The sequence below is a fragment of the Mauremys mutica genome, chromosome 3 (genome assembly GCF_020497125.1).
Source record: "Mauremys mutica isolate MM-2020 ecotype Southern chromosome 3, ASM2049712v1, whole genome shotgun sequence".
Taxonomy (NCBI): Eukaryota; Metazoa; Chordata; order Testudines; family Geoemydidae; genus Mauremys; species Mauremys mutica.
This window is the reverse complement of record NC_059074.1, coordinates 147,465,692-147,537,458: the sequence shown is the minus strand read 5'-3', so window position 1 is coordinate 147,537,458 and position 71,767 is coordinate 147,465,692. Positions and strand designations below refer to the sequence as shown.

Here is a 71,767-nt window from a genome sequence, read left to right as displayed (position 1 = left end):
GTGGGAAAGTACAGATAACTGATCACAGAAAAGTTGCTAACGAGCTAAGGTGTTTTTTTTGCCAAGTATGACTTAACTGCTTCATGTGATTGCTATTGCAAAGTGTATTTGCTGCATGGGAATGAAAGGTGGGGGGAGAGGAGGAGTGTGGGGGTAATGGGAATGCTTAGCTGAAGTTCTGTATAAAGAGAGGAAAACCGCTTGTATCGGTGTGCAGGATTTGAGAATGCTTTTCTCCCTGGCACCTATTTGGGCTCAAATAAACCTGGTTTTGCTTCTCCACCCTGGTGTAATAATTAGTGCAACGCACACCGGGCAACGAACCCTGCTGTTGCTCCGCCTCGGGCTCTTTGAGCCGGCAACAAAAGGACTCCCACGGACTTCAATGACCTTTTGTCCCCAGTTCTCTCTATCTATGTTTACCGCGTCTCCCCGTTCCTTCCTCACAGTTTGGGTCTGAAATTCCAGGTGCTTCCGGGTCACACATGAACAATGCCATGAGGAGTGGAATTCCCTCCTTTTCTTTAGCTTGTCTGTAAATATTTGTCCTCCTTCCAATGTTTTTTCATCATTACTATGTATGTTACAGACGTGCCTAGAGACTCCAGCTGAGCTACTGCGCAAGGTGCTGAATACAGTAAGAAAAAGTCCCTGCTCTGGAGAGCAAGCACTCTACATACACCCGGTGGGCACAGAGTCTTGCCCAAAGTCACATGGCAGAGCTAGGAATAAAGCCCAGTTCCCTGACTCCTACACCAGTGCCCTAGCTACTACACCATGAAAACTCCCACCTCTTGCTCTTTTTTCCCATTCCTCTCTCCCCACCCCCAGCCACTGCCCTCCTCTCTTCTTTTATTTTAAGAGTTGACTCTACCGTTTCCCATCTATAAGGTGACAGACAAAAAACTTCCTTAGAAAACAGTCATAAAAGGAAGAAGAAAATGAAAAAGAAAGACCCGATGGAGAGCAGAAAATTACAGTGTCTGGGGCAGTATTTACAATAATTATAACTATTATAAAGTACAATAGGCTGTAGAAACCCATAATTCTCCTGGTGCTTTCTGATTTTTAGCTCTATCTTTAGAAAGTGCATGCCAGAGAAAGAGTCAGAAACGGAATGTCACATTCCTCACTGTGCTGTAAAAGTGTTGGGGTGGGGGGAGGGGAATGTTTGTGTCTGCAGAGACACAGGGACAGGTGGCTTGGAAATGGGAGGCGTGGCCATTGCTCCAAGTCACCGGCAAGGGTAAGTAAACAGCCTGGGTATCTCTATACAGAAGTAAGGAGTTGCATCTGATGGTGGCTTATACCCATGTGACCTTGCTCTGACAGCTCATTGGTCTGGATTTCCCTCACTGAAATCCTCCCTGGCTTGTTTTACAGTAGAAAACTAGGACTTTGACTTGTTCTTTGCGCTGCAGGTCACCTGGTAAACTGCAGCTCCAATGTCTTTGATAACTCTTTACACAGAGGGGATTTAATGTTTCTGACTTCCCCATTTATCACCTCCTGGAAGCAGGGATTATTTCTTGTTTCTTGGGTCACTCTGAAGCCATCTGTTCTAGGTTCTTGTACCACCTTCATCACCGTAGTTCCCGAGCACCTTCCAGCAGTGCACTAACCAACATTACTAATATCCATCATGGGTGACTCATTCTATCTCTCCTCCTCTCCCCTGGGGCAGAATTAGGTGTACCATGGAGGGGGTTGTTCTGGGCGATGGGTTCTCTGCATGTACACATTGCTCTGTGTTTGCGCTGGAGAAGGCAGGTTGAAGCAGTGCCCCTTGCACTTGGAGTGGAAGGTACAGAGGTTTGTGATGGCCCTGAGCTTCTGGGGGAGTTTGTTCCACTGTCTAGGACCAACCCTCAGGAGAGCTCTGTCTCCTGCACAGACGAGTTTTCCCCTTGTGGTAGAAAGTTCCCTGGGTCCTGAGGAGTGGACATGGTGACTGTGGTCCCATCCAGGAGTTTTGGGTGATCTTTCAGTTATCCTGGGCTCTGGCTTTGAACACCTTGAAGAAAGAGACTGAGACTGAACATAGTGACTTGACTCAATATTGTATGGCAGGGATCGGCAACCTTTGGCACGCCAGCATATCCCTCAGCCCGCGCCACTTCCTGCAGCCCCCATTGGCCTGGCGAACCTCGGCCAGTGGGAGCTGCGATCGGCTGAACCTGCAGATGCTGCAGGTAAACAAACTGTCCCGGCCCACCAGCGACTTTTCCTGGCAGGCCACGTGCCAAAGGTTGCTGATTCCTATTGTATGGGACGCCAGTGTAGAAAGCGGAGGACAGGTGCGATGTACTCACAGTAGTCCATGTTGCTGAGGAGCTGTACTGCAGCATTCTGTACTAGCTGACATTTCCTAAGGTTTATCTTCACGACACTCATCACTGTGGCATCTGAGCACTGTCCGTAGCGCATTACTACTCCTGGGGGCATTCTGCATCAAAAATTGAAAATTCTGTGCACAATATTTTAAAATTCTGCAAATTTTATTTGTCAAAATAATGCTATATAATCATACCAGTTTCAATTATTTTGGTAATTTATTTCAAAATACCTGTCAGCAACAATACAGACACACACAAAAATTCCCCCAAAAGTAGAGAGTTAAAGAAACCCCTATGATAACCCAGTTCCTGTTTCTCTGCCCCCTTCCCTCCCCCCCAAACCCAGACAAGGGGCCAAACACCCACAACCCCCGCCCCCCGAGCTCTGCTGCAGGGCCTCCCCTCGCCCAGATACCCTCCCTTCCCTGTCAGAGCCCAGCCGTGCCCCCCCCCCCGCCCAGACACCCACCCCCTCTCTCCCAGGGCCCAGGGATCCAGAGGGAGAAACAGACTGATGTTCCATCCCAGGCTGGCAAGGAGTTTCCTGCACGCTGCCCTCTCCTTCCCTCAGCGTGTGCTGGGAACTGCAGCTGTCAGGAACCCTCTAGCTCCCTCTCCCTACCCCCAGGCAGTGTCTTCCATGTGCAAGCTGGGCTCTGCTGGGCCCAGCATCCCCTAGTGACAGCCAGCAGCACTGCAGCCCATTTCTGTGGCGGGGGAGGAAATTCTGCATGCACATTAATTTCTGCAAAATTCTGCATTGCGCAGTGGCGCAAAATTCCCCTAAGAGTATGCATTACTTAGCAACGTGAATACCAGCTGACATGTGGGGGTCACTAAAGGCTGCTACAATGCTACTTCCTAGTCAACAGCAAGAATGGTACTTGAGATCCACTGAAAGACGCTGAGCCTCCCTTGAGGAAAGGAGAGTTATCATCTTCTCTGTCTGTATAAATCCCTTTGAGGTAGGGACTATCTCTTACCATGTGTTTGCACAGCATCTAGCACAGTGAGGCCCTGCTCTCAGCTGGAGCCTCTAGGTGCTACTGGAATACAAAATAATCACTTGGAATAACTGCCAGTACTAAACAATAATACATCATCCTCACTTCCTGCAGTGCTGCCTTGGGGAAATGGGACTTCTGGTGATAACATAGCAATATCTAAATAATTGATGTGCTAGAACTATGATGTCATTCCTAAAAGAGCCTGTTCCTAACGTTGGCTTTCCCAGGAAAGATATCAGAACATAGTGAGTAACTGGGACCTCGACTGAGTACCCAGATGTACGTGCTGGGATATGGTGTGATGAGAAGCCCAGGCAGACCTAGGTTCTTTCTTATGCTATGCAGTTGGAAGCAGACCTCAGTACATATTAACATAGCTGTTACTCCACTGATGGCCTCTGGGAACTTTATAAACAGCAAGAGCAAAGTTCGATTAGAAGTTCATAAAAGAAATGAACCCTCTCCCTATAAATATATGATTGGGTGGTTTTATTTGAAATGTATGTGGAAAATAGGAAAACACATCCAGGCATGACACACATACCCATGCAGTTAATGTAGCTCTATGGTTATCAATTATGGACCAACTCCTCAGCTGGTTAACAGGGCTATGCCAATGTACACCCGCTGCAGATCTGGCCCAATATGTAGGAAACTGACTGGGTACAACAGCTGGGAAGGCCGATGAACTCTATTTTTTGGTCAATGTACTAGTGCAGTGGTTCTCAACCAGCAGAGGGGGTACGCAGAGGTCTTGCAGGGGGTACATCGCAGAGGTCTTCCAGGGAGTACATCGACTCATCTAGATATTTGCCTAGTTTTACAACAGGCTATACAAAAAGCGCTAGTGAAGTCATTGCAAACTAAAATTTCATACCGACAATGACTTGTTAATATCGCTCTATATACTATACACTGAAATGTAAGTACAATATTTATATTCCAATTGATTTATTTTATAACGATATGGTAACAATGAGAAGGTAAGATATTTTTCAGTACTAGTGTGCTGGGACACTTTTGTATTTTGATGTCTGATTTTGTAAGCAAGTAGTTTTTAAGTGAGGTGACAAATCAGACCCCGGCAAGGGGTCCAGTAGTCTGGAAAGGTTGAGAGCCACTGTACTAGTGTAAATATACCCTTCACTCAACAATTAAGTGTCAGTGTGCATGTGAGTGTGAGCATTTCTGTACATGATGTGCGTAAGTATGGACTTCTGTGCATGGCTAGCCCCATGTGTGTGATGTGTTTGTATTGAGCAAGGGAAGCATGGGACCCACAAGCTGCACACAGAGTAGACAGTAATAGCCACAAGTGAACAATGTTTGCAGTATTAATGGTCACCTGAAAAGTCTCTTCCTAATGTGAAATACAGCCTGGGCACAGAATCATAATCTTCCGGGTGAAAAAAGCCATGTGACTATCCTTCACCCAATCACATTCTGCCAGAATCATTACAACAGTGTCGCTTGTGAGTTCTTTCCATGGCTCTCTAGTGAACTGGCCATGACACCAGAGTGTTATATAATGAAGGGGATGGCAGTGTTATGTACTGAGTGCCATCAGGGCACTTAGTGCTGCCCAAAACAAAATGGAATAACCTGCCTTGGAAGCTTGTAATCTAAACCCAATGGACCACGTGTAACTTGTACATAACCATCAGGGTGGCTCGCTACTGAAAACACTTAGGGGCACGTTAGGGGTTCTCCCTTTTTGTACCTTAGTATTGTCAATGCCAAAAAGCATGAGATTGTTTTAAAGACTATATTGTGGGTTTTGCTCTGTCTTTTGATTTTTAAGCTCCCCCTGCCCACCCCCAACGTGTGTGAGAGAGACAGTTCATGTTGTCACTCTCCCAAAGATACACACTATGGTAGGTAGATCATGCCAAACCAACCTGATCTCCTTCTTTGAGAAGGTAACAGATTTTTTAGACAAAGGAAATGCAGTGGGTCTAATTTACCTCGATTTCAGTAAGGCATTTGATACGGTTCCACATGGGGAATTATTAGCTAAATTGGAAAAGATGAGGATCAATATGAAAATTGAAAGGTGGATAAGGAACTAGTTAAAGGGGAGACTACAACGGGTCATACTGAAAGGTGAATTGTCAGGCTGGAGGGAGGTTACTAGTGGAGTTCCTCAGGGATCGGTTTTGGGACCAATCTTATTTACTCTTTTCCTTACTGACCTTGGCACAAAAAGTGGGAATGTGCTAATAAAGTTTGCAGATGACACAAAGCTGGGAGGTATTGCCAATACAGAGAGGGACCGGAATATCCTACAGGAAGATCTGGATGACCTTGTAAACTGGAGTAATAGTAATAGGATGAAATTTAATAGTGAAAAGTGCAAGGTCATGCATTTAGGGATTAATAACAAGAACTATTGTTATAAGCTGGGGGGGCATCAGTTGGAAGTAACAGAGGAGGAGAAGGACCTCAGAGTATTGGTTGATCACAGGATGACTATGAGCCACCAATGCAATATGGCCGTGAAAAAAGCTAATGCAGTCTTGGGATGCATCAGGCGAGGTATTTCCAGTAGAGATAAGGAGGTGTTAGTACCGTTATACAAGGCACTGATGAGACCTCATCTGGAATACTGTGTGCAGTTCTGCTCTCCCATGTTTAAGAAGGATGAATTCAAACTGGAAGAGGTACAGAGAAGGGCTACTAGGATGATCCGAGGAATGGAAAACCTGTCATATGAATGGAGACTCAAAGAGCCTGGCTTGTTTAGCCTAACCAAAAGAAGGCTGAGGGGAGATATGATTGCTCTCTATAAATATATCAGAGGGATAAATACCAGGGAGGGAGAGGAATTATTTAAGCTCAGTACCAATGTGGACACAAGAACAAATGGATATAAACTGGCCATCAGGAAGTTTAGACTTGAAATTATACGAAGGTGTCTAACCATCAGAGGAGTGAAGTTCTGGAACAGCCTTCCAAGGGGAGTAGTGGGGGCAAAAGACATATCTGGCTTCAAGACTAAGCTTGATAAGTTTATGGAGGGGATGGTGTAATGGGATAGCCTAATTTTGGCAATTAATTCGTCTTTGACTACTAGCGGTAAATATGCCCGATGGTCTGTGATGGGATGTTAGATGGGGTGAGATCTGAGTTACTACAGAGAATTCTTTCCTGGGTGTCTGGCTGGTGAGTCTTGCCCACATGCCCAGGGTTTAGCTGATCACCATATTTGGGGTCAGGAAGGAATTTTCCTCCAGGGCAGATTGGCAGAAGCCCTGGGGGGTTTTCGCCTTCCTCTGCAGCGTGGGGCACGGGTCACCTGCTGGAGGATTCTCTGCACCTTGAAGTCTTTAAACCATGATTTGAGGTCTTCAATGGCTCGGACACAGGTTTGATACAGGAGTGGGTGGGTGAGATTCCGTGGCCTGCATTGTGCAGGAGGTCAGACTAGATGATCATAATGGCCCCTTCTGACCTTAAAGTCTATGATTCTGTGATTTGGGCCCTGGCTGCAGGCTGCCTGATGGTGCAGGGCTTCCAGCTTCTCCCCAAACCCCACCGTCCCTCGGCCCAACAGTTTATATCCTAAGTCCCACCTCTGCTCCTCCTGCAGCTCCAGGGCTCTTCACCCCCCTCTGCCAGGCCTGGGGGGCAGCTGCAGCGGGGTCCTCTCTCCCCATTCTCATGCCTGGGGCAAGGGACAGCTCTGGGGGCTCTTCACTCTCCTCTCCTCCTTCCCAGGCCTGGTGTTGCTGGGATGGAGCGGGGAGGGGGAAGGATCAGACTGACCCATTATTATTCACAGGAGGGGAGTGGGGAGAGGAGCTTTTTCTTCTTCCAGGGGAAGAGCTCTGCCTGATTCTTGCAACAGCTCTGATTGGCTGCTCTTCCCCAGAGCTGGGAAAGTGGGAAAGGCAGCCAATCACAGAGGGCTTTCCCCAGGTAGGGCTAAAATTCCCAGGAGGGCTGGAGCTTCTCACATCATTGCAAGACTGGCTCCAACCCCCAAGCAAAATTAGGCAGGATGGAATGAGTTGGAAGCAGGTTGTTGGGCACCTCCAATTCAACCGTGGGCCAGGGCCAATGAGACACAGGGGCCAGGAGGACATGTTTAATTTTCCTGAGATTTTTAGCTAGATCAGAAAGTTCAGCTATATAGAGAAACCAAGTGAAATTGGCATCTGCTCATTTCAGCTGAGCTGCTTAATCACCTGGTGTACCCTCATCCCATAAGGGACAAAAGCAAAATATCATGTTCCTTGCCGCTGCTGACATGTTCCAGCAAACAAGGCTTGACTGCAAAATGCAAGGTGAACAGCAATTTAATAAATAGCTAAACCGGGCAAAAAGAGTTCACTACGTGCTACTGCAGCCAGCTTACAAATACGTACATGTCTGGCTGCTTCACATATGTGAGTCAAACTTGAACCAAGGCTGATTGAAGTGCTTTCAGGGTTTGGGCTGAGCAGTTCATGAAGCTCTGGCATGCCTGTGTATGTGGCAGCTTACTGGAGTATGGCATGTCATTGATGTGACTTGTTTTCACATGCGTGCTGAATGCAAGCACATGTGAGAGTCTGAACACATGGGCATACCTATGACAGAGAGAGATGGAAGGACACAACATGCACCAAGGGAAATAGAATCAGAGGACTAGATCACAAAGATCCTCCTGACAAAGGAAGGACATTTTGTGGGGGACATTTTCTTCCTTTCATTACCTTCTTTATTCCAATTGGCTTAACTGTGTAATAGACTCATAGACTTTAAGGTCAGAAGGGACCATTATGATCATCTAGTCTGACCTCCTGCACAACGCAGGCCACAGAATCTCACCCATCCACTTCTATAACAAACCCCTAACCTATGTCTGAGTTATTCAAGTCCTCAAATTGTGGTTTGAAGACCTCAAGCTGCAAAGAATCCTCCAACAATTGACCCGTGCTCCATGCTGCAGAGGAAGGCGAAAAACCTCCAGGGCCTCTGATGTCTATGGAGTTGTGTCTTCCCAGCTCAGAGGAAGAGGTTCATTTTGCACACTGAATTCCTACTCTGCCCATACTTTGGGACTCAAGAGAAGCAAACCTGGCAGCTTCCAGTTAATTGCCAGTATCTGGAGCAAATGCCCAGTTTGCTAAGCTGGGTGAAACAATGAATGAACACTTACTCAGTCTTTTCCCTCTGTCTCAAAGGTCAGTGCCGTGTTCTTTTGCTGCTTCCCCTTCCTCCCAGGACCTTGGATCCCTGTTTAAAGAACTTGAAATGACAATAACATGTAAACTGTTTGGCCAGGGTGTATAAGTAGAGGTCTTTGTGTATCATAAATACATGATAATGGGGCAAAGGAGAGGAACAGAACAGTAGTACTCTGTATTGGTAGAGTCTTTTTCTATGGGCTCTCATTCTCACCTACTCATCTATGTGAAAAAGTCTGATGATATAGGGCTGGGTCCTCAGCTGGTATAAATCAGTGCAGCTCCATTGAAATCCATGGGCGACATCCCCAGCTACTATAATCAAGGCAGCTCTGCTGAGGTCAATGGAATGACACTGATTTAGGAGGATGTGGCCTATATGCTGAAGAGAAATGAGAGGAGAACATATTCAACTCCATTGTTTTTATTAAGAAAAAAAAACTTATCCCGGGAATAAAGTGGGGGCTGTCAGGGCTGTGTTACTGCACAAGCCCAGACCTGGCATCCATTAGTGCAGTGTGGGGCCTGCTCTAATTTATGCCACTGGCAGCAGCCCCTACAGGACCTTATGCTAGGAGAGGATCAGCAGAGCCAGCAGAGATCCTCATGAACCTACCCCTCCATACCGCTCCTTCTCCCAACACACCCCCTTCGGTGGGGGTGCTCTTGCTGCAGGAGTCCGCTTGGCCACTGTTACATCAGTGGGAGTTCCCCTCTGCCAGGGCCGAGCAGCACAAAGGAGCTGGATTATAACAGAGGGCCTGGCCCTTGGTCCCTGTCTATCTAGGCACATCTATAGCCCCAATCACCATAGTATCTGAGCAATTAGTACAAGTTTTGACAACACAATGGTCTGTTTTGGTTTTCTGGGAGGTGGAAACTTCATACATTCGGCTTGCATCCGAAGAAGTGGGTATTCACCCACGAAAGCTCATGCTGCAAAACGTCTGTTAGTCTATAAGGTGCCACAGGACTCTTTGCTGCTTCTACAGAACCAGACTAACACGGCTACCCCTCTGATACTTCATACACAGTAACACTACATTTTGTATCAGTTAAAGTTGCTGCACACATCACATATTTAACACAAATCTCAAAAGCAAGGATTATACTCTCAACTCCTCTATCCAGAGACACATTCTTTTGCACTTGCACAGCTATTTATAGACTACAGACAATGAACCATAACCTTAACTCTGCCCTAGTAGGAATGCCAGCCCTCCAGCACATCCTTCCCCAAACTCCCCCTACCATTACCATCACAAATGGACCAGGCTTCCCCTTCTACTGTTCCTTCTGCACAGTTCTAGGAAATTGCGCTCCCGTTTTGGGAGTGGGGTGCTGGAAGGCTGGCTCAGTGGCAAGCCATCACTGGAATATGACGTAAGTGTGCTGAGGAGGCAGTGTGGGCCAGTGGCTAGGGTCCCAAACCAGCACTCTGACCACCTGGGGTCTATTTTCAGCTCTGCTGCTGACTGCTCTGTGACACTGGACAGTGACTTCACCCCTCCTTTCTGGTTTCCTTCCTATCCTTTGTCTGTTTGGTTTATTTAGACTGTAAGCTTTGCAGGGCAGGGACTGTCTTTCACTATACATTTGCACAGTGCCTAGTACAGTGGGATCCCGGTCTTGACTGGGTCTGCTAGCCAAGACTGCGAAACGAGTAATGAATATTCAATCAGTAGAGGCCCGACAGGGAAAAGATGGCCTCAGTGAGAGCAGACAGTTCTGTGATGCTCTTTTGTCTTGTCATGGAGCAAAAGTGAAAAAACGTTCACATTCTGGTTTAAAAGCCTAGTCTCACCTCTGAAGGGTTTCCAGCTTAGGGGATTTTCAATATTTAGCACCATGAAAGCAGGACATCAAAGCTTTGCTTTCTCAGGAGCTACAGGATGCAGCCACAAATGCTACCATGAAATAAGCAGCTCTGCGCTGAGTTCTGTGGACTTGCCTGAGAACACAGAGCTGAGATCCTTTGTCAAGCTTTTGGGACTATAACACAAATGCCTTGTAATTTCCCAGAAGATCAGTGAAAGGCTCCTGGCTCCAAGCCTATCATTCAGGTAGTGGCACAGGAGAAACAGACAGAGAGTGACCCTGACATGGTTCTAAACAGGGGTGAGGGCCACTTGCCTGCGTCACTATGGAGATAACATCAGTCTGTTGGAGATGGCCTTACAGCAGCCTAATCATTCCTGCAGACAGAGGTGAAGCTGGACCCCGGGAGTAGCTCCCCTTTTCAGCTAATCTCTGGGCAGCTGAAGGATCAATATGGGCGGGGACACTGTTTCACTGGTTTCAGCTCAACTAAGCCAGCCAGTCTCACAGCCTCACAGGCTTCTGAAGATGCCACAGGTGCTCAGATACCACAGTGACAGGCATAGTGTATGTACTAGGGGCTCTAATGGATGGGGTGGTCTTTGGTTTTCCATATCTGCACTATGTGGAAGAGTCACTGCTCAGTCTCTTGCTCCCTTTGGTGGGGAGGGGAGGAAGTGGGCTGGCAGTGCTGCAGAGGCGGCCTATGCTCAGCTTCTCAGGGGAAAGGGAGCACCTACTCCTGTCCAGCTTTAGAGAGAGGCTGAGTTCTGCAGGGTGTCCATGGCCAAAACATGGATCCCAGAGATAAGGGGCCTTGCTGGTGTCAAGGGTACAAAAGAGGGGACCCCGAGGGCTCCCGAATCACACAGAGGACCGTCTCCAGGCCTTTGCTACCCTCATAATCCTTTAATGGTTTCTGCACCTTTCTGTGTGTGGCTCTGAAGCCATCACACCCAGAACATGTTGAGGCTGATGCCATCACAGAACATGCCTACCTGAAATGCAACCCCAGCAAGGTGCAGCACAGAGCTCTGCCGAATTCTGCAGAACTCCAAAATCAAGGTGTGTGGACCTACCAGACCCAGCCTTTCCCTGGTAAAATGCACACACCCAGGAAGTTTCCAGCATAACTCATTGTCCTTAAATATTCAGAAACCCACAGTTATGTCCTCTGGGATGTAGGCCAAACAAAATAAACTAACAGAAAAAGTAGCAGGTTTTTTACTTTTGAGAGTTGGATGCTACAACCATTGGTGTCATGAGAAGTAACATCCACCATTTGCAGAGCAAACCCAGGGAAAGCAGGGTTTGTGTCAGGCTGCTGGGAGTGAAATGAGAGATGAACGGTATGCTTGGGTGCTGGATAAACGTCCTCATCCTAAAGCCTTTTGCTGCCCACTGGTGAGGGGCCATGGGCACATGCACTGGCAGAAGATGTAATGGAACCTACTCTTCCCTGAGGCAGAACCCATGCAATCTTGTGGACTTCAGTGAAGAATCTGGCCCATCGTGAAGGCTGTTGAGCAGTGAGGGCTTGTGTGTTCAGAATAGAGTCAGTGGTACCCCGAAAAGGGTGGCTGGGACAGCACTTGCACACACACACACACACACACACACACACACACACACATGCATACACACAAACACACACAAACTTGGTTCAGTTTCCAGAACCCCTTCCTCTCCCCCGTACACTCACCAAAAGAGTCTGGAAATTGTCTGAGGAAAAGCACAGCTGGAACTCAGTGCCACAAGCTATCAGTGAGGCCAAGAACCGTGTGGGATTCACAAAGGGAGCAGACGTTAAGCTGCATTGCAAGAACATCCAGCGTTACATTAGTTAGGGTGAGAAAACAAGAGGTGTAAACTCTTGTGCTTTGGGACATAAGCCAGCTACTGACTGACAGGGATTAAGCAGAAACTTCCCTTATGGGCAGGTTATTCCAGAAGTGCCTACAGCTGGGTTTCATGCACCTTCCTCAGAAGTAACTGGTACTGACTAGTTTCAGAGTGGTAACCGTGTTAGTCTGTATCAGCAAAAACAATAAGAAGAACTTGTGGCACCTTAGAGACTAACAAATGTATTTGGGCATAAGCTTTTGTGGGCTAAAACCCACTTCATCTGTGGAAGTGGAAAATACAGTAGGCAGGTATATATACACAGCACATGAAAAGACGGAAGTTGTCTTACCAAGTGGGGGGGTCAGTGCTAATGAGACAATTAAATTAAAGTGGAAGAGGGCTGTTCTCAACAGTCGAATACCAAGGGAGGAAAAATCACTTTTGTAGTGGTAATGAGGCCAATGTAATCAGGGTGGCCCATTTCAAACAGTTGACAAGAAGATGTGAGTAACAGTAGGGGGAAATTATTATGGGGAAATTAGTTTTTGTAGTGACCCATCCACTCCCAGTCTTTATTCAGGCCTAATTTGATGGTGTCCAGTTTGCAAATTGATTACAGTTCTATCGTTTCCTGCTGGAGTCTGTTTCTGAAGTTTTTTTGTTGAAGAATTGCCACTTTTAAGTCTGTTATTGAGTGTCCAGAGAGATTGATAGAGAAAGGACATTGAACAGGATGGTCCGCTGGGCCGATCCAGCCTGGGAATTTCTGTGGAGCAATGGAAGGAGTGGGAAGAGGCTGGGAAGGGGGAGATATGGAGAAGAGCTGAGGAATCTCTAACTTTTGTACTGGTGTCCCCTTTCACATAGCAAGCCTCTGAGTGCGACCCCCCCTTATAAATGAAAAATACTTTTTAATATATTTAACACCATTATAAATGCTGGAGGCAAAGCAGGGCTTGGAGTGGAGGCTGATAGTTCGTGGCCTCCCATGTAATAACCTTGTGATCCTCTGAGGGGTCCCGACCCCCAGTTTGAGAACCCCTGATAGCGTGTGCTCTCCTTCTTTCTCTCACTCTTGTTTTTGCCAAGCATGTAAAGTTTTGAAAAAAGAATTGCCTAGATTAGATAGATAGATAGATATTTTTTAATTGTCTGTCCAAATGAATTCCCAGGTCAGCTGCCCCATGATGTCCCATCCAGGGATGGCTGATCCTCCCCAAACTAAACAAACGCTTGCAACAGCAACAATAAGCAACAGAATATTAAACATTAAATCAAAGCATGTCTGGTTCCTCCCCCATGGGATAGAAAAGAAATACTGTGGGAAATCTAATCTGAACCAGGTAAAGAAACTGTGCCTACAAGATATTTTTGAGAGAGAATTCCTCTCCAAGAGACTTTGTGTGGAAACCATGACTAAAGGGTGATCCACAACATGTCTGGCGCACCCAGGTGTGTAAATAAATAGACCCAACCACGCCTCCATGTCGAATGGCTGAGAACAGTGCACATCCAACTGCAGGAGCCAAAGGAAAGAAAGAGAGAGGGTTCCTCTGAGCAGCTAGCTTTGCAGTACAGGCAGCTCCATAGAGCTGGAGAGAGGCCATCTAAGTCAGATTCACTGGTTGTGAGGGGCATGGGCAGGGCTGTGTGTGGGGAGCTGAGGACTAGAATAGCAGGGAGTTGGGGATGGGGTGTTTCCTATCACTGTTACCTTCAGGAACCATGTCTGCATAAATGTGCAGCACCCAGAACAATGGGGCCTTCACCCTGATTGCCAATAATATAGACATATAACTGAAAAGAAATCCCTCTAGAGCGGCACAGCTCCCCATCCAGGCATCTCCCCCTGCTTCCATCCTACAGTGGAATAGCAGTTAACATCTGCAAACACAGTTTACTCCATCCTTCAAGTGGCTCTGGGAAAGGGGAGACAATCTGAAATCAAGGAGAGATTAAGGTGCTCAAGCGTCTTCCCTTCTGCTCTGCCAGGCACCTGAGTAGGTGTGCCACCACTCATGACTATTGAGTCATGCTGGCCAGGGCTTCGTCTTATAAAATCTCGAACTGCCTTTGTGGGTGGCTGTTGATCTGCCCTCTGGTAATTCAGCATCAGGTGACTGGGGTAGCACAAGTGCCAGCAGCAATATCTGACCCATTTACCAGAACAGGACCTAATCAATGGGTTTTGCTGCCCTTTTGTCATCTTATCACCTACTTGCTTTTCCTCCCTCTATAAATCTCTATCCAACAGCTGTGTCCATTGCAATGAAGGGTACAAGCGACTGAATTCACCGGCTCAGCCTGGGAATGTAGAGCACTAGTACTTAGAGTCACACTGCATGCTGCTGAGATCATCAGGTTCCCCACCCCAGCACTCCAGTGCCAGGAGCCACACTCCCAGCCCCGGAGCACAGGAGCCACCCACGAGCATCGTGACTGATATTGTTCCAGAGCCAAATTCAGAGGTATATGTTGGTTAGACTCCTCCACACTAACTTACATTCCTACCTCCTCAGGTAGCTTTCCTTTTACTCCCTCACCAGACCCTCTCAGGGCTCGTCTACACTGAAAATGCTGCGGCTGCACCACTGCAGCGCTTCAGTGAAGATGCTACCTATGCTGCCGGGAGGACTTCTCCCATCAGTGTAGGTACCCACTTCCCAGAGAGGCAGTAGCTATGGTGGCAGGAGAAGCTGTCCCGTAGACATAACACTGTCCACACCAGGGGGTTGATCAGTATAACCGTGTTGCTTAGGAGTATGGATTTTCCACACCTCTGAGCAATGTAGTGATACCGAGATAAGTTGCTAGTGTAGACCAAGCCTCAGACCCACTTACACTGGAGTCTCTAAAATGGTGTAGCTTGCACCTCAAGGACCTGGAAGAAAATGTAGGTTACAGAAGGGCCTGGCCTACTTCAGATTACACTTTCTTGCAGCCTCCTGTAACCCACTAACCCCACTTTTTATCCTTTGACTACAGGGGTGTTAATGGGCCACTTCTCCTTGAATGGTCCCTTAGATTATGCTTAACTATCTGTTCCACCTTGCATTTAGCTGTGGCACTAGGAGTTCCTATCTCAGACCTGGAGAAGAGCTCTGCATAGTTGGAAAGCTTGTCTCTCTCCCCAACAGAAGTTGGTCCACTAAAAGCTACCACCTCACCTACCTTATCGCTCTGATGTTACAGCCTCCTGTTCATTATTTTTCTTACTTCAGCCTTCTTTTCTGACCCCTCAGTGTGTGAGACACACACTTTACACCTGGTTAGTCTCCGAGGGCCAAATGCAGAGGTGATGGGTAAGTTGCGGAGGTGTAGGTTCTACATTGGTAAATTATGCATAAGTGAATGAATCTAAGCTGGTGTAACATACTCTAACAGGGGTGGAAGTAGAGCAGGGTGAAATTTTTTGGCCACAACTTTTCTCAGCAAAAAATGTAGAATTAGCAATACCAAAATGTTTCTTGAATTTGTTGTATACAGTGTTATAGGCATGTTGCTCCCAGGAGGGCAGAGCGACAGGGTGTGTGAGATAATATCTTTTATTGGAGCAACTTCTATGGTCAAAGAAGAGCTCTGTGCGGCTCGAAAGCTTGTCTCCCTCCCCAACAGAAGTTGGTCCAATAAAAGGTATTACCTTGCCCACCTTATCTCTCAAAATTGTGTCTGTCTCACCCAACTGTTCCTGTTGAAAACAAAAACATTCCAAAAAAGTTAAAACCTTTCATTTCAACATTTTCTAAAGGGTCTAATTTTTCATTTTGAAGTGACTTTTTGGTTTGAAATTTCCTTATGTTTTATCTTTTAAAAATGCCAAAATATTTTTTGAAAGCTTCAAATCTGAATGGAACATTTTGTTCAACCTGAAACAAACATTTTTTTTAACTTTTCAATTCACCAAATGTTTAAAAATATTCATTTTCAGTTTGACCCCAAACAAAGTTTTTCTCCTCAATTTTTCAGAATTGCCAGCAAACTGATAAAAAGCATTATTTGCATAGCTGTAGTTCAGGTTCCAGTACCCTGCATAAGAATACGTCTCCTCTGTCAATTCAGACTAATGTCAGCTGCCAACACCCCCCTATGTAGACATGCAGAGTTATGTTGTTGACTCTTGCTAGCTGGTGGATTCTCTTAGCTCAAATGCAGGATGTAAGAGTGTTTGGAGGATCTCTGTGAGGCACATGGAATTGGGGGAAAGTGTCCTGCATGAGTAAGTCTAACCTCCAACTTATGTGGTTATGGAAGTTAACAATAAAGGAAACCCTAGATAAGCTTTGACCACATCTAATGTGTAATTACTCTGGGCAGAGCAAGATGGGAACTCCACTTGGTACCACAAGCACACTGTGGGGGCTGGAGGAAGGTTACCTCAATTTAGACTCACTGCTGAATCTGGCCTTCAGTCTCTGAGTGGACCCACACAGCAGGGCACGGGTGTTTCAGCTTTATAAATACCAAGGGTGGCAGATAGCATTTTATTAATAGCACGAGAGGTGTTTCTTGCTAAGCAATAGTCAGAAGCATGGAGATTACTGCTGTTACATGCCAAGGTCTGAGTTCCGAGTCATTTTGTAACTAGCTCATTCTTTCATTGCTATTGTTTCATTCTCCAAATGAGGGTCCCCCATCTTTAGAACAAGATGCAAAGTCAGGAGACGAGCAGATGGTAGGTTCTGACCCAATGGGAGGAGCTCCCTGCTGCCAGGTGATTGGTTTACAAACAGTGGTTCACGTGAGCAATGAACACATTTTAATAGACAGGGAGGTGCCACTGACTTTGGAACGGTGACCTGTGTAATATACAGTAGCTCTGTGATAAGAGGGTGCAACACCCTCAGGCATCCAAAGGTGAGTATCTCCTTTCTTGTAACTGCCCAAGATTGTAGACCGCACCAAGATAGGAGGCTGAGGGATCTTAGCCATCATTATTGAAGGATCACCCCCTTCCCATGAGGAGTTGTGGGCCTTCCTGTAGTTGCTTCTGGTCACAATGTTTCTCCTGAGACCAGCAATACTGCTGCTATTCCAACCCTGCAATTGCTTCTCAGCCCTGACCTGCAGCCACCTGCTCTTCCAGCCCTGGGCTCCCCACACACAGCTCTGCCAGTGCCCCTTACCTCTGACCTGCAGCTGCTATTTCAGCCCTAGGCTCTCCACACTGCTCTGTTGATGCCCCTCACTCCTGAATCCAGTTCTCCAAAAATGAAAGGCTAACCCTGAAACTCATTGCATCGTTGAACCTGTGCTTTTAACCCCAAAGATCCCAAAAGCCACTTTGGGCTCCATCTTGCTTTACAGGAAGAAAGTAGCAATAAGATGGATATTTCATCCTGAAACCACAGAGCTTACCAGGCAGCTAAAAACAATGTAACAGATCTGCCAAGCCTTAATCAAGGGAGAAACTTCCTTTCCAAAGCAAGGTTGATGAGAGTAAAGACTCAGGAGACTATATTATGGGGGGAGGGACAGCTCAGTGGTTTGAGCATTGGCCTGCTAAACACAGGGTTGTGAGCTCAATCCTTAAGGGGGCCACTTAGCAATTGGTCCTGCTTTGAGCAGGGGGTTGGATTAGATGATCTCCTGAGGTCCCTTCCAACCCTAATAATCTATTATATTAATTCAGACAACAGTTGCACATCACATGCATGTGAGGTTATCTTACTATGCTAAGAGTTTGCCCCTCTACATCATACGTGATCTCAAAGCCTTTTTCAAACATTATTAATTACGCTTTAACAATTATTCTTTAATTTTCCCTTTAACCCAGTGGGGTAGATTAGTATCACCATCCTCATTTTACATTTAAGGAAACAGACACAGAGTGGGGACGGCCCAGATCCTCAAAGCTATCTAGGCTTCTAACTTCCATTAACAACCGCGCCAAAGTGACTTGCCCAAGATGACACAGCAAGTCAGTGGCCAAAGCTGGGAATAGAGCTGCAGAATTCCGGTGCTGTCCCCTGCTCTAGCCACCCGCTCCTACTCCTTGCCTGGGTTAGAGGAGCCCACTGAAATCTTCCCTTTGTATCCAGAGACGGGATCTTCTTGGGTTACCTCAGTGCAAGTTTTCTTGCGCTGTTTTGCCATCCCTAGCACCCTTTTCTGAGTCAGAGGTCGCTCAGCGTATGCACCAGGCCCAGAGCTTGCACTAGTATGTGTATAGTCATTCAGTGGTGTAGAACAGTGGTTCTCAACCGGGGTATGTACTCCTGGGGGCACACAGAGGTCTTCAAGGGGGTACATCAACTCATCTAGATATTTGCCTAGCTTTATAACAGGCCACATAAAAAGCACCAGCAAAGTCAGTACAAACTAAAGTTTCAATGACTTCTTTATACTGCTCTATATACTACACACTGAAATGGAAGTACAATATTTATATTCCAATTGATTTATTTTATAACAATATGGTAACAATGAGAAGGTAAGATATTTTTCAGTACTAGTGTGCTGGGACACTTTTGTATTTTGATGTCTGATTTTGTAAACAAGTAGTTTTTAAGTGAGGTGAAACTTGGGGGAACGCAAGACAAATCAGCCTCCTGAAAGGGGTCCAGTAGTCTGGAAAGGTTGAGAGCCATTGATGTAGAGTTCTATCTGCTTTGCTACCTAGTCCCAGCTCTGAGACACCCATGGACTGATTTGGTCATTAACATTCATGATGTTGTAATTTGAATGAGAAGGAAGGATGCACTTCAGTCTGTGGGTGTACATGAGCACATGTCCCAGAGTGAGCTGAGCATCACGGCACGTATATGGTGTGTGATTGCATGGACGTGGAGGCATGAAGTAATCGTACATTAAAGAACAATATCATTTGGTAGTGATCAAATATCATGACATTTCACACAGTGAGCTCACGAGGGACAATGCAATTAGTCTGGGAAATGATCTGACACTGGATCTTGTGATACAGCCTGTTACAGAGTGACTAATGATAGCTTTATAGCTGCTTCATGTCAGTGAAGGGGCACAAAACAGCCAGAGTGTACCTGTGAATTCTGCCTTGAATTATTTAGAGTAGAAAAATCTTGGTTCTGGTTTTCTTCTTACAGGCAATTAAAACTAACAATCGGTAAAAACAAAAACACTCTTTGTCCCTACTCTGCCTGAAGGAGTAATGAAATAGCTGTAATATTAATATGAGGATACACACACACATTTCCTTTTCATTAACATAACAAAAAACAGCTGCATAGATTTTTGCTGCCACACTTGCACCCAGCTGCCCCCTCTTTAAAGTGCTAATCTTACTGAAAAGACTCAATTGGCAGCCCTAAATCAGTTCCTGATTCAGCTTGGTGGCATGAAGCAGCCCAGTTGGCTGAAGTAAGCCGCAGTTTCTCTCGGATGCATCATCTCCAGCGCTTCTCTAGAAACAAACCACCGCTTCCTCTGCAGCCAAAACTCCAGCTCTCAGTAGTGCTAGATGTAGCCGGGCTCCTTAACTACACCAGCCTGAATTAGGAAGCACTTCAAGGCTTCCGATTCAGTGAGATTAATAACACATTATAGGAGCCTGTCTGTTTGCAACAGGGGCAGCTGGGTTTTCCATTGGCTAGCAGCCCGTGCTGGTCATGTGACAGGATATTGACCTTTGTGACTGGGGCCAGGTTATAAAGTTTAGTTTCTTAGCAGTATTCACATGCGTCCTACCTTTAGTATGTGGGATTATAGATTTTGGCTTCTTTCTCAGCTGTAAAGCCTATATAACACTGTAGATAGCTAAAATTGGGGGAGGGAGCTTCAAACCTTTTTATCTCCTCTTTCCCCCGTAGCTTTCCACACACATGATCATTAAGCACTGGCCCCACTGAAATCAGTGGCAGTTTTGCCCTTGACTTCTGTGGGGCCAGGATTTCACCCTGTGTGTGTGTAGGGATTGTTTGGGAAGTATCGCAGCCCTGCTGAGTGTTAATTGCGCCCTGCTGTGCCTGTGAAGGAAAGGAGAAAGGGCCGTCTAACCTGCAGGGCCCTATGTTGGAAAAAGTTAGTCAGATAGTAAATAAAACTAATCTGGTGGATGTGATTCACTTGCATTTTCAGACGCTTTTTTATAGGACTTGTCACAAAAGGCTGTTAAGGATAATTAATAGCCGCTGGATGAGGGGCAAAGTCTTGTTGTACATTAATCACTTTGTCAGCTTTTAAAGAAAGAATCCTAGTCAAAGGCTGGTCCTCAGAGCAGAGGGAGCCAAACAGTCAGGTGCCCCAGAAGTCTGATAGTGCCCCAGGACTGGAGTGTGATGACGGCTATTTAAAGTTTTTATTAACGCTCTTGCGAAGGAAAGGGCATAATCTCAAGTAGGAGCAGAGAGGTTATTGTACCTTTGTATTTGGCACTGGTGCGACCGCTGCTGGAATGCTCCGTCCCGCTCTGGTGCCTGCCATTCAAGAAGGATGTTGATAAATTCAGGAGGGCTGGGGGAAGAGCCACGAGAATGATTAAACAATTAGAAAACAGGATTTATAGTGATAGACTCAAGGAGCTCAAGTTATTTAGCTTAACAGAGAGAAGGTTAAGGGGTGACTTGATTCCATAAGTACCTACATGGGGAACAAACGTTTGATAATGGGCTCTTCAGCCTAGCAGAGAAAGGTACAACACGCTGCAATGGCTGGAAGTCAAAACTTGTCAAATTCAGACTAGAAATTAGATGTATATTTTTTTGATAATGAGAGTAATTAACCATTGGAACAATTTACCAAGGGGTTGTGGTGGATCCTCCAGCACTGACAATCTTTAAACCAAGACTGGATGTTTTTCTAAAAGAGCTGCTCTGGGAATGATTTTGGGGAAGTTCTATGGCCTGTGCTATACAGGAGGTCGGACTAGATGATCACAATGGTCCCTTCTTGCTTTGGAATCTGTGAATCTGTGAACTTTATTGTTGGGACTCAGCTGTTTGAGCAGTTTGAAGTGGATTGAAAAGCACATGGGACAAAGCAACATGATGTGCTTTGAAATTCACCTTGGATAGGTGCAAGGTGACATTCCCTGGCACAAAATAACCTATTTTTTTCCTATCTGCCAAACTACTGTGAATTTCCTCTGAGGAAAAATATTGGTGCCTGCCCTGAGTATAGAATCCATCCAACAAACAAAGTAGGGGCTTGAGTGCATTAAAAACGGGGCAGGAAATAAGCAAGAAATGTTTCTGATGGCACTAGGGTACATGGAACAATCCTCATTTGTCCCTAAGGAAGCTCTAAGACTGACGATAGGCAAGACAGATGGTTAGAAGTGGAGTGAGATTACACATGAAGGGACGCAACAGAAAAACTAGGATTTCGTAGCCTGAAAAGGGTTGGGTAGGATTTAGTGGAGGAATTTAAGAGTGTGAAGGAAGCTCAGGATTGCCAAAACGAGCATTTAAAAAGCGTGTACCAGGCCTCAAAATATTGTAGGATTGGTTTAATAATAAAAGTTGGGTTTTTTGTTTTTGTTTTGTTTTTTTGCCTCCTGGCTTCTGAGCCTTCAGGGCACCCTGTGGTCACACTGTCAAGCTTTTCTCTGCAACCATGAGGGCTACACACTTTTTTTCCCCCCTGACATCTAAGATGTTCATCTAATCACATGACTTCAGGAGACAGGGCTTTCAGAAGAACACCAAGTAGCATGAGACTCACAGTAAAGTCATGAGAGTCGGTAACACTGGAAGCAGATCAGTGCCTGCTTTTAAATGTAGTACCATGAGATAGGAACATGAGGTGACTCAGTTAAATCAATACCCAGGAGAGTGTCAGTGGAGAATCTGAGCACATTTGGGACCTTCCTTGGAGGACCAGGTCTTGCAGATTTTGACCTAAGATATGATGTGCTGAGACTTAAAGGCGGCTGCCCAGTGCGGGCTCAGAGGCTGGTAAATGTCACTGAGTGCCTGGGAGTTCAAACATTCCTGCAAAACCTAACTGGCAGTTTCCAGCTCTCAGAGCAATTTACTCAAATGATAGATCTCTCCATGAGACTGGAAGAGATTTCATAACTGCACATGGGGTGGGGTTTCTTGTGCCCCACGGCAGACAGATTATCTCACGATCGCCACACCCCACTTCTGAGACAGTCACCCTATGCCGTCTCCTCTCAACGTCACAGGTCACCTCTCTCTCCCATCAGCATCTCTCTTTTTGTTTCTTGTGCCACCCCCTTCGCTAGCCAGGCCAGAATGGACTCACCTGAACTGTACGTCACACAAAGGAGTTTGTCTCCCCTGCCATTTCCTCCCCTCCCTCTCCCTTTCCTGTCACCCACACTTCATTCTATCTGGGAAACCAGAGCACAAGCATTAACCCCTGGGCTCACAGTGATCACGCTAGTGGAGATTGCCCTGGCAACGCTGGGGGCTCATGTCTCCCCTCCCACACCTGAGTCAGGCAGCAGAGCATCACCAGATCAGGGAGCAATAGCAATACTGTGCAATTCCGAGGAATCACAATGTGCTTTACACACAAAGGCCCCAATCACAGCATCCCCATCCACAGGTGTGCATTGCAGGACTGGGGCATAAATAGGCAGGATCCACTCTGCCCACTGCAGCCTCGTACGGGGTGGAATGTACAGCTATTTGAAAGCGGAGCCACTGAGGACCAAAAGTGCAAGCACATCCTCTCTGCAGCATGGAATTACCTGAGCTGGACTATGGCCACGCAATGAGAATTAACTATTGTGAAAAGTGCTGTGGCATCTTCAATGATTACAACTAGCCAGGAGAGCATCTCTCTTGAAATATAATAAAACTAAGAATAAACAACACAGAGCCTTTCGTCAGAGCCTCGAAATGCTCTGCCGAGGTGAGGATTATTCTTATTTTAAGAAAAGAGCCCCCCACAGATATGCTCCAGATTTATCACACCCTTTTCCTGGTGTCAGCAGGTTCCCACAGCTTTTTACTTCCTGTGTGACCCTGGATTGGTGGATTCCCAGTCACTTCTGAGTTTTCAGTCAAGATTGGCTGGCTGTCTAAAAGCTATGCTGTAACTCGCCCAGAAGTGATGGGTTTGGTGCAGAGATTACTGAGGGAGGTTCTTTGGCCTGTGTTATACAGTAGGCCAGACTAGACGATCACAATGATCTCTTCAGGCCTTAACACTTATGAATCTATTAAAAGTTGATGGAACCATAACATTTGTTGGCCCCAGGAGCATTGCAGGGTACAGCGTACAACTACTGAGAGGCGGGAACGTCAGCGGCCTCACGCGGGCTCTCCTGAGCTGTTCCACAGGGACTGCAGCTAAGGGGGCAGGAGACTCCTCTTTGATTTGCACCTTACACTCACCTTTGAGGGAGTTCTGTCAGGAGTGTGGGGAACTGCACCTTTAAGAGACTTGTGTTGTGTAATGTAGAGGCGGTTGGCGCTGAGACACTGAATGAAGCAGATCTCTGTCAAACACTTTGTCTCTGAGTGCTTACTGCACACTGCAGAGAGAGGTAAAGGCCCCAAGGGATGTTTCTGAGACAGCCCCTTTATGCTCTATCCAATAGTTTGGTTGAGTCTTTCTGATGCTGCTGTCTGTATCAGTCAACATCAGAGCCTGGCACCGGTTTTATGTCACTCTCTCAGCTTGGCAAATCAAGGGACCTTTGCCAAACTGGACCTTCTGTCCTCACCAAGTGGCCCAAAGCAGGTGAGGGACCCTTCCAGTGCACATGGAAATAGTGCCAGGAAGAGCTGGGGGAGAAAGGCTTGAAATAGCAGAGCTGAGCCTTTTCCGTGTCGTCATCAGCCTTGTACCTCAACACCTGGCATCTGCAGTCTGAAAATCACAGGTTTTGCCATCAGCCCAACCTAGAGTGCGGTGGGAGTGCACCTTCCCCCATGCTGTCCAGCGTATGCTGGGCGCACATCTTCAGAATGTAATCCTGGAGGTGTCTGCCTATAGCGTGTTGCGCCAGGCCACTTCTGGAGTTTGCATGTGATCCGGATGCCTGAGGAGTCATTCGAATCTTGTGTTTCTAATGACACATCCAAAAGGGCAGGGTTCACATTGTAAAAATAGACTCTTAAAGAGTTTCAAACAGTAAGATTACATCATGCAGGTAGAGTTGTGTAACTCAACCCAAGAGCACAGGTACTTCATAGTAAGTCCCCATGTGATGTAGGTGTGTCATGTACCCGGAACTACATATACACCACAATCATCAATCAGAACTGAACACTTCTGCTACCGTTCTGTTAGCTGTAAGTGGTGAACTTTTATAATCCCGGGGGCAAGCCCCTAGCAGTGACATGCACTAAGCCAGTATATTAGCCAGGTTTGCCTGCATAACCTCATAAGCAGTACAAGTATCCTTACATAGGTGGGCCGCAGCTTGAGAAGGTGTCATAGCATCCACCATGCCAATGCGTGAACCCCGCAGTATTGACAAAGCATCAGAGGGGCCATTAATACACAGCCTCAGAGTGCATGAAAATCCCTGAGGACCATGCACACAGTATCTGCACACAGTTCCTTAGTCCTACAGCATGGCATCAGATCCCGACCCATGTCCCCTCCATGGTGCAAAGCCCTCAGGACCCTCTCAGTCCAACCAAGGTCCATGCTCATTGAGCAGAAAGCAAATCCTGAAGGAGGGTCATTCAAAATACTACTGCTAGGGTCACCATCGCTCTAACCTCATCCTCTGCCCCTCTGAGGATCCCTCCTTCATCTCTTCACCCTTTTCTGCATCATACGCCAACTTCTTGTTCTTCTCTTTTAGGCCTTTCACATTTTAGCCCATCATGTCTATGTGTCCTGTTACCTTATCGTGACGGTCTTCTATTTAAGGCATTGGACTAGGACACAGGCTATTTGGCCGGCATTCAGTCCTGAAAACTCCCTGTGTGACCTCAGGAAAATCATTCATCTCTTTGCCTCAGTTCCCCATCCTTTGTCTGGCTTGTTTATTTAGACAGTAAGATCTTTGGGGCCTGGACTGTCTCTTCCTCTGGGTTTGTACAGTGCTTAGCGCAATGGGATCCTGAATTTGGGCGGTGGGAGGGGGGTGAGGTGTCTAGGTGCTACTCCAATACAAATAAATAGTAATAATAAATTCATTCCCGTGCAGAGGGCCAGCATAAGGCCTATGAATTACTTAAATCCTAATGCTTAAATGGGACTCTAGGGCCTAGGTCTTGTGCCTATGCACTAAATTTACTCACAGTGAATAGGAATTTGCCCATGGGCCTGATCCCTTTCTCAGCAGCACATAGGATGACCAGACAGCAAATGTGAAAAATCGGGATGGGGGTAGGGGGGTAATAGGACCCTATATAAGAAAAAGACCCAAAAATCGGGACTGTCTCTATAAAATCAGGACATCTGGTTGCCCTAGCAGCACAGTGAAGGGGCAGGGATCACTTGTGCTATAACGTGCATCCCAAATCTGGTAGCACGGTCCCAGTCGGTTCAAAGTCACCCCAATCTACACTTTCACCCACACAGGGCTCTCTCCTTTCTTCCATTCATGGGCAGGCAAGCTGCCCCCAAAGCACTAGGTGTTAGCGAAGCCATTGTCCAGTGGTTAAAGCAGCTGTAGGGTGGCAACCAAAGGAAGATTGTGAATGAGTTTAAAACATCTCGGCATCAGCGTGATTTTATCACAAGTCCTATGCTGGATGTGCTCTTCCCACCTTCTTCAGGTACATCATCTCCTTTAATACTGCCGATTACTAAATGAATGGGGCATCAAATGCATGGACGAGCTCCATGACGCTGCACAAAGGCAGCTTTAATTTACTGGTGAGCACCATACGGAGTCCTCAAGACAAAATCCCATTGTGGGGGATGAAAGATTGTACTCCTAAATTTGAGTGCAAACCTTCAAATCCAGCCTCCCATGCATAGTCTTTACTTAGGGAGTCACCCAATTGAGCTGCGCAGGATCAGGCTTGTACTGATGGGGATAAGCCATCCGAAGGAATGGGGACTTTAGCTTCACTTCGAAGGGCACCCTGATGGCGCCACTCCCTCAGGGGTCTCATATCTCGTGAAGGGATCATTCCTCAGCCACACTATGGCTGCGGCATAGTCTCTGAGCATGTGTGCATCCAGGGCAGCTGCAAAAGTTCCTTTGCACCCAGCCTCGGAGAAGACACAAAGGAGACTTCCAACAAGCAGAAAACCTTGGTGGAAAGATGTGGGATCTTACCAAACAGAGCCGGTTCTCTCACTGAGCAGCAGGACACCAACGTTCCCTAGCTTTGTAAATGTGCTAGTTCTCCAATCCCCTAGTGAAGTTTAACATTAGGGGCACATTCCCATTCCCCTCCCTATCAGGCCCCGCGTACAATCAATGGCTAATGAAGAGCAGAGTGGGTAATAGTCTGGGTTCCGTCATGCAGCTTCCCTGAGGAGGGCTTTAGTTCTCCATCTTGGAGAAAGTCAGTTGGGTTCCTTCGTGCTGAGACTTCATTTTCAGACGTGCCCCTAGGCGCAGCGTGAAAGCATGGCAGAGGGCACCTTCTTGGCTTCCAAAGTAGTGGTAGCCAGGCAGGCTGTCTCTGCATCTTACATATATGGAAGCATCCACCGCATTGCTGGATGTACAAGATACTTGTGAATGAAATCAGTACAGCCTCCTAAAATACTTACTCCCCTTCCCCTCTGCAGCACAATCTATGTTCAATGGGCTCTGTTAATACCCTGTGCTAGCGTGTCATGTCAAATATGTCCACACTCATGGGTGACAACCCGCATCCAATACACTCACCTTCAGGACAACCAGAGGATTAAGTCCATCTGATATGCCCACCTCCATGGCTGAGGAAGAATGGAAAAAGGACACTGGTGGTTTAGCACATTACTTGGCACATGCTAAGTGCTTTTAATCGGTGGATACCAAAGATGTGTCGGTATCATTCTCCCCATTTTACAAAGGGGTAAAGTGAGACATTGAGAGGTGCCAGAACATGACGGCCATGGCTTGGCTGAACCATTGCTGATAGTGTTGTGTTGATATAATAAAACTTTTATTAAAATGTGCACAATGATCAGCTCCCTCTCTCCTCTACTTTGTAGGGCTCTCCTCTTCTTAGATAGTAAGTCCACTGAGGACCATTAAGGTCACATCTGCGTCTATGTTTCTACTCCACCAGTACAATGGGGCTTCAATCCTGATACTAGTGGCAGAGTTAGAAGTAGCCTGCTGGTCTCCTGACGCCTAGGCCTGAGCTCTAACCATTTAGATAACACTCCTCTACCAGAGCCAGGAAGAGAAGCCAAGAGTCCTGACTCCTAGTCTCCTTTGCTCAAACCCACCAGACCACAATCTCCTCTTAAAACTGGGAACAAAAATCACAGAGTCCAACCACTGAATCCCAGGTGCTCTCTCACCTCGAGGCAACACTGGAGGGGGGTCTGTTTACACACTGGAAGAACAACAGGATGCAAAGCAGAAGGAGAAGCCAAAGAAAATCAAGATCAGAATTAAATTCTTTAATACAAAAAAAAGTTTGTTTGTCATCGTTGTAGTTGTTTTTTAAGATATATCTGTACTTTTGTGTTGGTTTGTTTAAAAATAAATATGTACTACGGAATATCTTGAAAAAATTCACTAGACACAATATGTATTGTTAATATCTTTTTCCCCGCAATTATTACAGATAAACAGTAGCACCAATAAATAAAATGATAACAAATATTAAAATTAAAAAAGGAGAAATTCAGGATGTAGAATTTTCTATTGTTCCTTTTTTTTTTTACATATATAAAAAAAATCGTAGCGTCTATTTAATCCGAATCACACATATACATAGACATATATATATATATATACACACACACAGCCAAATATATATATAGTATGTAGATGTATATCTAACCCTTGTCTCAATAGGAATGTGTAGGGGTGTCTGTTAGAGAAACTCAATTAAATAACTACCTAGAACATGCTACTGAGTCTGCCAACAATTGGGGAGATGGGTTGGGGCATAGAAGGGTTAAACTTATACACAATCAGTTAAAAAAAAAAAAGGAGGTATGGTTTATAAATAGTTGAAATTAAATATTAACAAGAAATACTGAAAAATCCCTACTCTTTAATTAAATTATGTTTAATTTCTAATTTAAAAATGGATATTAAATAAGTATATAAAACACTTTCTCTTCCCGCCTCGGAAGCTTCTGTCTTAAGCACGATGCAGCGCGAATATATACATGATGGATTCAGGCACACACCCGCGTGTTTTCCTCCTCCTGAAAGCCATCAGTTGGCTGGGGAATTCGTAGTGGTTAGTAGTCACTTGTGGTGAGTCTGTTTTTAGACTGTCTTGTCTTTTGGGACGCTTTCATTTGGTACATTATTAGGCGTTGAAAGTTCAATTGCAGGTGGTGGCTGGCAGCATTCTGACACAAACCAAGTATCCTTTTGATTATTGTTTTTTTAATCACAGAACTCGATTATATATATCCACATAGACATACAAACACTCATTGGTGTGCAGGGGTGTGTGTGTGTGTGTGTGTGTGTGTGTATGTGTGCATGTGCATACTGGCGCATATTACACATATAGAGAGAGATGGCCAAGATTTTCAAAAGAGACTAGTGATTTGAGGTGATGGGTACCCAACTTGAGCCTCCTTAAAGGGGCCTGGTGTTTTGAGACGAGGTGAATAATCAGGTCTCCTTAGGATATCTCATATGAAGCACTCAAAAAATAAATCACCGCAAATCACTAGGCACTTTTGAAAATCTTTGCTGTATAGATAGATATATATATAGGTACAGATAATTAGATATACAGACACACAAACACACACACCCCTACTGTGTATATACTTTTGATTAATATCCCTTTCCAGAAATGTTCCATCCGCATCTTGGACGCTCTTCAGTGGCAGCGCTGTGCATGAGGAGAGCAGACCGTGCTGTCTGGCTATGCACGGTTCCCCATTCTTGCTTCAGCGCCCTACGGGCCCATCTATCGTTTTGCAGCCACCAGGGTGAGAAATCGAGTTTCTTGTAATACCTCCTCAAGGGGAATGGTTCATGCGTCAGCTGCCCACCATCCTTAAGGCCAGGCTCTACCCTCGGCAGAGTTTCTACAGCAAGTCAAATCAACGCAATATGTACACTGACATCCCGTGTCCCAACAAGGCAGGTCGTGAGACGAATAGGGACAAAGGTTGGAGGGAAGGAGGGGGAAAAGAATCCTCAACCACGTAGTGGGCCCAGCGTGCCAATCCGCTTCCTTGACCTTTGACCCATAACACCCCAAGGCACCGCTCTTTGGAATCCCCTGCCCTCCTCTCTGGTTCCTCTCCTCCCCGGCACGGGGAAGAGAAGGTGGTTTGTGGAACAGCCCACGCAACAGAGAAACAGCGGCGTCCGCACAAGTCAGTCAGAGTTAAGAAGGCTACACCCAGCGCTTTCCAGTCTCAGCTTGTTTCTTATGCCCCAAGTAGCCCGCTTGTGTCCACAGCAGTCGAGTATATCCAGTGAAGACACCAATAACATTAGCAATGTTAAAAAAATTCAGTGTGTGTACATACACACACGCGCACGCACGCACACACACACACATACAGATGCGGTTAAAATATATACACATATATAGATGCATGTATGTATATATATTTATACCTACATATGCGTCTGTATGGGAATCCCATAAAATACACCCCTATAGTCTTCCTGGCTCTGTTATTTAGCAGCATGAAAAGAAAAAAAAAAAAAAAAAAGTTCAAAACCCAAAGGTGAATCCTGTGCGGCGGGTGCCTCGGGGAATGTTCCTTCCGGAGTCCATCGTCCGTACTGAAAGTGCTGTGCTCTACCGATCCTTCATTTTAGGGTTCATTTGGATTAGGGTTTTTGTTTTTTTCCTTTCTTTCTTTCTTTCTTTTTCCATCCAGGCGAGAAATCAAGCTCCAGAAACAGGGCTGTTCCCCCTTCTTCTCCGCTGCTCACCGTCTCGGCTTTTCACATCTGCTGGGGAGGAGAGGGAGGAAAGAGAGAAAAGCGGTTACATGTGTGTGGCAGGGAGGGCGCTGACAAGTTTAAGACTGCGCTGAGGCTCTGCGGGGACAAGCTGAAGGCACTGCAGGGACCCAGGTAGTGATTCTTTCCGTACTAGAAGAGGGAGAAAAATCACTGAGAATATCAACCCAGCCAAATCACATTCCCCTGGGTTCTTAGGTTGGGGGGTGAGTTAGGAACAGAATTACAGCTGAAAAGTGCCTTCTCCCTCCTCATCCTTCAAACCCACCCTGCTTCCCATCTGCCCCTTCTCACACTCACACACCAACTCATGCAGAGATACACACATACACCCCCACCCCAACTCCCAACTTCACCTGTGGTTCCCACTGTAAGCAGTGCAGCCAAAACGGTCTCATGCAGGCAAGAAGATGAAAGGAAAAGTGCGACTCATTCCACTAGCTGCTGCGAGCAGGGGTTAGTGCCAGAGAACAGCGGCAGCCACTTGTGGAAGCAGCAGGAGAAACAAGAGCTGGCCCTGCCCTGTAGGGACCAACTTCAGAAACTCCAGCGGGGAGAGAGGGAGGAACTTCAGCTTAACCAGCTTTAAATCCGGAAACTGCTAAATCACCGGCTCCCATGGCTCCATCCTGCACTCCCGGCCAATGCACTGGCTCTGGAAACCTCTAATCATGCCACTCACCCCACCACAGGGAGGGCTTGGCAAGAAAGACTAATAATCCCTCAAGCCAGGAAGGTGTTTTTTCCCCCCCACACTTGGGAATATTTCCCACCCTTGAATTCTGAGGGGATGATTTCCAGCTGCTCCTGGGACGGGGGAGGGACGTGGTGGGAGATAAAGGTCAAGGGCAGGGAGCTGTCTGGTCTCACTCTCTGTAACTCAAGAAAGGCTGGTTTGGCTCTGCCCACAACACCAATCACTCTCCCACTCAGGTTACACCTCCCTCCCACCAAAAAAATTTCCTCTGCGTTCACAAGCCCTGGCAGCACCAGAAGTCTGGGCTTCCCGGGGTTTGGCACAAAGCAGGATGGCACAAAGCTTTCGGGGTGTGAGCACCTCGCTCCCAGGGATGGCTGTAATACACAGCCGCTGATCAACCGCAAAACTACCACCAGGCAGGGGACGAGATGCCTCAGCTTCCAGCCGTTGGCCACACAGGACCCTCATTTTCATAGCCACTTGCCCTCTTCACCCCCAGCAGAAACAGCCTGACACCCTCTTACAGGAACCGAATCTTTGTGAATCAAGGATGGAGTTTATAGCCACAGGCTGGTCCTTAGCAGTTCCTTTTACCCATCTATACAGAGATTCTCTCACACACACCAGCAGGATCCTCAGCTGGAGTCAATCAGCATAGCTCCATTGAATTCAATGAGGCGACACTTATTTTCACCAGCTGAGGATCTGGCCCACGGTTTCTATGCAGGTCTGTCTCCAGCTATAGCTATGACTGATAGAGACGTAAGTAAGCTGAAGACACAGCATGGATGGCTGGACAAACCACACTGTCTCTCTGTAGTCCCATCACACATGCAGCAAGAAACAGTGACCCCGCCTTGTGTACACTATAGACAGACACACACATACCATGTCTCATGGCAAAGCCTCACGTACTCTCATCTCATTGTTAGGACATGTAGGGAGCTGTGTGCACACCACAGGCCAGAGTCCTCTCCCTGGCATTCAGGAGCATGAGGGCAAGGAGAACTGCCGGCTCTAGGGGTGCATGGGGGAGAGCTCGGGGAAAGGGAGGACTTCCTGGACTGTTTCCAGTCTCCCCACAGGGGTGTGAAAGAGTCACCCTCCAAACATACCAAGGGATACATTGTCTATGCAAAAGAGGGAGTGTAATCAAAGTGCGATAGAGAAGCCGTGTGCCTTTTCTAAACCAACCAATGGGCAGTATGTACACTGGGACGTATATGGGGTTACAGGCTCGTTCCCTGTTTAACACAGCAACACAAAATCCACCAGGGTGTCCTGCTAGTGGGTACGCTGGCCTCAAACGCCCCGTCTGTGGAAGCCTCCCATTCGATCCCTGCCAGCGCATTCAAAGCTCACAGCAGACGAACGGTAAACGCTGTCCCCTTCCCATTGCAAGGTGTCCCTCTGATCCCTGGCCCTTTAGTACAGAGGAAAGGAGCGACCACAGAGCATTGGTGCCAGAAGCCAGCAGGAAGCAAGCTCCCCCTCTCTCTCTTTCTTTCTCTTTGGGTGTTTCTCTTTCATCCTTCAGGACACAAACCTGCAAGTGCGCTCGTTTAACTCAAGCTGCCTCGACTTGCAACGTGAGTCTGTGAATTTGCAGGAACATTTACAGGTCTGGGGATCTTGTACAAACAAGTGCTTTCTCCTCTCTGAGCAAGGCTCACAGTGACTGCAAAAAGGCAAAAGGAAAGAAGTCTAAGCTACAGCGCTTCAGCAGGAAGAAAATACACATGCAACACTCTACACATCCAAGCAATCCCCTGCCCCCTCCCCGCTGCTCCCACACGGCCCCATTGGAGCGTTGCTGGCCGACGTTCTCGCACAGCAGCGCTCCGACAGGCCCGGAACCTAGTCGCGACAACACCCACTTGCGTTAGCGTAAAGAGACAGAAAACAGGCTCTAAGCACAGTATTCACCAATCCCGCATTGGGGCCAATCCACACGGGGGCAGGGAGGTGAGAGAACCTCTCTGACTGTGGCTGGGTTAGCAACGGGCCCCTGAAATGGCATGTCCAAGCTACAAAGAGGCCAGCAGCTAGTCGGTTAAACCCCCGTGGTCTCTCCTCCCCCGGAGAGGCAGGCAGGGCTTAACTGTGCAGTGAGGGCAGAGAAGACCCCTGCCCCTTGCTGCTACAGTTGAGTTTTGTCTTGTCCTTCCTTGGGCACTGGGGGATTTAATTCATTCTTTAAGCCCCCAGCCCACTCCAGACCTGCCACCTGAGAGACTATCAGGAGAAAGGGTGTGAATTTACAATGCAGAATTGTGTGAAGCAGAGTGAGTGAGAGAGAGAGAGAGAGAGAGAGAGAGAAGCCACCAAATCCAGCAGATGCAGAGAGCCCCCCTAAGTCACCCAGCCTTCCACTACTCTAGGCTTGTGTTTTCATCAGACACACACGCACATGCACACACGCATGCACAGCTGAGGCCAGTCTCCTGTCGCCCGCCTTGCAGCAGGGACTGGCGGAGGACGGAAGCCGAGATGGGAAGGGGGATTGCACAGGCGCATTATAAGGAGTGATTACAGCGCAACAAGCCCGCCCGGCCACCACATTCCTGTGCCCTCGGAAATGACTAAAGCCGCTCGTCAAGGAGAGGAGGTGCCAAGCAAGCAAAAGCCACCTGCCCTGAGCTGCGCTACCCCTGCCCAGTGCCAGAGCTGTGCCACCACCAGTGCTGACCCGCAGGGCTATGAGCCAACCAGTGATTCGGAGGGGATGGGGGAGATTTTGAGTGTGCTGCAAGCGGGCTGATTGGTTTGGGACAGAGTCTACGAGCACATGACACAAACGTACAAGCTGAGCGGTTTGTACCGGCTTTTCTTGCGCTTTCTCTTTTGCCCCTTCCCCTTTTCTCGCTTTGATTTTCTGGAAGAAAAACCAAAAAAAAAAAAAAAAACAGAAAGAGAGAGAGAGAGAGAGAGAGAGAGAGAGAACGGAAGAAAACCGAAAGGAAAAAAATACAGCCGTGTGTGTCCATTCGGGGGAGGAGGAAACACCCGGGGCAGGGCCGGAGAACCGGTCTCTGGGATGATGTGCTCATCACACCGTTCACACTGGCCTTCTCACGCTCCCCACCACAACCACGGGGCAGAGAGCCCTTCAGATCAAAGGCAGCCTGGACCAGTCCCAGCGACAGCATCCTATTGTCCTGCTGCTACCGCCTCAAGGGTAGGAGGGCTTTGCGCAGGTGGGGGGGGGGGGGCAGAGAGACTCAGCAAGTGTGGCCCAAGCTCTGGGAGGGCCAGCAGCAGAGCGCCCGTCACTGACTGACAAGAAGAAACCAGAACAGAGAGACTCCCCATCTCCTTGATAAACTAAAGCGCTGGGCCCAGACATATCCAGGTGTGCAGGACAAGCTGCAACACCAGTGCCGCCCCATGCATCACCAGTATCCCAAAGGGAACGTTGGTGCTGCAGAGAATCCCACCACGGGGACCAGCCGGGCCAGGGTTAATACGTGCTGGGACAGGGGGTGGAAGCTGCCCTCTGTGAGGGCGGGGTGTGTGGGTGTGTGTTAAATCTTTGCCACCGGAGCCTTGCTACTAAGGGGTAATGAGTTGAAAGCGTTTGGTCAAAGTTCTCCCAGGCCTTTGCCCCGCACCCACTGCCCTCGTGGCAGCCAGGGGCAGCTTGGCATAGGCAGTAGCCCGCTCACTTGTGGGGGGAGGACCCTGCAGCGCTAGGCACGTCGGCGCCCAACCTGTTTCCCTTTGCTGCAGCAGCTGCATGGGCAGATCGAGTGAGTGATTCCTGCAGGCAGGTGAGCAGCGGGGCAGGAGGAGTCAGAACCTGAGTGACTCACTCGCTTATCCTTGCTGCTCGCTGGCTCCTGACTGTCAGCCCATGGCTGGGAGCTCCAGGGCTCCCGCTCACTGCCAGCTTCCTACCTGCTCTGCATGAAGGAGGAAGAGGCCTGACCTAGTTCTGACACCTGGGAGGGGAAACAGACCCCTCTTTGCCAGCCAAGCAGTTTTCAAACCTCCCCCTCCCCCTTCCACCTGGCGCTGCCCGAGAGAGGAGCGGACGGAGCCAAGAGACTGACTCATTTTACACCTTCTTCTTCCAAATCCATCCATCGCTTCTGATTGGCAGGCGGGTCTGGGAGGAGCCGGCACTGATCCGGCTGCCAATGGCAGAGCAGGGGGACAGCCTGCTCTACCCCCTCCAGCTGCACTAGCACCAGCGCAAGGGACACATGCGACAGAGACAGCAGACAAAGTCCCAGGGTTTGTCAGTCGAGTGAGCCCTTGCACCAAAGCCCTCCTCCTCCCCAGCTCTGCCTCCTTCCTCCCTTCCCTGGCTCAGTCCACCTTGGCTGGGTGGAGAAGGGTGAGGAGAGGGGGCGGGAGGACCCTGAGGGTAACTGGCAGGGCGTTTCTTGGGCCCTGTTCAAGCCTGTTTGCTGGCACCGGCAACTGAGCGTTAATTTCCTTCCAAACTCTCTCCTAGCTGCGGGCAAAGAGAGCGTCCCAGGAACACAAGGAGAGCTATGGGGTGGGGGCGAAGGGATGGAAATGTCCTTTGGGGGAGATTTCCACGCCTTGCAGACTACAGAGAGACATTAAGGACAAATGTACTCGGGGATGGAGGTGGGGGGACGGAAACATCAGGCACAACAGAGACTTCAGTCCGACCCAAACCAAACTCTCGCTAGCGTGCAGGAATGGCACCGAGACGGGGAGGTGCTGCGGGTCAGGTTAGAGGAGAAGGAATGTTGCACAAACAGAGGGGAACAGGCCAGCTACTTCGCCCACCCCTCACGGCCCCAGCGCTCACACGGCCCCAGCTCTCTCACACTTTCAAAGTACAGAGTCACTCGGACTGAACCACCACTGCACATACTAGTCCAGAGAGAAGGAGCCTCCAGCCGAAGCCTGGGGGACGTTGGCCTGATGGAACCATGAGCCGAATTCCAGGGAAGACGGGAAGCAACTCTGGCTGCACAGCTGACCAGGAGGGTGTTCTCCCTCTCTCTCTCTTTCTGCCTCATCTCCCCATGCCCCAGCTCCATCACTTCCCTAGCTGGCACTGTGCATCCAAAGGGCAGAGCCGCTAGCCCAACCATGCACAGTCCAGCTCCCCCGCTCCCAGGGAGGGGTCACGCTTTCCTCTTTATGGCTTGATTTGTGCTGGGTGAGTGCAGGATCCTTCGTTCCTCCCTCTGTTATCGTCGCCGTGAGCAGATGGCGTCAGGGTAATTTTCGTGACCGTTTTTGGAAAGGTTCTACCCTGACCCCTTCTGTGTCACCCGAGCAAATCCACAAGTTTGACCGAGATTCTACCTCCGTCGGGAACATTCACACATGCCGCTAGGCGAGCTAAAGTGGCTCCTTTCCTTCTCCCACCCGCCTCTCACTGAGCAGTGTCCAGCCCCATACAGTGTTCGCCTTGCCTCCACCAGGCCTCGAGTGCAATCTCTTCCTGCTGCCAAGCACGGCTCTTGTTCAGAGAGGGAGGCCCTGCCAGGAACCAAAGCTGAGATGGATAGTCTGGCTGCTGAAAGAGTCTCTGCGAAAGCTGATGCGAAAGAAGCCAGCAAGCTCTCACCAAAACAGCAGGGAAAAAGAAAGGCAGCGATTGCCAGTGACCACAGCAACACTCAGGTGCTGCACCAGAATCCATTCCTGAATGGCACCTAACTCCATTCCAAGATTTCTCTGACACTCTATGTAATGTGCCAGGGAGCCACTGTCATGTGGGGTCAGGCAGGGAGCAGACTCCTGCAGTCCAGAATAAGAAGGAAGAACCCCCGGAACTGGATTTCTGTGCCTTTCTGGAATGGATTCAGGGTATAACCCCCTAACAGCACCACTAGCTTATTAAAGAAACAACACCTAGATCTGAGCATCTCCTGCTGTCAAAGGAGCAAAGAGGGGGAAATAAACCACCAGCCAACCACCAAAAGAAAAAGGAGGAAAAGGCTCGTCACTTACTTTTCTTGTTTAGCTTTGACGTCTTTCTTTGGTCTGCGGGGCAAGAGAAAACAAATGCTGGCTTAGAAGGGAGCCAGTGGCAGGCCCTTATTCTACTGTCCTCCCCTTCACCATCCCAGCCCCCCCTCCCCAAGGACAGCAGTCCCACCACTGCGCCCTGGGCACGTTGCACATAGGCCCCATCTATCCCGACTGGCTGAGCGACTTCCCTGGAGGGGCTTGTCCTCCTTTTGCAACCCGCTGGCAGCCGAGGGGCTCCACGGGACAAGGGCTATCATCGGCGCTCCCCCGAACTCTCCTCCAGCCCCCTGGCAGTCTCTAGAAAGGTGATGACGTCACCAGCGAAGGACCCTTTGCTCCCCAGCCCAGCTGCCCCTCTGTGAACCAGCTTGGAGCAGACCTGCAGCCTCAGGCCAGGGTCCCTAACCCCCACTGCCAGTAAAAGGGAAAGGCCAGCTCCCCGTGGGCGGGTGCATTCTGAGGGCAGCTGGCGCCCTGGAGATCCCCACCGTGGCTCCATCCTCACCTGCATTCACATTTACTGTGCTGTAAGAAGCTCATGTGCACTATGTGCTGACTCTGATGGGGTTTAATTCTCATTATCTGGAAGGAAAGACACAGAGAGAGTCACAATCATGGGCCAGTCGGGGCTGATCGGCATCTCTGCCAAGGAGCACAGACAAAAGAAACATTCCCAGCCCCCCCGTTGTCTCTCTGAGGAGGGCACCAGAGCTCCTAGCGGTGCTTCCAGGCGCATCCCCAAGGTCAGCGGAGCCCTTTGCACGCCTGGCAGGAAGCAGCACCAAGCTCAGCCTAGGGCTTTATTTTTTCAGATGTGAAGTGGAGCTGGTGCTGCTGAAAAGTGCAGAGTGACAGCCCTGGACGCTGGTACAGGAGCAAGAGCAGCTGTGCAAGCTTCCCCCATGCTGCCCTGTCCATAGACTTCCTCCCTAGTGATATTTCTAAAGGCCGACACTTGCTTCAACAGTACCAGACCCCTCTAAGACCGACAAGAAAACAGCTGATTTCACAGCAGCCACAAAACTGCCCTCAACTGGAGACGAACTTCAGTCCCTACCAACACGAGTGGCATTTAAACCAAGATTCCACAGCCCACTCCTGATCACCTGCCCCATCCTGGATTCAAACTAGTGCCTTCCCGGTGTAAGGCTCTGGGAGCAAACTCGTGATCCCCAAGTCGCCCACTCTGCCCAGGCTGCTCACACAGAATGAAAGCCACGCGCAGCAAGACACGTGAACCATTCAATGCTGCAGAGCTACGATTCCTGCACTCAGCACTAGAATCATCCCTGTAGGGACAGCTCTTCAGCTGGTGTCAATCAGTGCAGCTTCAGCAAAGTTACTTAAGCCACAGATCAGACCCTCTGTATTTATACTGCACTCATCACGGTGGTATCTGAACCCAGCTGGGATGCTGGCACTGGTGCTTCCAGCAGAGATCTGCTGATGTGTTCCTGCCCCCAATGCATGTGCGCATCAGTCCGCTACAGTGAGTCCAGTGTGAAGAGGCAGGAAGAAACATGCATCCCTATTTATAGCACCCTGCATAATGGGTCCCCAATCCTGACTGGAGCCTGAGCTGCTGCTGCAATATAAATACTGCAAGATTCTCAACACAAAAAGTGAAATTTGGCTCAGGTCATGAGTAAAAGGAGTGTGTTTAGTGTCAACATAGTCCCATGTGGTCTCTTGTCCATACCACAAAGCCACTGCAATATTTACAGTCTCTGCTTGAGGGGCCCAAAGCTGGAACGGGGGTGGGAGGAGGCTGCAGGTCAGGGGTGAGGAACTATGTATGGGGAGCCCAGGATTGGAATAGCAGGGGTAGTGCTGGTCAGGCTCAGGGGCATCAGCATTACTGTGGGGGTGAGAGGCGGGAATCTGGCCAGTGTGGAGGTACAGTGGCTGATCTATATGGAGAACGCTTTCACAGAGAGCCGCCTGGCCTTCGCCAGCCTCTGACTTTCCTGAGCACTGAATTCAGCAGTTTCAGAACAAAAGCGAGAAAGGCACAGAGACTTTTCCACTTGACACTGCAGCAGCTGCATTTCTTAGAGCCCCTTCCCACCCCTGCTGGGCCATTGGAGCTAATGGCCCAAATCCCCAGCTCTGCTGGTAAAGGCTGACCTGACATGCCCTCCAGGGGAGAGTTCAGAGAGGGCATCCTCTTTTACACTACGCTCAGCCGCCACAGGAGCAAGCGCTGCCTGATACAAGTGCCAGAGCAAGAGTTAATGTGGAACAAGGGGCTGGGAAGATTCCCTGCCTGGCCTCGGAGATAACACAGGGAAGTCATTAGAAGTGCTCCCTTTATAATGCAGCTTCTCTGTCTGTGGCTAGTGAGTTAACTCCACTGACCCAGAAAATGGATTCTCCCCTTACCCTTAAATGGAAGCAACTCATGTTAAATCCACTTGGTGCAGCCATTGGAGATCAGACCCCCGAAGCAATGTCTCATCACACCAGCCTATGGCTAGAAGTGAGACTTGACCACCCCCCTTTCCCCCCCCTAAGACTCCAGAGGAGGCCCATCTGCTTTCTCTGTAGAGGTCTCCCTCCTTCTCCTCCTTGGCTGCCTCAGAGCGAGCAAGTTACAGTGACAAAGGGGATGGCCGAGGGCAGGAGGCGTCATCCCCTCTGCTATCCCCATTCTCCAGCCTCACCTCCATGGTGACGTTGTGCACTTCCATGGGGACGCATTCTAGGCCCTCGTCACCGCAGCAGCCTGCACACCTCAGCAGGGGTACGCAGGACGGCTTGAAGATGTACTCCACCTCATCGGGGTACTCCTGGAAAATGTCCACCAGGGTCTCAATCGTCCTGCAGAAGCTGCGCTCGTAGACCTCCAGGAACCTGATAACTATGAGGCAGGAGGGAGGGAAGGAGAGAAAGAGAGGGAATGAATTAACAGCAGCTCAGCCTGGGAACACTCACACCTTCCCCTTAAAATGAGACAAGCAGTTGCAATTACCGATCCCTCTGCCCTTTCCTGGGGGCCCTGCTGCCCTGATCTGCCTCTGCAGTACAGAGTCCCTCATCTTCACCCCACCAAGCTGAGGGGGCCCCCATTGGTGCAAATTAACTTCCCAGGTATTCTGTTAACTCCTTAGGCAAAGGGGGGCTCTTCCTTGAATTAGCTGCTGCTTCTGAGTAGCAGAGGAAGGGTGGAACTGGGAAGATAACTGTCTAGGCTGATCTAAGTCACCTGGCCCCGATGCCTCCTCTACCTGCCTTCCTAACCCTGTTATCTGACACACTCCATCGGATGCCCTGCCACTAAATGCCTTAGCTCAGCCAAAAAGCACCTGATGCTGACACGGATGGTTTTGGGTGGGGGTGAGTCATTGGTAGGATTTATCTTTCACCCCATTCAAAGTGTCAAATTCTCATCCAATGGACACTGGGAATGCCATAATCTAAAGTGGGAAGTGACTCCCAAAAGGTCAGGACAGAGGGGACAGACTCCACCACTGCCAATCTTTGGGAACAGAAGCTCCCTTGGGGTGAAGGAGAATGGGTTTGAATCATTAAAAGTGCATTCCTAATCCTCCGTGCTGTCCCTCCCCCATTCTACCTTCCTGTTCACCCACCCAGAGCCTGCCTGTCAAATCCAGAGCATCCGTTCCAATATGCCACCTTCTGCAGCACTACACTGCCTGTTAACGACACTTGCCAGAGTATCAGTCCCTAATTCTCCAGAACCTCTCAGCCAGACCACGGTTTCTCAGCCCAGGAAATCCAGGGTCAGCGGAGTGGAGGAATCAAAGCCACCTCTCAGCATCCAGGGTAATAACTGGGCCACATACCAGAATGAGGCGGAGTGGGGTGCAGATCTGCCTTTACTTCCTCCCTTTTACTCTGAGTACCCAAGCGAACTAAATATCAGGTGCTGGGACCCTCTCTGATTTCACAAGTGTTTCCCAGTGCTCCCCTGTCTGGTGCCAAAGATTCATCTCACTGCTTGGTCAAGGGGTGGAGAGATTTAAAGAGGTGATAGATGAATACACAGACAAAGCCCTGTTCTGCGGATAGCAAATGCACGGCACCCTACAGTCCAGCATGCATTCTAGAGAGGAAGTTTCAAAGAGCAGAGGGAGAGCGTATGCATAGGGAGACAGTGGCTGGCCTGTGCTGTTCCACATTAGAATGATACGCCTGCACTGTATGCACACAGTCCTGTAATGGTGAGGTCGATTACCCCATGTGATAAGCACAAACTGCTTGCATCATGGAAAAAATGGTCTCTACTAAGTGTTTCTGGAGTGCCCTGAACCTGTGACAAACTAGCATAAAGGTTACTTTGCCACAAAAATGTAAAAGCTGCAGAGCTCTGAGCTCAGGGCCCACAATTAATTGTTGAAAGTTAATTCTAGGTCATGCAGAGCTGACAGTGTCACAGTACTGCTGGCAGTGGGTGCGAGGGGGAGGAGCATCTGTTTGGGAATTGAAAGTGTCAGACAGCACAAACGCTATTAAAAGGGAAAGTGGCTCAGGAAAGGGAAATGTGACCTGCAAGACAGGGACTAGTTGCTAGCATTCTTCCTCCAGAAGAGTCATTCCCCCTCTCCTCCGCAAGCCTGCCTCTCATCTCCTTCCCTGTCTTGTCTGTGTCACCTCCTTCTTCTTGTTCCCCTTCAAGGTGACCTTAACCTTAAAAAGAGACTACCTCTATTACAGTAGATTTAAACAATTTAGCCCCTAGGAAATTACACAGGCCCGGAGACAGCCATGGAGGCGCACTGCTGATTACTCACACCCTCCTAGTGTTAAGGATCTGGGAATTGTCGCAATACAAATAAGTCTGGGATAAAAATGCGGATGGATCCATGCAGGGATGGAATCGCTACATGTGCAAACCAAACACTACTGTGAGCGCTAGTCTAGTCATGACAGGCAGAAACTGAAACTGACTAGAAACTAAAGTGAAACTGACCAGCCTGCTTCCATTGTCCAAACTGAGTGTGTCAGAAGGGAAAACCAACTGCATAAATGGTGAAAAAATACATTTGGCTTTTAAAAATTCATTTTTATTTATTTTTTTGTATAACCAAAGGGGTTATTAGCAACATAAGGAAGGCGATTCCATTTCTAAGGCCAGATTTATGGGTGGATTCCAAATACACTGCTTTGCCAGAACAGCACCAAGCAGCTGAATCATGCCAGTGACTGTGGTCTATAGTTTGGTTTCAAAACTGCATGTGTAGTTTCCTTTGCAGAGTCTTTTGTTTCATTTGTACAGTCTCCAGTCCTTACACGTTCAGCAGTGCCCTGACCATAGTGCTGAGGATTCACGGTGCTGCCAAACCGAGAATGTCCCCATAGGAAATCTCCAGTAGAAGCCGCAGCCTTTACTTGCTGCTGTTTTTTGTGTTTGACTATGAAAGATTATTTTCAGGAGCATGTGTCAGCTTCTGAAGATGGGGAGGGGAATCTGTACCCAAATTTAAATCAAAATATCCTGCCCAAAAAGGGGCAGATCTCACCAGATGCATTGATTTATTTGAGTTTAAGGTGCTCAATATTTAGCAGGATCAAGCCCAAATTTGGAAAAGAGGGTGGTGCTCACAGAATGGGTTTCTGATTGGTTCACTGCTGTGCCCATCACTGGCTGAGCAGCTATATATACACATACTGTTCTTTTAAAAATAAAGAGCTGGTGGTTTCCTTTATTTATACCAGATAAATCTTTTCTCGTGGAGCAAACAAAGAGTGTTTGTCTGGCTTCTCTACAACGCCTGTGCCACAAAATCATGTGGAAGGATATCTGAGCAGCAGGGGGGCTAGGTCGACAATTACAAATAGTCCCCAAATTGGATCAGGTCCATCCCAAATGTAATCCTGGCTGAAGTGGGTGGGTCAGTGAAGAGGCCAAAGAAACAAAATGACCTTTCGTCCCAGGACCTTTACAAAGCATGAAGCTGTATGACTCCTCTTGTGGAGTAGCTGAGTATTATCACCCCATTTCACAGAGGGGGAAACAGAGGCACGGGGAGGGGAGCAAAGGGGAAGGAACGGGATCTGACTTCCCAAAGTCTTGGAGCAAATTAAAAGCAGAGCCAGGAAGATAACCCATGACTCCTGATTTCTAGTAACCTGAGCTAACCATAGACATATTTGCATCACAGAACCAGGAATAGAACCTATGCATCCTGATTCCTAGTCCCTCTGCTCCAATCAATAGACCAATCTCTCTTTCCTTCCCATCACCATTCTTGTGATGTGGAACCAGGAGTGGGTGGAAATTAAGAACCCTCCATTCAACTCCTCCTCTCACCAGTAAGATGGATGGGAGCACAAAGGGGGCACAGAGCAGGGTATTAGCTACTACTTGTTTCTACCACTAGCAGAGGGACTGGGTATCAAAATGAGCCTCATAGCGGGCTCAATCCTGCTTCCTCTGAAGTCAATAAGCCTTTCACTGTTCATGGGGCAGTCTGCCAGCAAACCAGAAATGGATGACAATGCAAAATGGACACCTTGTAACAAATCTAGCCTGCTGGAAATCTCTGGCAACACTCCTATGGCTTGTCATGCCAATAAAGTTATTGAAATTGAAACTGAGTGTGGCAGGGAGGGGTTCAGTCCCTAGGTGCACTGCTAGAGCCCCCTGCTGCCCTGCTGTGGGAATAACACCGAGGGTCACAACCTGCCAGGCCATGCCAATCAAGATGAGGATAAAGACAAGCTGGGGCTGGTCATTGCCAGCGTGACAGTGGCTTTCTCCAGCATGAAGGTGGAAAAGAACAGTAACCCTGTCTGAGTTGTGGCACAGAAGGTCACCTCACCCTACTGCTCCAAAATCCAAGTGCTGTAATCCCCAGTCTGAATCAAGAACTACAGAGAGAAAGCTGAGCCATTAAAATATACAGGCTCCCACAAGTCAGAAGTGGGCTACCAAGGCTTGCCATCTCATAGACTTTAAGGTCAGAAGGGATCATATAGCTCGGTGCCTACTGCGGTTCTAGTCTATACCCAGATTTATTCAGCCCTCCTTCCAAACACCTGATTTACTACCTATTATAGTCTTTGAGCAGCTAGAGTTATCTGAGATAGCAATGACTTGAGACGCACCAAGGTCTCACTTCCTTTTCATCTAGTATCCCCGTAGGTACTACACTGCCATCAATGAACTGAATGGAATCAACTGGGCTATGGTACCAACTAATACACTCTCCAGGCCTGCTACCTCAAACAGAGCAAAAGGGAATGTGTTTCAGGTCTGTCACTATATAGTGCAACCCTCTCCTCCTTCCAAGAGTTCTGGCTGAGAGTCTGGAAAATTAGCCCTGGCTGCTGCTTTTTTTTTTATTTTTTTTTTTATTTTTTTTTTTAAGATGAGCTATCTTACTGGCTCAGGAAGATCCAGGTGCTGATTGGTCCTTTGTCTGATGATCAGATCTTATCACTGAGCAGGGCATAGTGAGTGCGCATGGGAAAGAGGAGAGGGAGACAGGCAGCAAAAATGACAAACTCCTTCCTGTGACATTAGGGAACTACTCATAGCCACTCAGCTTCTGGTAAATTGGGGTTTTTTCCGGCATTCTGGGAAATGGGCAATGGGTTCATACGGATCTCTGCAATATGTTCCATTGGATTGAGCCTGTGCCCCCCAATCTCTCCAGAAAAGATGAAGGAAGAGAAAAGTCTGCTCTTCAGACAGGCCCATCTGTTTCACAAAATGGCTTTCCAAATTAAAGAGCAGCTCTGACTAATGTATTTGAGCATAAGCTTCCGTGGGCTACAGCCCACTTCTTCAGATGCACAGAATGGATTCTATGCATCCGAAGAAGGGGGCTGTAGCCCACGAAAGCTCATGCTGAAATAAATTTGTTAGTCTCTAAGGTGCCACAAGTACTCCTGTTCTTTTTGCGGATACAGACTAACACGGCAGCTACTCTGAAATCTGACTAATATGAAGCCACAAAAGGGTTAAATCTGGTGTCTCACATTTCAAGTCCTATCCCCACCCTCCACCCCCATGCACACTTTGCTCCTGCTTTCCAGAAGGTGGCAGTATTGGTCCTCAGGTTCTTCCCAGCAGCTTGGCTCAAGGTCTCCCCCAAAGCACCCCATTCCCCACCTCCCAGAGCTTCTGCTCTTCCTAATTGCTTGTAAGCCCTGTAGCTGTTGAGAAGAAAGAGGCAAGCCGCTTACCTTCATTGGGTTTCCTCTCCCCATCCCCCAGGGTCGGAGCGGCCTGCGACAACTGCAAAGATAATAGAAAATTAGTCAAAACACAAAGTCATTATCCTGTCCCCAAGGGCAGTTAGGGAGCTGAGCCGCTTCCCAGGATTCCACCCTAATGCTGCGGTAACAATGCCACTGGAAGCAACAGTGTTTCGGAGCATTATTGTAGCGTTCGGATGCATTCCAGCTCCTCTAGTTCCATCCCAACCCTCTTCTCCCCTTGGAAAATAAAGCCGCCACAAAGGAGCATGTCTGACTTCCCTATTACAGCCTTACAGGGAGAAGTGTTGCATGCGGGGAGAAGTTATTAGTAAAGGCTTTTGCTGGCTTTGAGGGGAAGTGTTCCCCCCCCCCCTCCCACCCCATGTGACTGCAAGACAAGCACAGAGAAACCTTTGTCTTCTCTTTCCTCCAGAGCAGGAGAAAATGAAATAAAAATAACACCTTCGGCCTGGGCTTAAAAAGGGGGGGGGGCAGAGACACAGCATCCAGGCAAAGGCAATTCACCCCAGTGTGTGTATGAGAGAGAGCCCCAGAGAGGGCACTTGGGAGGGAAGGGGAGGGGAGTGGGTGGGGATCTGGTTTAATGCAACATCACTTTAAAAAAGAACACAGAGAAATTAACTGCTCAAAGGCATTTCGAATTATTAAGGTCAAAAAACAGAGCGGGAATCTGGGCGGGGGAGAAAAACAACATTGGTGACCTTCTAACGCTGACATGACAAATACGCTAGGAGATTTGTCCACGTTCATGTTCCAAGGAAAGTTAGTGGAAGGTATTTCAAAAAGGGGCCTAGGTTACAAAGCAGGCTAGCAAGTGCAGATGGATTGGGTACTGCTTTTAAAGGGACAACAGCCCTATTTTTTCTACCTCCCCTCTCGCTCCTAAATTAGTCTCTGTTATAAAGGTAAATCATTTGAGCTGGCATTATGTGGCGGGGGGGGGGGAGGAGGGTGAGAAAAGTCTCATGGTTTGAAAGGTCATCTCTGCTCTTACCATGTTTGCCACTGAGTGGTGGCGATGGTTGGGCGTCGATATTTAGCTTTCTGTCAGAGGGATTAACTGTTACATCACTCCCTCACATAGTAACTGCCCCAAACTCCCCTTGCTCCCTCCCACTCCCCCAGCATGAAGGGCACTGCGCACCACAGCACAATGGGGCCACAGATCTGGGCCAGAGCCTCTGTGCTGCAGAACCAAGTCTAGGCCCCTCAGCTCCCTCTGTCACACTTTCCTAACCAAAAAAAAAAAAAAAACCCCTCCTGCTGCTTTTGTAGTGACAAGAGAGCTTCTGAGTAACTGACACAGGCATTAATGGAATTAACTAACCTGCCCCCAACCAGAGGGAGAGATGGAGAGAAAGCATTACAGTGTTTTATCAGAGAACTGTTTTAAATTTCAGGTGAGACCTTAAAAACCCAGCTCACACGGAGCAGACAGGAGCATTATAGCTCTGACTGCATTTTCCATAAGGCAGACTTCACCCTGCTGGCCTTGACCAAAAACACCCACTCACTCACTATTTGTGCAATGTGTTGCCATCTGCATGTCCTCCACCCCAGAGACAGCTGCATTTCAGTGGAGCTGCATTAAAGTGCTTTGGGATGAGTGGTGATATATAACGCAATATATTATTTATCACTGATTGTATTAGGCTTTTTTAAAAAATAATCACTGTCATCTCACAAATGGCCAGGTATGTGACTGGAGCCAGCCAGCCCAAGCCAGTGTGAGGCCTGCAAAATAGATCAGCTGGTATATGCTTCCACACAAACCCACACACAGCCTAGCACCACCAGTTTTAAGAGGAGCGAGGAGACGGAGCTTCCAAAGCATGAGAAGAAACCCCTCTCCCAATTATTCCCCAGGGCCAGTGTATAGTTCCCTCTAGCTAAGGTTCCCCTGATCTGCCTCCCAACACCACTGAAGCACATAAGCTCCTGGCCCTAGGTATAACATGCAAATCCAGACTTCAGTCACCCAGTTAAGGGCCTATTCCCCATGGGAAGAGAAGCTATCTTCCCTCACTTGGCATTAGGGCTGTGATATCAGCTTTAAAAGAGGACTCCCAGGAACATTTTCATTCCCGAAGGGTGAAGGTCACTGCAACAGCACAAACAAAATGGAGGAGGAAGAGGCTGCAGCAGCCCTCCAGAACCAGCCCATGCCTGAAGACCAAGGGCCAAAAGGGACAGAAAAGCATCAGCTGTGCCCTAGCGAAGGACAGAAATCACCAACCAGATCAGTCTGTTCAATCTACAAGGCCCAAAAGTACTGTTAGAGTAGGGCTTGGAGTCAGGCACAGCATGATCATTGCTTGCTACTGAAAACTGGCCTGGAGACACCTTTACAGCTTCACTGTGCCTACTCGCTTTCTGTGGCCGCTGGCCTCCCCTGCCACATGCCCCCCACGTCGCCGGCAGGTGTCAGGAAACAGGTGTAAGCAGCTCATTTTCACTCCTCACCTGCAACACAGCCCATACCTCGTTCTTCAGCAGAACCCACCGTCTCACAACCAGCACCTGGTGCAGCAGCTAAACCCATTCTAGGAAGTAACCAAACTCTAACCCGTGATTTTACTGCTATCAAGGTGTGTGAGTGCGTGTGCAAACTGCTAGCTAACAAAGTCTGCAAGCATGTTAAAAGTCATACAACAGTCTGGGAAGTCACCTGAACTGGATTGCTGTGCCTGCCTGCAATCAACCCCTCATGCCACTCCTGACTACCAGCTGGCCCGGAAAGAAGGTGATTTCACAGCAGCTTCTGGAATTATTAATAATACAAGGTCTCTCTAGAGGCCCTGCTCCACTAGCGTATTTCTCTCACGCCTTTTCCCTTTCCAATGACTGGTACCCATGGAGCCTGTCTGTTGAGGCAGCATTGCTTGGATGGAAGGGACCTTGCCTCACATTAGACCAGGCGGCAACTGACAAACAAAAACGGAAGAGCCCTTCAGGGGACAACAAGGCCCAGTGCCCTTCGGTGGGAGCCTGAAGGTCATGCTGCCTGGGCTCTCTCTCCTCTACTGGCATTTGGAACTACTCATCACTTCCGTAATATGATTGCTTTCCATGTTTTTCTATGGCATGGATGCGGTCCCCGAGCTAGTGGCAGATAAATTGCCTTGGGGTAGGAGCTATACAAGAAGAAGCTTCTTTTGTTCTCTTTGCTATTTGCAGGTTGTTGAGAATTTGTGGTCTGAAATCAGCTAAACACTCCCCAACACAGTCAGCTCCTGACTCACTCTGTCTGTATCTGCCCCTTCTCTGTCCCCTGTCTGCTTGACTGAGGGATCCAGTTCTAATGCGAAGCAAGTTATTCTCTTGAGGAAGAGAAAAGGTTAATCCAATTGTTCCCCCCACCACAACCCTTCTCTTCCTTCCCCTCCCCCTAATCTCTGCAGGCTCATTAAAAGAGCTTTGTAACTGTTTGGGGCTGGAACAAACAATCCAGCCACTTTGGGAGGGACTCTGGGACGGGAGTTAAGGCACTTTCAGTCTTAGGCGCTAGGAATTCTTCTCAGAGGTTTCTACGCAAGGAGGAGGCTTTACTGCAACCTTTCCCCATTGTACATGCAGAGAGAGGTCAGTAATCCTGCAAGCTGCCGGCAGACAGCCTGGGGACCTCTGAGACAGAGTAGAATGGGGCAAGAGAATCTAGGTTTGTCCAAGAATTAGAGATCCTCTGGGATGGTAGTGCGGAATCCCCCTTTTTGCTCCCAAGACCTGCTCCTGTTAGTCTGTTCTCAGAGCAAGAGCGAGAAGCAGCTTTGGGGAAGGTGACCCGCTGTGGCTTGTCTATGCAGCGTGGAAGGGGCTGGGGAAGTTAGTTCTCCTGGTGTTTCCAGTGTGGCCTGGCTCATAGACACACCAAAAGCAGGAGCCGGGTGGGTGTGAGATCATTAACAGTCTAGTCACAGGCTCTCTTTCCCTCCCTCCCTCCATGTCTGATCACTGCCGGATCCCTATGGCAATACAGCTGGTGTACCCAAGTCTCTTCACATTCCAGGGCAGGAAGGGAAGAGCTCGCCTCCCAGGATATTCTCACCCTGGGGTCACTCCTAGGAGGCTGCAGTTTAGAATCAAACCCATCAAACAAAGAAATGATGGGGCTGGCCTGTGCTTCCCTGCTTTCTAGGGAAAAGGGGTTGTGGGGAAGACAACTTATCCTCTCCCCAAACCCACCGGCCCCACCTGACCCTGAGAGGAGTGAGGACAGGGTGGCAGGGCCAGGACTGGCTAACATTTGGGGAGGGTGGTATTCTAACTGCATTCTCCCCCCACCCTAACCCTCATTACAAAGGATACTCCCCACAAATAGACCGGGACACCTGCAGCAGCACCGCCCATCCCAGGCCACCAACTCACAATTTCCCACTGTCCCAGCCTCCCAGCAAGTAGTGATAATAATAGTAACAGCCTCAACAATGAGTAATTATAACTCTGCCTTTACTAAAGCGGCATTGTAATACCAGCCCCACTCCTCTGCATTTATGAAAGCAGCATTGCATTACCTGTGTACCTTGCTTTTCCCATGAGCCTGGGCCAGGGCTTTATTTAATTCTCCCCAGCGTGCCTGGCTATGCAGATAAGTTTATTCAGCACCACTGCTTGATAAACAGTGCAGATAAAATATCATCATCAAAGCGCGAACCTTGGGTCCCAACACAAAGAGTCATGTTTTATGCCATGCTCATGGTCATCGCCATGCTGCCTACGTGAGATCTGTCTAGCCACCAGCATTTCTAATGTTCCCACCACCGTAGTATCTAGGCGACCAACATACAAATAAGGGCAGAACTCACATCTGTCTGCAGGAAGCTGGCGGTCTGTCTGTCTAGGCACTTATCTGGCCCCCATCTCTGTACTATCGGAGGAGCATCTCACAGTCTGTAATGCCTTAATCCTCACAACACTCTGTGAGGCAGGGATGCCTCTTCCCAGCCACTCTGTTATTCCTCCTTATTTGTTCCTACCTTTTCCCTCTGTCTCCTTCGTTCCTTGTCATTATCCTCCACTGGTGAGGAGAGACTTTTGCCAAAGGCTTTTTGCACTGTTTTCTGAAAACGGCCAGACTTGGGTTCTGTCTGATCTGCTGGTTTCAAAGTTTTTTGGTTTTTGGTTTTCTTTTTTCAAAACCACCTTAACGTGAGACTAGCCAAGGCCAGGCCAGTGATATCACCATAACTTAACACATGACACTCTCCAATAGGAGGGAAGCCTGGCTTTCTATCAAGTGCAGGCTAATATGCTGCTGTCACTAAGAAAGTGGCACTATAACAGGCTAGCAACAAAGCGTGTGATGCCTGCCAGACTTTAGTTACATCTGAAATGGCTTCTAATTGAGGAGTTACCTTCTAGTGCCCAGTGCTGAGCAAACAATGTGAACAGCAGGTTCATTTCCCAATTATATTTATTTTCACACTGGAGGGCCTGGCCCTCGGCGATGGCCTCCCCAAATTCCTGAAGATAAATGGCAGAAGAAAACTAACTTGTTCTTATCCCTCCAATTATACTATATGCCCACCTAGCCGATGTACACCACAGCCACCTGGACGCTCAGTCTAACCCGTTTAAAAACTCCTGGCAACACATCCCACTTGACTCCCTTAAAAAGGAGACAGGGGTTTGTACAGAGAGGTGTATTTTTTAAGGAGACCAAACCGATTTCCGATCCCTGGGAATGCCAGGGAGGCTAGGGAGAGAAGGGGGAAATCGGAGTTTTGAAATCTCAGCGGGGACATGTATTTTGCAAAGCAGTCTGGATGAAGTACAGAATCCATCCTGCCCCCTTTGATCTCTGTTTGTTTTTCCAGCGAGGTGTTCTCGGAGCGCCAGGCAGTAACATGCCCGAGAGCTCTAGCTAAAGACAAATGGGGCAAAACAGCCCTTTGCAATGTCAGGAGACAGAGGACGAGGCTCGCAGCCCAGGCACGGTGCTCCCAGAAGCTGATGCAAGAAGTCAGCGTGCCGCTTCCATGCCCGGGGAGCGATGACGGGGCCAAGCACGGGGATCATGCCCGCCTGTGGATTTCAAATAAGGCTCCCAACTTCTACGAAACTCCACAGGCAGCAGATCCGTCCCATTCCCAGGAGAAAGAGGAGAGTGGGCACGGACTGAGCAGCGAGTGGGAAACCGGGACTCCTCCAGGAACTCATGAAATCCCGGATCTCTCTCCCCGCCCCCCCAGTACAAGGGTGCCTGCTGGCCATTACACTCAAAGTGCATCTGTGTGTGTGTGTTCACTGTAGCTCACACACCTTTCTCGGTGTTTGTCTGAGGGCGTGCGGCGTCTGGGGCTACTTCTGCAGGGGACACGCGGCACCGCACACACAGTCGTGCCCTTGCACACGCACGCAGAGACAGCTGCATATGAGACTTCCATGCCCCTAGCCTGGGCGCGGGGCAGGCAAGGGGTGCTCGCTCTGGCACGGGCATCAAGGAGTTCCCAGCCTCGAGGCACGGTCGGTGGCAGTCGCAGGCCGGGGGGAGGGGGGAGACCACGCCGGGCAGGGGGAAGGCGCCCCCTACACACACACAGACACACACACACACACAAAGCTCCCCCCCTCCTCCCTTACCTTGGCGTTGTGGAGATAGAGCAGCGCCGCCAGCCCCCAGTGGATCCAAGTGAACAGAAAGTTCATGATTCCTGGAGCAGGTCGGGGGAGGGGGGTGGCTTGCTGAGCTTTTGCTGTCTCTCTCTGGCCGCCTGTCTCCTTCCCTTTCTCTCTACTCCTCCGTGCCCTCGTCCTCCCTCTCCTGGAGCCGCTCTCCTGGGCGATTTCTGCAAAGCTTGCGGCCGGGGGGAACTCTTCAGTCTCGGGTTTCACCCCTCCATGAGCCCGGCTCTCTAACCGCCAAAGGAACAGACACCCCCCTTTTTTTCCTCTCTCTCTCTCTCCCTCTCCCTTGTTCCCTGCACAAAGCTCAGCCTCCTCCGTCCGGCCCGGTTCCGATCCGACCCCCGGAGGGACAATCCACGCTCCAAACGGCACCGATTTGTAACAGATTTCCCCTCGGAGAGGTAAGAAAAGCCCACGCGCGCGCACACAAAAAAAGTTTGCCCGAAAGTTTCAATGCATTTTCCAGTCTTCGGGTTGGTTTCCTGCGGCTGCTCCCAAGCTGGAGTTTCCTTTCAGGGGAGGGGGGCTGATCCCCGCTTTGGATCCCTGGTTCTGTTCTCCTGCAACTAGGAGGGATCGGGGGTGGGGATTGGATCCCTTTCCTTCTTTCCACCGCTTTCAAAATCCAATCTGGCCGGGGAGTGGAGGGAAAATCCAAGCCGGTAAGAGTGGGGGCGGGGGAATAAATTAATGAGTGGGTAAAAATAATAATTAATAACAATAGCAAATCCCAGCGCACAGGGAGAGCTGCTCCTCCTAGTCTGCTCTGCTCCCTCCTGTGCTGATCTGGCTCGCTCGCTCTCCTTTCTTGGCGGAGAGTCTGGCTGCACTTTGCTGTCGCTCGCTTGTGAACGTCAGGCAAGAGCCACAGCCCAGTGCTCTCTTTCTCTCTCTACCTCGCTTCGCCCTCCCTCTGCAACTGCAACTGCACCGCTCAGCCAGCTCCGCTCCCTACTCAGACGAGCTTACTAAGCCCCGCCCAGCTCCACCCTCCTCCCCTCCCTCCTCTGGCGCCGGGGGGGGGGTCCAATTCGTACACCGCCTGCTCCTTCCGAAAGCTCTCCGCAGAGTCGTGTGGTTCTGGCAACCGCTTGCAGCCAGAGGATTTGGGGATCCTCTCCAGTGCCCCCAGCCTCTTTCATTCCCCCCCCACAAGTCACGATTGCGTCCCCCCTTTTGCAAGCCCCTGTGGGCACGTGTTCAAAAAATCAGAATTCACCTCGTGAACGAGGCTTGCTCCAAACCAAAGCAACATTATGGGGGTAAGGGGGGGAGCTGTGTCCTCGCCTGCTAATCCCCAAAGGGCCTCTGACCCCAACATTCTATGATCTCTTAGCACCTAGGAAAAGGAGCAGTCGCTCCTCCTATGTAGGTTTGACTTCCCTCCAGCCTGTGGGTGCACGCTGGTGTGCTATGGGGACCGTTCTGTCAGACAAACCTCAATCAGCTTCCTGGGGGTTAAAAATCTGTGCAGACAAAATGTGGACCCCGTACACATTCCCTAATCAAGATCCTTCACTCCTGCCACCCACAATATTTCATCCTTAGGAGAATATTGTTTTTGTCCCTTTCTTTTTCTTGCAATAGTTTGCATGTGTTAAAATAGAGAGAGAGAGAGATCTCCTGCCTCCTGGCAATCGGGTATATTGCATGTTCAACCTGGGCAAATTCCTTGAGTTCACCACAGAGTGCTGAAAGGGGAAGGGGGTGGAAATGGGGAAGGACATATTCTCTCATTAGAAAGCAGTTTATTTCCAGCATAGTGCCACTAGGCCTGGGATGATACAGAGAAGCATTGACTCTATAGAGGCACCTGCTGGTGGAGGAAAACACACACACAAAAATCATTTTATTTCCCTTCGTGGTTCTTCGATTCGCTCTTCTTTTTGGCTTATCTTGGAATTCCTTTTGTGCTGCCATCTCATGCAGCATTCACCAATCGGGGCGGGATGGAGCTCAGTCTTGCTGATCCAGTCTAAGACTTGGTCTGAGTAAGGAGTGACTCACTTCCAGCAACTGCAGCGGTGGGCTCCTCATGTGCACTGCAGGATTTGCAGCAGAGGGGAGAGGTCAGAGCTTTGTAGAAGCCTGAGGAGGGTCCGTGGTCCTGCTTGCAACAGGGCAGGAGGGTTGTTCAAACATTGCAAAAGACTCCCTCCTTTTTTCTAATTATTACAGACTCCTTCCGAGGCAGCAAATTGCAAATGACTGGACTTTCCCTTAAATGTCACTGCCAAAAATTGCCTCAGGGCTGATAGGCCCACAGGAAGGGGGTAGGATATTTCTCTAAATAAAGCTAAAATAAAAGGTCCCACATTCTGGACCTTTTCCAACAATGTTTTGTGCAGATCCCTATATGCAGTCCCATCCTCCTGTCCTGGCCCCTGCATCGCTCTCCATGGGCAGCAAACAGCTGGGCCTATGGGGCGGGAGAACTGCATAGTTTTCTTTATTCGGTGTAAAGTCCAACCAACTTTTTTTAATTAGTTTTTTTTATGAATGAATGTTGTTATGAATCGAACAATCCATAACTTTAACAATCCTGTGTCTGGGTGAAATTAACAAGGCCTATGCATCACAGTAATCTATCAAAATAATTTTCAATCCACTGATGGGTCATATCCCCATAAAGCTACAATGTACTGTAAATATTGTACAGCATCCTCACTTTTAAAATTACCCCTATAACATTGCTCACCTGGTCTTATGTTTCACCTGGCCAACATCCTTTTACCAAAAAAGCAACCAAACTGAAATCTGACCAAATGTTCATGTACCTGCATGAATTCAGGCACAACCGAGAAGACTCATGTGCCTTCCCATGTTAAGGTTCTACTGCAGCTAATATGAGGCAATAGCTGTAAGCATTTCTATGGTGCCTAGAATGTTTATTAGAGGTGCCATACATCAACAAAGAAACTAAACAAACGTCCATGCCATATTTCCTGTATGGTTCTTATTCTTTTACTCATGATAACAAGTCAGAAGTAGCTGAAGGATGGGAGGAAGAAATTAATGGCCACAATGTTAAATAATGGGTACCTCAAAATACTAAACCCATATTTAGGCTCTTAAGTTAGTGGCCTTATTTTTAAAATGACTGAGCAGTGACTTATTTGGTAGCTGCTAGGTGCTGAGTACTTTTAATAACCAGGCCATTTAGGACTTATTCTTGTACCACTGAAGTCAATGGGAGATTTTCTCTTGACTTCAATGGGCATAAAATCTAGGTGCTTAAATATTAATTTTAAGTGGCCTGAAAAAACAGGGGTGTCTATCATAATCTGGGAGCAGGAGCTTCACTAAGACAGTGCTTGAACTACATACCTCAGTGATCTGGCTCAAATATTAAATATTTATTTTTGCCAGATCTGTGACCCCCTCCTTCCCTGCACACACATACACTGTAAGCACTGACTTTATAAGCCTAACTTTGGGCCTCCATTTTTTGAAATCTTGACCCATGCTAGTAATACCCTTCAGTTAATCACTCAATTAACCCTGAAAACATGCAGAAATATCAAGCCATTTTCAGTAACATTGCACTAATGTACTTGGATGAGCTGGCGGTTTGTAGGCTGGAAAGTCAGGTTTCCAAGAACTGCATTCTCATTTTTTTCCTCCCTCTGCTTTCTGACCCCTGAAGGAATAACCAGAACAATTCTAAGGGATTCCGGACCCTAAGCAAATTTCAAAATGGAATGGGAAGCCTGAGAAAAGTGGACATTAAAAACCAAACAAAAGAGTGTTTTCTTAGAATTCCATCTTGTGGGCAAGTCTGATGGAATCTGGATTTGGATCATCTAAATTGGGAGAGAAGTCAGGGAAACAAAGAATAATTTTAAACATTTTAGTGCCAGAGCTATTTCTTAATACACAAATTACTCTCTGATTTCATATAAAGTCCCCCAGTGCCAAGCCTGGAGCATAGCACCAGAAAAAGATGTAGCTTGGTCAGTTCTCCCAGCGGATCTGGAAAAAGAGCCAAAAACAGTATTGTACCATACTAGGAAAAGCCGTGAGTTGACAGGTCTGAATCCTAATGATTCAAATATGTTTCAGTTGATTATTTTTCCTTGAGAAATCACAGCTATGCAATATATAGTAGCTTGAGTATGGTATAGTCAATTGCTAAACTGTGGGTGGGTGGAGTAGATAGATCAGTGAATCATTCTATTCTTTTTTCTTTCTTTCTTTCTTCATTTGCACTAACAGAAGCAACTCTAGGTGTAACAAAAGATTTTCTTTCTGCGATGCTTTGCCAACGCTCCCTCTGGTGTGGTATAAATAGAATACAGGCAGCGGGCAATGTTAATACAGTTTGTATTTGCAGTCATTAGAGATGCCCATGCACCACCCACTGGCAGCTTCACTTGCCTCTGTCATTCAGGAGTTTCTGTGGAAATTCTCAGTTTCTGGAAATAAAAAATGCATGGTACACTGTGCACCATCACACAGGCTGTCACTAGATATTACTTTTACAGCTTGGGTGGCTTTTTTCCACTGTCAGATGCTAAATCAGGCATATCTGGAGACCCGAAGAAGAGCTCTGGGTAGCTCAAAAGCTTGTCTCACCAATAGAAATTGATTCAAAAAAAGTTATGACCTCACCTGCCTTGTCTCGCTCATGCACTGGGACCAACACGGCTACAGCAACACTGCAAACAACATTTACAGATGACAGCTTTAAGTTTCTTAGGGCTTTTAACCTCAGAATACTACACACACTCCAATGAGCATCCTAATTAAACTATGTTTAGGACTGTTTAAATCTAGGAAGCTTTCTTAATTATGCCTTCTCCATGTGAACTTGATACACACATGCATATACACAGCCACACTATAAAACCATCAGATTAGGAAATTAAATGCTGGGATGCTTCCCAGTTAATAAAAACAAAAGATACAAGCAGAACAAAGGAAAAATGAGATACATAAGATAACGGGGTTGTAAACTCTTCAGCTCTCAGCATCTTCTGCACGGGTGCTGACTTTTGGTTTTGCTGGCGGGTGCTCCTTTCCACCTCCTCCCCCTTACAAGCAGCAGGCAGGGACTCAGGAAGAAGAGTCTGAGCAGGGGTGGGGCCTTGGGGCGGAGGGGTGGGTGGCTCCTCAGGAAAACATCAAGTAGGGGCCTGAACCCCAGAACACTCATGGAGTCGGTGCCTATGGTCTTCTGGACTCTCAGGATACATCTGCACGGCAATTAAACATGTGTGGCTGGCCCATGTCAGCTAACTTGGGTTTGCCCATCTAGGGCTGTGTGGCTGTAAAACTGCTGTGTAGAGGTTTGGGTTCAGGCTCTAGCCTGAGCTCTGGGACCCTGCAAGAAGGGAGGGTCCCAGAGCCCAGGCTCCAGCCCAAGCCTGGATATCTACACTGCAATTTTTAACCTCACATCCCAAGCCCTGCGAACATGAGTCAGCTGACAAGGGCCAGCCGCGGCCATGCCAGGGGGCCTTTACTCCAGTATAGACATACCCTCATAAAGTAGCAGCTTGAAATTGTAGCCAGCTGGGTTTTCTGCTGCCACAATGGAACTTTAGTGGAACTTCAGGTGCAAGGAGAAACTGATCAAAGGCTGGCATAATAGCCTGTTTGTTGATGTCATGACTTCCTCTCCCCAAGGTGGCTGGACTTGGAGATTCTGGAAGGTCAGTCTTCCCTCAAATGGCTCATTGACCCAAAAGCTGAGCTTCTGGGCCTCTCCGTTGATCCTTATAGTATACATACTCCAATTGCTCTGTCTTATAGCTCCTCTCTTTAATGTCTTCAGTCCAATTAGGTTCAAATGAGGTCATCTTTAGTTAGCATCAGTTCTAGAAAACTCCACTTTAAATCAGTAATTCAAAAGGATATTTGGGTGTTTGCCTGCTGGCTGCCACAGAAGCTGAAAGTCCAAGTCTCATACAAAAAAATGCAGACATGCCACTTTTGAGGAAGTTGGCATAGTCTTCTCTGGGGAAAATAGTTTAAGCTGTCATGCCACCAATTTTACAGGAAGGTCAACGTAAAAGAAACTCTATAAAAATAGCTGAATAAAAAACCATCCAGACAACAGCTATTCACCCAACAGTCATCTATCAGCAATATTAAAAATAAATTCAGACTTATGATCCAGTTCATCTTTTCTCTTTGTTTTTTACTAGTCTAAAAATAGACTAATATCCTTTTTGGAACTAGGCTATAGGTGAAACAGCTTTACATTCTGAAATCTACATCGTGATAGAGAAAAGTTACTTTAAAGCTTACCCAGTGAATACCCATTAAAAAATATAAAATGTTATATTTATATCAGGTCTGTATTCCCATATACACAGGTTTTCACGCACAGGGACTACAATAACTCTTCCAAAACTAGAAGGGTAAGAGGAAAGGGACTTTGGTTCATAGAATCATAGAACCATGGGGTTAGGAGGGACCACGAGGGTCATCTCGTCTAACCCCCTACCGCGATGCAGGATTTGTTGTCTTCACTATGTGTACATCATGTTAAATTCTACCTGGGAGTAAAAATAAATGGGGCTTTGCCCCCATTCTCTTGCTGCACATTTCATGATGGTTACAGTATGGGTGAGCTAACATCTTAACTACCCAGATCATGTATATAGTGCAGTGCGTCCATGCACATGCACTCAGAGATTCAAAATCCCCTGAGAGAGCAGCGCAATGGCCTGCTGTTGTTATCATTTATTGTGGTAGCCACCCAAATGGGCTACGTGCTTTCCAAGCACAGAGGACGACACAGTCCCTGCCCTAAAGAATCAATCACATTCTGACAGAATATTTCAATAAACATCTGGATGTCTGCTTTGCTCTCTAGTGAGCTGTACACTACACTTCCACTGACGCATATTATGTCTCTGATTGTTTGCCTTCCTCCCCAGGAGAGTTTAGCCAGTTTGTAAATGCAACAGAGAGGACGTTGAGTAAGATGTAATGAAGCTGCCATCACAATTTTGAAATGAAAGTGCCCCGTTTTCATTGAATCATAAACACCCTTCTGCCCTCTTTCACACAAAACAGTTTTCAAAATGCTCAACCTACCATCTCAACCAGAGTTTAGGTTCGTAGGCCACTCTGCCACTTAATGTTATGAAACTTGAAGATTCGGATCCTGAAGTCTACTCCTGTCCCTTTAAAAGTCATTACTCTGCTTTATGCTTTGTTAAAGTTTCACTAGTCCCAGAATGATTTTTGCTGGTAGTGTTGATGCTGGAATAATACAGAACTCTAAATGTAGGCTCTGAGTTTGTCCTTATTATTGGGTGAATCCGATTTTCGCAAAGAAGTTAACTTGGTTTTTCTGCAAAATCACATCTTAAAATCATAGGGGCTTGTCTACCAAAAAAAGCTGTACTTTATCTTACAGGTAGGGGAATAAGCTACACTGGTATAAGGCATGTTTGAACCAGTTTAATTGTGTCCACGCTATGGGTTGTACCAGTATAACTGTATTGGTAGAAGATCACTCCCCAGCTGAAATAGTTAAATTGATACAAAAACCATGGTGTAAACCAGATATAAGATTCCCTTTTATTTTAATCCCTTTCAAATGTTTGGCTCTATGATGGGGCGTACTCCCCACACCAGCCTTGAAAGAGCTGAATTAGGCTAGGTGGGCCCAGTCAACCAATTAAGCTGCAAATGGAGGAGATTTAGGCACTAATTAGGAGGAAGCTAGGGTTGCCAGGCATCCAGTTTTCGACTGGAACACCTGGTCGAAAAGGGACCCTGGTGGCTGCAGTCGGCGCTGACAACTGGGCCACTAAAATCCCAGCCGATGGTGCAGTGGAGGCCTGGGGCTAAAGCAGGCTCCCTATCTGCCATGGCTCTGCAATGCTCCTGGAAGTGGCCCCCAGGTCCCTGTGGCCCCTAGGTACCGGCCCCAGCCCGACTACCAGCTCCACAGCTCCCATTGGCCAGGAACTGCGACCAATGGGAGCTGCAAGGGGTGGTGCCTGCAGGTGCGAAGGTAGCATGCACCACACAGAGCTGCCTGGCTGCGCCTCTGCCTAGAGGCCGCTGAGACCTGGAGGCCGCTTCCTTGGAGTCACAGTAAGCGCCACCAGGACCCCACACCCCAACCCCTTGGCTCAGCCTGGAGTCCCCTCCTGCACTCCAAACCTCTCATCCCCAGCCCCACCCCAGAGCCTGCATCCCCAGCCCAGAGCCCATACCCCCTCCCACATCCCAACCCCCTGCCCCAGCCCGATGAAAGTGAGTGAGAGTGGGGAAGAGTGAGAGACGGAGGGAGGGGGTAATGGAGTGAGTGGGGGCAGGGTCTCAGAGAAGAGGAGGGGCGGGGCAGGGCAGGGGTGTTTGGTTTTGTGCAATTAGAAAGTTGGCAACCCTAGAGGAAGCTCACCTGTGAGGGAACAGGCAGGGGCTGGCAACAGAGTGGGAGGCTGCAGGAAGGAAATCTGCAGTCTCTCTCCCTGAGGTAAGGGAGAAGGAAGAGGGGAGAGGAAGAGTTTACCTAGTAGGCCCAAGAGAGAGGGGCTGTCTAGGAAAGCTGGAGAATGAAAAGCTTGGAGAAGCATGGTAGGAAGTAGTCCAGGGGTGAGAGCAGTAAGGTTGGTGTAGCCACAGACCTTAACGGCTCACTACAGAGCACTGGACTGGAACCCACAGCGTAGGCCTGGATTCTCCTGCCATCCACGGCAGAGTGCTATTACATGGAGCAGCGAATGGGAAGACTGCCTGAGTCACTGTGGGAGTGACATAGTCAGGGCAGTGGGCGTGAGGACTGCCTGACCCTGCATGTGGAGAGAGACCTTGAAAGACTCCCCTGGAAGGGGAAATCACAGTGGGACCTGGCCAGAGGGCCGAGTTACAAAGTGGCTGTACTGTGACTACGTGAGCAGGAGGAGAGCAGCAGCGGTGAGAGAGAAGAAAGGGGGCACTGAACTGGGTGGAGCTAATCCCCAGAATCACCAGAAGGAGGCACCACCCAGCAGGGAGTAGAGCATCCTGTGATGGGCTCATATTCATACATGTCCCCAGGAGCTCTCCACTGGCTAAAATAGTAGCAATCAAATATGGACTGAAGAGGGGGTTGCCAACCTTCCAGGATTGTCCTGGAGTCTCTAGGAATTAAAGATTAATCTTTAATTAAAGATTATGTCATGTGATGAAACCTCAAGGAATATTCCAACCAAAATTGGCAACCCTAGAGATGGGGCGGGATCATTTTCTCTGCCCCACCTTTGAGATTTATGTCATTGATTTGTATTGGGCTTGTTTTTCTGTGTCTCAGTAGCAAGGCATGACACCCTGCTCCGGCCTGGACAGCATTGCCATAGGAACAGTCCAGAGTCAGAGACAGGACCAAAACACTCCTAGAGAACATTGTGTGCTCGTTTCAACCACTAGGTACCGGGGCTGTCAGATACACGACTTTCACCTCACACATGATGGGCACAGTGGCAAAATAATCCAGGCAGGCTTTTGTTCCCGGCTAAAGTGAATTTCACAATCTAGTGCTATCTAAAAAAAACCTGAAGCCAGCCTCATTGCACATACCGGTAAGTGTATGTCACATGGAGGCACCCTCATATCAATCACATTGCATAGGGGATTGGGAAACCTACTCAGTCTGCACCCCGAGGTATTGTTTCTAATTCCCTGTTAACATGCCAGGCTCCCTGCTGTTTTGGTGTACCACTCTTTGGAGATTTCTCTCCTGGTTCTGGGTGTGCTCAGCCAGATGGATATTGCACTATCTGCAACTGCCAAAAGCCTCTCCTGAGATGGAGTTTTTCTTTATGTTTTAAAAAAACAGATTTAAGAGCAGCCTGTCATTTTGGAGGTTGGCATTAATTGTCTGGAAGGAAAACATCTTGTGGTGACTGGGAGATTTATTTTGTAACTTATCAGTTCATTTATTGATTACCATATAGCTAGGTCTCTTTGTCCAACAGTCTCTGCTGGGTTAATGTTCATGTACTGTGTAGCACCAGGTTTGCCCTGGGTAATTATGGGTATACCACTGGGACAGCGCTACCAATTAGCTTGAGCGTGTAACATTTCACTCTGCCACAACACACCAGTGACCCTCAGAAGCCCCGGGTGTTGAGTGGATTCTGCTGTGCAGGTGCTTTTGTCTGATATTTGAACCATACAGACTCTCTGTGGTATTTTTGGAAGGCCTACCTAGCACCAAAGGGACCATCTGAAGAGCAGGGTGAACGTCAGAAGATTCCTGGAAGATTTTGGGGCCTTTACAGGCTCTCCCTTGTTTAATGATGTATGCTAGGTCCAAGAGGAACCCGTAAAGTGCATGCAGATTGCAGTTCTGCTTTGTGGTTGGATTGTATCCTCCAGTGAATGGAAGTTGGGACTAGTGGCAGGTTTATTCCTTCCTGCAGGGTTTCATTTGAAGAAGCTGCCTTTTATTTCTTTATGAAGTGGGCGGTAAGAATGGAGTATTCTCATTAGTTGACAAAACTCTGGGATGCAAGTTATTTGGGCCTGCTGACAAAGGGACCGTCTACTGGTAAGCAAAGGAAACACAAAGTATATGATGCTTATTCCTGGCTGCTCCAGTGTCTCTCAGCTGCAGTCAGACAAGACCAGAGAAGAAGAAAGAACTCAAAGGAGGGGGAATCTAACAGTACACAATCCCTTTCCCCAAAACTCAACAGCATGCAAACAAGCCAAGCCAAAGTCCATCCAACCAAGAAGAAGCAGACCCTTCTGCCAGCGCTGCTGATAAAATGAGATTCTTAACACCATCATCTGCAGCAGACCCAGAGACTTCCTGACATCCGCAATACTTCAGCACTGAGATACCCTTCTCTACAGAGCGGCAGATTATATGACAGGAGGAGTGTTGCTGCTGTATATTGTACTTTGACTTGCTTTAGCAACACTTGAGCTAGAAGTAAAAAACACAATAGTTCTTACATCACAGTTGCAATAATGTGTGGCATGCAGGCCTGGTCAGAAAGGAGTGATGAGAGGATAGGATGAGCACACAGTCTCAGTGCCGCAGGAGGGGCAGTTCTCTCAGCAGAAATATATCCTACATTAGACCTCATCTTGACAGATAGAGGAATTAGTTGCAGAACTAAAAATTTGTGATTGCTTAGGTGCAAAGTCCCAACTGGTCATATATATATATATGACTTTATTCTATATAGATATAGATTAGATTTGGTGCTTTAAAAAGGCCAACTGCACAGAGCTGAAAACAAGTCTGAGCCAAACCAGGTGGAATAAGGATAGAATAGAATAAAACAGAAAAATGTGAATGATATTTGGGAACCATTTAAAAACACTTTATTAGATGTTCAAAAAGCCATAATTTCAAAATGGGAGAAAGAAGGCCACACTCATAAAAAAAATTGCTGGGCTTAGTGCAGAAGCAAAAGGAGATAGAAGAAAAATGGAAAAAGGGGAAAGTTTAATAGCAAAGAATATAAATCAGAAGCTAGGAATTTTAGAAAAATTGTAAGGAAAGCAAAAGGACACACGGAGAAACCCACAGCCAACAGAGTTAAGGACAATCAGAAGGAGAGTTTTTTGAGCATATTAGGAACAGAAGGAATCCTAACAATGGTATTGGTCCATTATGAGATGGAAATGGTAGAATTGTCAATAATAATGCAGAAAAGGCAAAAGTGTTCAATAAATATTTCTATCCTGTGTTAGGGAAAAAGTCAGATGAGGTATTTATATCATATGATGATGAAATACTTTCTATTCCTACAGGAACTAAGGAGGATGTTAAATAGTAGCTACTAAAGTCAGACATTTTTAAATCAGCAGGCCCAGATAACTTGCATCCCAGAGTTTTAAAAGACCTGGCTGAGGAGCTTCCTGGACCATTAATATTGTGTTTTCAATAAGACTTAGAACACTGGGGAAGTTACAGAGGACTGGAAGAAAGCTAATGTGGTGCCAATATTTATAAAGGGTAAATGGGATATGACCCAGGTAGCTATAACCCTGACAGCTTGACGTTCATCCTGAGCAAAATAACAGAACAGTTCATATGGGACTTGATTAATAGAGAATTAAAATGAGGATAAAAAAATAATGCAAATCAACATGGGTTTATGGAAAATTGATCTTGTCAAACTAACTTGATATTTTTTTTATGGGATTACAAGATTGGATGATAAACGTAATAGTGTTGATATAAAATAGTAAGACTTCTATAAGGTATTTGAATTGGTACTGCATTGCATTTTGATTAAGAAACAAGAACAATACAGAATCCACATGGTGCACATTAAATTGATTAGAAACTGGCTAAGTGATAGGTCTCAAAATATAATTGCAAATGGGAAATCATCATCAAGGGTCGGTGTTTCTGGGGGTGTCCCACAGGGATCACTTCTTGGCCCTACGTTATTTATCAGTGATTTTATGTTTCCTTCCAGGTCATTAATAAACGTGTTAAAGTTTGTAGATGACACAAAGATTGGGAGAGTGGTAAATAATTAAGAGGGCAGGTCATTGAAGCAGAGCGATCTGGATCTCTTGGTAAGCAGGTTGGGGTGGGTATGGGATTTCAATATGGAAATCAGACTTCAGTATTAGGGTTTTTATTAACTATAGGTATAGAAAAGTATTGGTAAGTGGAATAGGATACCATCCTAAAGGAGTTTTAACTGCCATTCCAGCTGACACAAACTAACAGCAGACAGAAAATCCAAAGTTGGGGCTGAAACCTATTCATCTCACAATGACACTGTGAAGCCTAGCGTGCTGCTCTGATAGTGAATTCCCTGACTGTGACAGCCTTAGTGGTTTTTTGTGCCCAGAGTGTGATTGGAATTCTCATCATTCTACCTAGATACTTATATCTTCCCCCCTTGCGATAGTATCTGAGTACCTCACAATCTTTAAGATAGGGAAGTACTACTATCCCCATGTTATAGATGAGGATCAGAGGCACAGAGAAAGTGAATGACTTTCCCAAAGGGAACCTGTGGCAGAAAAGGGAATTGAACCCAGATCTCAGTTTTCTAAGTCCCAGGCTAGGATTATAAACCACTGGAGCACCTCTTGACTATAGCACTAGCTCAGACTTCCATGCTGTCTATATTTCCTTCTGCCGGGGGAGTAGCGGTTGAGACGAGATACTCGGCATATGATCAAATCTACACTAGGACATTCCCCAGGAGACTATGCATTTGTGATTCTGTTAGTTTTTCTCATTATCTTTATTTATAGAAGCTAGATATGGAAAAGGCCCATGAGATCAGCTGACACCCCTTCCTACCCCCAAGACTGCAGGAATAAAATAGACTTCACACCCACAGTTAGACTGAGTGTGAATTTCAGTCTTGATGAAGGTATCTGTTAGGATTGGCTGCTTGTTTGGTAAATGCCATGAGAAAATAGGGACTCGTTGAACATTGCCTTCCAAACCATGTAAGCCACTGCCTGAAAACTCAATCATCAGACAGGCCCAATGGGCAGAGAACTATACCATCTACCTGCTTCTCGCAACAGGGTAGCTATGGAATGCCATCAAATAGGGTTGTGGACTGGAAACATCATTAACTTACTGGCAATTAGGGATGTAAGTGTTCTTTGGACTGTTTACTCACACTTCGCAATGTCATGTGGCTGGAAGAGGGGTGTGATTCCATGACTCGAGTGCCCTGATACCATGCTGATGGGTGTGGCAGAAATGCATCAAGAAGAAGCCAAATCCTGACATTCTTACTCAGAGGAAACCCCACTGAAGTCGAAGGGAGTTGTTTGCTTGAAATATGGACTGAGAACAAATGAGTGAGGATTTCAGGATCTGGGAGAGTTATTAAAACTTCATAACTAAGGGCATGTTATTTGACTTTTCAAGACCATGTGTGCTAGCCGCTGTGGATGGAAACACGCCAATGGGAAATGTACCTCATATTTCCTACACCCCCAAAATCACATTGTGCAGCCTGTTCTATTAAAACGTGTATAGGGCCTTATCCAAAGCCCAGGGAAGTCAATGGGAGAAGTCACATTAACTTTAATGGGCTTATATAGGGCTGCTAAGCACCCTATCAGAAAAAAGGTACCACTCCCCCAGTTTCTGTTGCAGACAGCAGGGAACACAGTAAGTCTGAAAATGCTCTTGAATCCCATATCTTTAATGCAGTACGTTGTGCCAAAACAACCCTGCCATGTATGGCTAACCTCCCCATACCTCTGCTCTCTTTTTCAGCAGAACTTGGTACAATTGCCTCAGCAGCATTCTCCGCCTTTCAGCCAGAAGGGTCCCAAAGTGCTTCACTAACTGTATACTGTATATACTGTGAGAAATCCAACACCCAGTACTGATAGCCTCTGGGGTGGAGCTGCATTTCTGTCACACACAGCCAACAACGCCACACAAACAGGGGAGGCAAAGAGCAACAACTTGCAACTGAGAGTTTGACATGTTTATATACAAATAATAAAAAAGGCAGGGACTTTTGCTATCGTGTGTGCAGCAGGTATATCTATAGATAATGTAAGCAAAATAGTGGAGGTCATACAGGCATACAGATTCGGGGGTATTTATATGGGAAGAGATAGTGCAGTGAGGAAGGATAGATAAGGCAGTGTAGGAGGAAAAGAGACAGAGGAATTTTGAGCAGTATATTTGAGAAGACCTTGGGAGTGAAGTTAGAACCTTTCAAGACAATATTTTAAATAGCCCTGAAAATGAGAACAGATTTTTCTGCAGAACAATTGTCTTTTTTTTCCCATGTAAACATAGACGAAGGAAGGATAAATTGACAAAAACTCGATCACATTAACAAATATGTGTAAAAATACCAAACAAATCCTAACTGAACATCACATTCCAGACCCTCTCTGCAGCCCTCAACAGCCTGAAATGCGCAGAGGTAAAGAGAGTAAAGGGCCACTAGTAATTTCAAAACCCAGTCTCCTGTGATTACCAGCCAACCTTTAAACAAAATGCCTTCACACACTGTCAACCGTAACTGTAATTCCATTGTCTTTACATTCTGGCCATTGAGCTCCCAGTTGAGAGAACAGTCAAGCAGAACACAGTGTGTAATATAGAAATCTAGAGGAGACAAAGAGAAAGTCCATCCGGGAGAGAGAAATATTGTTCAGTACGGATCACCAAGCAAAATCTACACAAATTCCAGAAGATAAGAATTGTTAATAATTTCCTCCTCTGAGTGGTCGGCCCTGGCCTCTTCTGCAACCTCTTGTTCCCATGAAGATAACATTTTTGAATTAAAAAAATCTTGGCACCATTCATGTATATCCATATCTATATGATATAAACTAATGCAGAGTTTCCCTGGATAAAACACTGGAACATTTCCATCCCTGTTTTAGAAATCTTTGACTTTAGACAATCAAATTTCTGTTATCTCTGATAGGTTGTATGGGACGTTTGAGGAAATATGGATATGTCTGAAAAGTTAAACTTTCTGCATTTTCTTTCAAGCAAACTCCAAGCACTGTCTCCAACAGACATACATACAGTACTAAGTGTTCTTGGGATCGGAAAGTGAACCATTAATTCCACCACACAGCAAACACCTGCAGCTGCTCCTGTAATCCAAAATACTGGTTAAGGTCCATCACATTTTTTTTTCCTTTAAGGGTCTGATTAAGCTCCCAGTGGGAGCTAAATCAAGCCCTAAAATAGTATCTGGACCTTCCAGAGGATTCCATGCCATTTAAACTTTTTTGCACATTCCACTACTCAAAGGTTTGTAGCCCCAGTGTTATTTTCCGGTATTTCCAAGATTGTATGTGTCTTGGTTTTGGTAACAATGTATTTTCTTAAATAAATTGCTTTTCAGGGACTGGGTTGTGGCTCTCCACCTGTGACTGCAATGTCCTGGATCTATGCTCACTGTTTGCAGACTTTTCGGCACACAATTCAACAAATCATCCTTCATGTGCTCAATAATCCTGGAGTAAAAGCATCAGTTCCACTGTTGTCAATTCTTTCCATTGCCTGGTGCCGGAAGCCTCATCCTCAGAGACAGCCCCCAGCCAAATCACCAATTTCAGAAGTGTACTTGCCTGCTATGAAGGAAAATGGTAAACTGCTTGCATCTCCAGATATCAGAAATGTGACCAGTAGTGTACAGAATAATATCATAATCACACAATTTGGCTTGTGGGCTGCAAAGTAACTGTAAAAATGGGCATTTCTTACTGTGCAGTTCTCGTCCCTTTGTATATTTAGACTCATAGTTACTTACTCTACTAACTAGAACACATGTGTATTGCTTTTTGCCTGAGTTAGCTGTCCAGGAGCCATACAACTCTGAGAGAGCAAGCTGGAGTCTGTTCACAGAATCATCAACTTCATTCCAGCTTTATTGAATCATGAAGATCATGAATCAGAAAGAACCCAACTTGACAATCAGATCCCAGACTGAGATTGCAGGGCTAACACTTACTGTAAATAAACCATTGTTTGAGAAAATTTCATCTGGAGTCAATGGTAACATTACACGGTGTCCCATGCTGTCCCTGCAGAGGCTGAGGGATCAGTGAGGTTAGGGGCAAAGTTTCCCGCAGATCCCCAGTCTGCATGAGTTTAAGTGCTCACATGTCTCTTCCATGGCCTACAGTGTTCTCCCCACCGAGGGAAGAATCTGAGGAGATTTTGTGTGGTAAATGTCATGAAGTTTCCTGGAACCCATGGGAGAATTCAGTATGGCCTTTTGTAATGTGAGCATTATCTAGAAGGATGTGTTCTTTATAACTCCCCCATGCTGCTTACACTGAAGAGTCCTGTCTACGGTAGCATCATTACCGATTGTTGAGAAAGGGTGCGGCTGAACCCAGTCTGAACACAGCCAAATTGCAAGAGCAGCCCAAGATGAACTGTTTCAGGAACCACAGCTCACCTTTTGCTACAGGATAGCTCTTTGTTCTCATTATTCCAGTTGGAAGTATAGGTGTACCTATTGGGTTCCGGGAAGTGGGCGGGTGGAAGCCCGCCCACTGCTAAAGGATCCCCCCCACAGCCTAAGGGGAGGATCCACAAGACCTCAAAAACCCAACTGAGTTTGGGGGACAACTAATAAAAGAACAGGGGACAGGAGTGCGGCCAAAGGGTCATAAGAAGGGAGGCTGACGGGGACACCGAGCAGAGAACCCCGGACAGTGCCCACTGCTCCTCGAAGGCATCAAGGGAGCCAGTGGACACCGCCCAGAGGAACTCTGCCCAGATGCATGAACGGACAGAGGATCGGAACCAAGCCCCACAGTCACAGGAGTCTCCATTTGCCAACCTCCTCTCCCTGGTTGTGTAGATGGCTATTTTAGCCAGGGCGAGGAGGAGGTTGACCAGGAGGTCCTGTGACTTTGTGGGGCCACGGATAGGGAGTGCATGGAGAAGGAGGTGAGGGGAAAAGTGCAGCCAGAAATGTAACAGTATATTGGTGAGGAGCCGGTATAGGGGCTGCAACCTGGCGCACTCTAAGTAAATGTGCACCAGGGTCTCCCTCACGCCGCAGAAGGGGGAAGTATAGGTGTATCTATTGGGTTTCTGGGAACCGGGCGGGTGGAAGCCCGCCCAATGCTAAAGGATCCCCCCCACACACACAGCCTAAGGGAAGGATCTACAGGATCTTAGAAACCCACTAATTTCGGGGGACAACTAATAAAAGAACAGGGACAGGAGTGCGGCCAAAGGGTCATAAGAAGGGAGGCTGACGGGGACACCGAGCAGAGAACCCCGGACAGTGCCCACTGCTCCTCGAAGGCGTCAAGGGAGCCAGTGGACACCGCCCAGAGGAACTCTGCCCAGATGCATGAACGGACAGAGGATCGGAACCAAGCCCCACAGTCGCAGGAGTCTCCATTGGCCAACCGCCTCTCCCTGGTCGCGTAGATGGCCATTTTAGCCAGGGCGAGGAGGAGGTTGACCAGGAGGTCCCGTGACTTTGTGGGGCCACAGATAGGGAGTGCATGGAGAAGGAGGTGAGGGGAAAAGTGCAGCCAGAAATGTAACAGGATTTTGGTGAGGAGCCGGTATAGGGGCTGCAACCTGGCGCACTCTAAGTAACCGTGCACCAGGGTCTCCCTCGCGCCGCAGAAGGGGGAAGTATAGGTATATCTATTGGGTTATCCGGGAGAGGGGGCGGGCAGAAGCCCGCCCCATGCTAACGGATCCCCCCCCCCAGCCTAAGGGGAGGATCCACAGGGCCACGGAAACCCACTAAGTACGGGGGACAACTAATAAAAGAACAGGGACAGGAGTGAGGTCAAAGGGTCATAAGGAGGGAGCCTAATGGGGACACCGAGCAGAGAACCCCGGACAGCGCCCACTGCTCCTCGAAGACGTCAAGGGAGCCAGCGGACGCCGCCCAGAGGAACTCCGCCCGGAGACGTGAGCGGACGAGGGACCGGAAACAAGCCCCACAGTCGCAGGAGTCTCCGTCGGCCAACCTCCTCTCCCTGGTCGCGTGGATGGCCTTTTTAGCCAGGGCGAGGAGGAGGTTGACCAGGAGGTCCCGCGACTTTGTGGGGCCACGGATAGGGAGTGCATGGATAAGGAGGTGGGGGGAAAAGTGCAGCCAGAAACGCAATAGGAGATTAGTGAGGAGCCGGTATAGGGGCTGCAGCCTGGCGCACTCTATGTAAACGTGCACCAGGGTCTCCCTCGCGCCGCAGAAGGGGGAAGTATAGGTATAGCAGGGTAGTCACCAGCTCCTGCCCTGAGGGGTTTAAAGACAGCCCTGGGAGAGGGCTGTGGCAGGGGGAAAGCTACTAGGCTGATTGGGAGGCAGCCTCAACTGTGGCCACACCCTAATCAGGGCCCAGCTGGCCCTATAAAGGCTTGAGCCAGGAGCTCAAGCAGACAGTCTCTCTCTTCGTTCAGAGAGAGAAGGGCCTGGCTGCAGGGAGCTTAAACAGTTATCTGAAGTGGAGTAGGGCTGGGGGAAGGCCAAGGGAGCCGGGGAGCTCTGGCCTAGGAAAGCCCCAGGCTGCAGGCCTGGTAAGGCCTATTAGGTACTGGGTTGCAGGGGCAGCCCATGGGTAGCCAGAGGCAGCAGGTCCAAACCCCTTTGCCTGTGATGAATGGCTTATACTGCAGCCTGCCCCACTGAACAGGGGCTAGATGGAGACTGGGCGGTAGCCAAGACTGAGGCGAAGTGGGGATAGTGGGTGGGGGTTCCCCTGGGGGAGACCCAGACTGTGGGGGTACTGCCAGGGGGCAGCACCCAGTTAAAGGGGCACCAGGGTCCTGGGAGGGACACGGGGGCCAAACGACAGGAAGGACACCTGGCCTGCAGAGGGTGCTCTGACAACTGGTGAGCTAATTCCCGAGATGACCAGCAGGAAGCGCCGCTGAGTGAGTCTGCGCCTGATTACAATTGGCCAGATTTTTTTTTTTGACTTAAGCAAAAATTCTCTCTTCTCTTGCTACCTGTTCAAAGCTCTAACAGTTTGGAACCTCATTTAACTAGTGACTGTTTCATCCAGACATGTGCCTGTTACTGCAGAAGGCTCTGATGCTCCATGAATCCCAAACCTCTCTGCACCTTCCCTACATCTGTTCATTGGTCTCTGTCATGTACTTCTAGTACACTCTAGGTTACAGGGCTGCTAATAGCAGGTCATGCTCTTGTACCAGATATGTACTCGCTACGGATATTCCTTTACAGAGAGAGATACTAGAGGTTTGTCCCTGAGATCTTTTAATGCACTGCTAGAAATGGCTGTTGTGTGCTTAAGTATACTATAATAGTATAATACAGTATAGTTAACATTATAATACAGTTTAACATTTTATTACATCTCCCTCATTACATTTTAAATTCCTAGCATTTACAGAAGGATACTATCATGCTATCTTTAGAGTTCCGTACAGATCAGTCTGCTAAGTGTCTCTGAATCACACTGGTTTTCTAATTGCACAGCCCAGCAACATGGTCATCTGGCTGTCCATTAGTTGCAATCACTGCCCGTAGTCAGTTTCAAATCTTTGAGTCATTGTCTTCTTCTGCACCAGCCATCTGTAGTGTTTGCTCTGTTGACTGTTCTTTCTGAGGGTGGGGGCGGGGAAATGTAGATATTGATGGTTTCTGTGAACTCTCCACTGTCAGTCTTGATCACATATGATCTGGGCACTGAATTCTTTTTCTTTATGACAGCTGGCATTCTCCATCCCTTTTCTCCGTCCAGTATGACACAAACATGGTCACCAGGTTCTAGACCCTGAACTATATTCAGTAGCTGTTCTTGAT

General features: G+C 47.8%; 1 protein-coding gene across 5 annotated transcripts; it reads right to left on the bottom strand.

Moving 5' to 3' along the window:
* Positions 1 to 29,940: 29,940 nt before the first annotated feature.
* On the bottom strand, positions 29,941 to 52,515 carry VEGFA (vascular endothelial growth factor A). 5 transcript variants are annotated; one of them, XM_045009061.1, is made up of 8 exons: positions 51,534 to 52,515; positions 44,919 to 44,970; positions 39,428 to 39,624; positions 37,270 to 37,346; positions 36,744 to 36,776; positions 33,604 to 33,675; positions 32,347 to 32,478; positions 29,941 to 30,088 (listed from the first exon to the last, which is right to left on the bottom strand). In XM_045009061.1, exons 1-8 carry the CDS (start codon positions 51,597 to 51,599, stop codon positions 30,067 to 30,069), a joined length of 651 nt encoding a protein of 216 aa, XP_044864996.1. In that variant the 5' UTR covers positions 51,600 to 52,515; the 3' UTR covers positions 29,941 to 30,066. The 5 variants fall into 5 exon arrangements, with proteins under 5 accessions (XP_044864996.1, XP_044864997.1, XP_044864999.1 ...); XM_045009062.1 differs by having other exon boundaries at positions 33,622 to 33,675; XM_045009064.1 differs by lacking the exon at positions 32,347 to 32,478.
* Positions 52,516 to 71,767: the final 19,252 nt, after the last annotated feature.

Coding starts and splice junctions, on each gene's coding strand:
- VEGFA (XM_045009061.1), bottom strand. CDS start 51,599: ATGAACTTTCTGTTCACTTGGATCCACTGGGGGCTGGCGGCGCTGCTC. Junction 44,971..51,533: donor TCTATCTCCACAACGCCAAG/GTAAGGGAGGAG, acceptor TTATCTTTGCAG/TTGTCGCAGGCCGCTCCGAC. Junction 36,777..37,269: donor CACAGTAAATGTGAATGCAG/GTGAGGATGGAG, acceptor CTTGCCCCGCAG/ACCAAAGAAAGACGTCAAAG.